This window comes from Coptis chinensis, chromosome 4, assembly GCF_015680905.1.
Source record: "Coptis chinensis isolate HL-2020 chromosome 4, ASM1568090v1, whole genome shotgun sequence".
Lineage (NCBI taxonomy): Eukaryota > Viridiplantae > Streptophyta > Magnoliopsida > Ranunculales > Ranunculaceae > Coptis > Coptis chinensis.
In genome coordinates, this window is record NC_141459.1 from 93,672,380 (window position 1) to 93,744,468 (window position 72,089).

The 72,089-nt window shown below is 39.3% G+C and overlaps 2 protein-coding genes, 1 long non-coding RNA gene and 1 pseudogene across 3 annotated transcripts; 2 read left to right on the forward strand and 2 right to left on the reverse strand.

Moving 5' to 3' along the window:
• Positions 1–3,134: 3,134 nt before the first annotated feature.
• On the reverse strand, positions 3,135–6,912 carry LOC147505768 (syntaxin-112-like; annotated as a pseudogene).
• A 413-nt stretch (positions 6,913–7,325) lies between these two features.
• Positions 7,326–8,540, forward strand: LOC147505769 (uncharacterized). Its single transcript, XM_086605624.1, has one exon. The coding sequence runs from the start codon at positions 7,326–7,328 to the stop codon at positions 8,538–8,540; it is 1,215 nt and encodes a 404-aa protein (XP_086461750.1).
• Positions 8,541–19,836: 11,296 nt separating this feature from the next.
• On the forward strand, positions 19,837–20,505 carry LOC147505770 (uncharacterized). Its single transcript, XM_086605625.1, has one exon. The coding sequence runs from the start codon at positions 19,837–19,839 to the stop codon at positions 20,503–20,505; it is 669 nt and encodes a 222-aa protein (XP_086461751.1).
• Positions 20,506–28,850: 8,345 nt separating this feature from the next.
• LOC147505771 (uncharacterized) lies at positions 28,851–29,831 on the reverse strand. Its single transcript, XR_015220669.1, has 5 exons — positions 29,737–29,831; positions 29,469–29,610; positions 29,181–29,400; positions 29,060–29,091; positions 28,851–28,970 (listed from the first exon to the last, which is right to left on the reverse strand). It is a non-coding gene; the product is annotated as an uncharacterized LOC147505771 (long non-coding RNA).
• Positions 29,832–72,089: the final 42,258 nt, after the last annotated feature.

Sequence of the window (72,089 nt, forward strand, 5' to 3'; positions counted from 1 at the left end):
AGCATTGGAACGCGACGATTCGGACTAGGAGGATTCGTGGAGCTTGGGATTAAGGTGAGTAGATGTTTTATAGATTTTTATTTTTATAAAATTCTCGTTACTGTTGGGTTCTTTTCTGTTGACATACTGGATTGTGATTCTGTTTTGGGTGTGTTATGGTTCAGTTTTAGTACTGTATATTATTTCGGGTTAACTACCATTACCATATTGATTATTGTTTTAAGAACCAAGCTGTCTCCAGAGAACTTGTCCGGAACCAATGATAAAGATCGAGAAAACAATCGACTAAGGATTTATGTAATGCTTGGTAGATCTAGTTATTCAAAATGCGTTTTCGCGTTTTGGGGTTGAGGGTGAGTTGTTGGTACTGTCGGGTTGGGGGATTGGTGGTTAAACTGCCAGGTTCGAAATCGATGGTGTATTGTTGGGTTGATGTTTGGGTGATGTCGGGGTTGTTGATTGCTTTTAACTGCGTCAATGGAGGTCTGTTGAAGCTTGGACGTTCATTAATGGCGGCGACCAAGAACTCCCGATTTTCATTTAAAACTTTGTTGTTGGTTAGTTGGTTTTGACTGTGTTTTTGAATGGAGTTTGGTTGTTGAGGTTTGAGTGCGTGAGGGCTGTCGAGTGGAGCTTGAAGCAAGCCATTAATGGAGGTCGAAATTTCTAGATCTAGTTTGGAGGGAGTATAGGAATTGAATGATTTGGGGTTTTGGTTTTATTAAAGTTAGTGGGTTTTGTCGGGGATCAAAACCGGGTTGAACGAGGCACGACGAGTAGTGGTGAATTGGCGGTGGTGGCTGGTGGAGTGAGAAGATGACATTGTTCCATCTCTTGGGCCTGGGCCAAAGCCTTTTGGTTTTGCTTGGGCCGAAATCAAATTTTAAATTATTAGGCCCGGTTTTGTTTTAAGTGGTTGGGCCATTTTTCTATATGTTTTGTTTTGGGCCAGTTCTATTTGTTTAGTTTGGGCCAGTTTAATTTAAAGTTTTTGGGCCGGTTTCAGTTCAATTTTTGGACCGAACCACTTAACTGTTTTGGGTCAGTTTCTAATATTGTTTGGGGCAGTCCATAGGACTTAATAGAGATCCAAATTGGGTCTTTCAACATTTAAACTTTTGGGGTCGGGTTTTAAGGTTTGGGCTTGGCCAGTTGGGTCCGAACCATTACCTTAGCCATGAGCCCATGAACCAAGCACCTTTGACCTTTAGCCATGAACCATGGCTATGACCCTGAACCTGTTGAACTTGGAAACGACAGTTTGACTTTGACAATAACAGTTTGACTTCGACCATGATGTGTTGACTTTGACTTTGACTTTGACTTTGACCATTGACTTTGACTTTGACCATTGACCGTTGACCTTTGACATTTGACCGTTGACTTTGACTGTTGACTGTGGAATGTTGACTTTTTCCAATTTTTCTCATATTTAAGAATATGAACAAATATAGTAATAAAATATTGTTGAAAATTATATAACGTTGTTTGTCATTATCTAATTAAGATTTGACGTGAGTAGTGTGTAAAATATATATATATATTGGGCTTTGATTATGGACTGTGGACTGTTTAATTGTGCTACATTTTATGTTGTAAATTGTATGGACAAATCAAATGCTAAAATGCTGTGGAAGCTTGTATAAATTTGGTGGTCATTATCTAATTAAGATTTGACGTTGATATTGTGACATTATATAATATGTTGGGATATATATATTAAATGCAATAGTTTTGGAAAAATAAATGTATAACTGCTCTATTATTTTATCGGTAAGATGCTAGTAGAGTATTTGTGGATATTTCCCACGGGATTGTGGCTTAGTGCAATAATATATTGGCACGTGAAAGAATAAAAATGGTTATGAGATATATTGAGATATTTCTAAATATTGTGGCCTAGTGCAATAAGGTAATTGACCTGCACGGGATATAGTGGAATGATTCTGAGATATAAATGTATGACACCTGAATAAATTACGTAATGAAAATCCTAGAACCTGACTACCACAACTCATGTGATTTGCCCTGTGTAGGCGTATGTGATATGATTGGCCCTTCTGGCGTTTCAGTGAATCTGAATGGCCTTCGGGCGTAAGTAATGTGATTGGCCCTTCTGGCGTTTCAGTGAATCTGAATGGCCCTTTCGGCGGCGAATAATGGCTTGATTATTCCGTTAAGCAAAATAGAACGAGACCGCGATATTTTATGCCGAATAGTGGCGATACTTGCATAATGGCTTTTCGTGTGAGGGGTTACCTGGTGTCGCGCATCCCGCTCCGGGATAGTTACGCATGGAGTGGTTCATTATGTAAGGGGAGGCATGTGGATGTACATGTTCGTTGGGGGAAGCGATTGTGGTAGCCGAAACTAGGTAAGACATAGATACGACGTAGAATTTTAGGGACACACAAAGAAAGCCTTAATTAATATAATTATGGTAATATATTGGTTAATGATATATCTTTAGATAGATGATTGTATATGCTTGGCTGGTTATAGTTTAGTTAGAACCTAAGGCGCCTCGTGGAGGAACTAAATGCCTTTTTATTATGCGTATGGTTTGTTAGGTGGTTAGTGGGAAGTTAAGGCGCCTCAGTGGAGGAACTACCTGCCTTAATTAGTGTACTTAAAGATGTTGTATTAGTCGTTGAAAGTTAAGGCGCCTCGGTGGAGGAACTAACTGTCTTATGGATTGTGTATATATTTGTATAAGAATATGTTGTATTTTAGAGCTACTCACACCAAAGATTTTTATAATCTTGACCCGATTTGCATGTTTGCTTATCGGGTGTGTTCGATTAAATGAACACAGTTGATAAGTCTTAATGAGGTTTAGTGTTGAAGAAGATTGGTTGCTGCTTGTGGTTTGCGTTAGCGTCGCATTTCAAGATAGGCTTTGTTTTCCTTTGAGGTGATATAGATTTTCAGTTGAGATAAGGTTATTTGCATTTTCATTTTGTAAAATTTTGTAATGAAGATGACTTTTGTTTAAGTTTAAAATTTTTATTGGTTTTTATTTATCCGCATATTTGAACTGTTTATGGGTTTTGGAAGTTGAGAGTGCGTCACACCTCGGAGATCGAAGAATCGGGAACAAATAATATTTTTCCGAATTTTGTCGAAATTCGGGGTTTGACAACAGCCCAAATCCAGTACACCAAATACCCTCCTTTCTTCTTCATAGCATTAGCAGAAATAAGCCTATTAGTACCACCACTGATGTACACTCTAGCATTGGCTACATTGACTTCAATGTCATCCATTTGTTCACCTTGTGCATCAACCAACACTACCATATCAAGGAAAACTTGCTGTAACTCAGTTAAACTCCTTTGAATCTCCTTAACTGCTTCTTGCCTCTCCAATTCACAGATACCAACTTATCAATCTCTTCATCAGTTGCTACTTTACCAGTAGCATTATAATACCTCCTCTTCAGACTTTTATGTTTTGTAACAATCCGGTTTCTCAATGCCTGAAAATCATTCATCATGTCTCTTAGTTTAATTCTTAGACCATTTGTGGCCGACATCCGTGTCCTATCAACAGGACTACCTTCAATATAGTAATAAATTGTTTCTTCATTGTAAAATGTTTATGCCTTGGTTTGGAATTTGTTACTTAAGTAATCCCCTATATATTACTGTCTTACATTCAACAGATGGGAAGGAAAGCAGAGACCATAATCCTCCCGGCCCACTTGAGCTCATTCGCCATTTGAAACCTTCATAATAAGTCTAATTAATTTGATTAGGATGTTGGCGTTGAATATTATCAAAATCTTATGAGTGCAACATTCTCTGACAATGAACTGCCCCCTGATTTATGCTTTATATACTCGACAAAACAGTTTAGGGATTTGCAAAACACACATTTAATAATAAAAATGAGTCGCGAAAGAGAACGCGAGATTTTTTAACTCCATAACTGCATCTATCATTAAGCTGTAAAATAGATGAAGCTGCACAAAAGTGGCCAAAATGCCGACTAATTTATTTCTTCCTCTAGTTGAACCTAGAATACATTGAACCCTTTCCTCATTTATCTAATGCGAGAAACTTACGAAAAACTTCACCCTTATATTGAGTTACTTTGGCCATAGTAAAATCTCCCCGTGGCGATAACGGTTCGGAACAATACTTCAAAGTTTTAATGAACCATTTCCAGCTCACTTTGGATGGAGACCTCAAGTCAACCCAACAATTTTTGAAAAGGAGGCGGTTGATACATGAAAGATGAACGAAAGGTAGAATATGCTAACTATGGAAGTGAGATGAAGTCCATTGATCTTTGGAAAGAACTCAAAACTATCGCGAACTTTATGCAATTGTGTTATATCTTTATCATGGAGAACTGCTAATGGAACTACTGTAGACGTCTGTCATTGGGTAGATGGTTTTCCCCTCAATATCAACCTGTATGTCTATCCTATGCTCAGCCTTCGACCATAAAGATGAGACTTTAGTTCTTGATGAGATTGATGAGTTATTAGAGCTCATGAAGAAGACATGGTCAACACTACATTAGACTAGTCAAGAGATTCCAATCTTACTTTAATGATCTTCGCCTTGTGAAGGACAGTAACCATATTAGAATCCATTCAATCTTTTAACCCTCGAAGGACTTTGGCACTGTGTGTCGATTTCACCTCTTCGTTTAATTCTTGAAGATCAAGAAGTAAAGTGGAAATCACTTCCATCTCAGTATTTACAGCACTGACTTCTTCAAAGAATTGAGTAAGGTTCTACCAAACGCGCAAGACTGGTTGCTGCAATAGAATAGAATGCTAAAAAAGAAAAAAAAAAACTACATATTCTTTAGACTGAATTAGATTGGGGGGAAATCAAAAAATAAAATTTTAGATTTGAGTTTTCTTTTAAACTGGATAGAAAGAAAAAAGACCATGGGGGTTGAGTACGATAATAAGTTTTCGGTAGAATGTGTATAAGGTTTATTTAATTGTTATTTTTGTTATTTTTTATTTTATTTTGAGGAGTCAATAAAAAATTAAGAATAGATTAGGGAGATTTAAACAAATCTGGGGAGGTGTCACTAATTATTATTCCATCCAATTTTTTAGGAGCCAATCATATTGTTCATGGTGCAAAATAGAGCGATATGGTGAGGAGAGAGAATGTGCGCGAGCTTATATATATATACATAGATAGATAGATAAGGGGCCAAGTACCCTAAATGCTTGACCGAGGATGATATACATCAAGTTCCGCTTTAACGTACCAGTTTACTCATAATAGTAATGCGGAAGCAACATGTTTAGCGACATTTAACTTTTTTAAAGATTTAGATTTCTTGACAAATCTTTTCCATCTGAACTTGGATGCAACCAGTCTTCTACACTCCATTAGGCATTAATTTGAAAACTAGAGCTTTGAACTCATTACCAAATCCGCACTCGAGCAGAGACTTAAGAATTAAGATCTTTAGTATATATATTTCGATGGCTAGCTCTTTATAAACTTCAAATTCAGACATAAAACTCTTGTAAGCACCTCGTTCCCTGAGGTTGAGTACTTACACTGCAATAGGACCTTCGTTTTTAGGAAGAACTCCTTGAATACAGATCCATGCCTTCCCTTAACAATCAAATTTTCTGAAGAAAATACACTTGTTGCATTCCAAAGCTCAGTATAGGAAATTGTTATAGGATGATTTCTTGAATACTGTGAGGATCCCAGAGACTGGGTAGAGGAAGGTTTTATTCTCTGCCTTTTCCTAATACAAAGTGTAAACAACAAGGACACTAGGGATGTATAAACCAAGTATTAGCTTCAAAGAAAGCAACATTCCTTGTTTCTCGGATTTTGGAACAACGTGACATTTACGTAAATCAAGCTCAAGAATACCTCCGATCCACCTAAATGACCATTTCCAGTAACTGAAAATGCACTCGCATTTTGAAATATCCCCTTCATCCGTACCTCACCCTTCAAAGATTAAAAGAAAGGTTTAAATAGCTTAACAGGGAAAGCTCTTCTAGATATTTTAAAATCTTTCCAGATAAGTTGTTACGTGAAAGGTCTAGTTGTTGAATAATTTTCAAAGATCTAAAGGAAGAGGGAATGAGTCCTACAAGGGAATTCCCTTATAAATAAAGGTGTTCCAAACTGGAACAACTGCTGAGGCTGCTAGGAATTTCACCTGATAATTTGTTCTCAGAGATGTCTAGCATTTGAAGGTTTTTCAAGTTGCCCACTTCAGTTGGCAATGTCCCAGTCAAGGAGTTTCGTAGTCATCTATTGTATGCCATTGACAAATATAGTTACTTTCGTAGGTGACATAGTTAGTAATAACAGTGTGCAACTTGGAAATGTATTAGTTCCAAATACAATTTTCGCAATTAAAGGTGAAGATATTCCGTATGGAATATTGGCAACAATAATATCAAAATGTGGAAATTCCCTTTACATATAACCTACAAAAACAAAGCCCAGCATTTTAAGGCATGAAAAATATCAGTAATGCATTCTATCAAACAATAGTAAGTTCCTTACTGTGACCCGGTGTTGAAGTCCGTGTTCAGATAAGCGAGTGTTAAGAATCTGAATCATTCTCGGGTCAATTTCAATAGCAACAACCTTTTAAGCTAGCTCCAAAAGTTTAAGAGTACCAGGACCAATTTCGAGTACTGTATTAGTTGGTCTTAGTTGTGCTTTTGTAACAATAGCATCGAGAACTCGAGGGTTTGTTAGAATGTGTTGGCTCCTACTCTTGTGTAAGTAAATGTTACATTCTTCTTGGTCTTTTGCTTCTTTTCGTGTAAGTACTCTCCGTTCTACACTACAGAGCACGTGTCCACAAGGCAGGACGCTTTACCTCAGCTCGTCCCACAACATCAGAACATACCAACGACCCAACACCCAGGTCGTCATCAACAGCAGTTACAACCATACATGGAAATATATCAACTAGCGCAATCCTGGAGCTTAGTCAACGCAACAATCAAGGAGTCATTTATTTTGTAACATCATAGTAATGACAAATCATCAAGATAACATACAAGGTGGATCTGCAATCCATAACGGTTCAGTCACACATCTACAAATAGAGAGATGAACTACGTAAGACTTGATTCAAGTTGACCCAGAAAAACTTGATTCGTAGGCAACTCTTATTCCAAGAAGAGTGCAGCCATTTCCTGTCTAACAGATCATCAGGTTGTAGTCCCAAAATAACTAACATCTATATTGGCGCCATCTGCAGGTTTGTTTTCTTAAGAAAAGAGCAACCACTCTTTTCTCAAGCCCACAAAGCTGGTTAGCAAAACCACAATGGAGCCCAACTTACAAGCATTGGCAGACTAGATGAAGACACTCCAAGAAGCCTTCATCACTTTGCAACAGGAAAACCAGACAATACAAGAGAATGCCAACTCCAACACCAACAATGGCACTACAGAAGCCGGGGAGCACAACACTGTTGCAGCCCTAGGCAATACCACCAATCAGCGTTTAGACGACTTCACGCAAAAACTAGAGAAGTCAAGCGAAAGAGCCAGCGCGATCCAGATCGCTCAGAAAATGTTGGAGACATACAAAGCATCACCATTCATCCAAGATATCAGAGATAAACAACCTCCTTTAGAGTTCATTCAACCAAAGTTCCCATTGTACGACGGTACCTCCTGCCCAGGAGAGCACGTAGCCCGCTTCAGCCAAATCCTAGCACTATACAACCATCCTGACTACAACTACCTGAAGTGCAAACTTTTTCCAGCCAGTTTAAAGGACGGAGCAATAGACTGGTTTTACACACTCCTTCCAGATTCAATCAACAACTTTGATAGCCTTGCTGAAACATTCGTAGCAGAGTTTGTCCACAACAGAAAGAAGCGCGTCGACCTAGACTCCCTATTCCAGCTCAAGCAAGTTCATGGCAAAATGATCCGAGCCTTTCTAGGACATTTTAAGAAGGACCTACTCTCGCTAGAATCAGGACTCAGTGACCGTTTTGCAATTTCTGCGTTCACAAACGCCCTCCTGGACGACTCCGACCTAGCAGGGTCCCTCATGCGCAACAAGCCAGACACCTCAGCTGACCTGTATCACAGAGTCGACAAATACATCAAGTACGAAGAGTGGATGACCAAGCGTAAAGGCAAAGAGGTCCTTGCAGTCAGCAACGAGCCAGATCCCAAGGAAAGCAAGCAATATTCAAGCAACAACACCAACAACAACAAGAGATCCAACGCCAGCAAACCCTCATACACAAAGAGGGAATTCTCCAACTTTTCCAGGATGCCAAGTCAAATCTTGAAGAAGATCTACACAGCGCCATACTTCAAACCAAACATCAACAAAGTAATAGCCATACCAGAGCGTCCATACTGTCATTTCCACAAACTCCACCGCCACGATACCAATGGTTGCTGGAGCTTCAAGCACTACCTCCAAGACCTAGTGGAGGAAGGCAAATTAAAAGAGTTCTTGCCAGAAAGCAATCTGAGGCACAAGCTGGATGCCAAACACCACGTAGCGCGTGGCGCGAAGAATGAACAACCCGCCAACAACGTAAAATGATGAGAGATAGATCAATAGGACGATCTAAGTCTCCAGGTCGGTTAAGGCACAACAGGAGACAACACTCCTCCGACCAAGATGAGGACAAAGTAATCAACATGATTACAGACACCTCAAACGATGAAACCTCAAGTCGAGAGAAGCGCAGAAGAGTGGGAGCAATCCAAGAAATCTACCATCTCTCACACAAAGCCAAGATGGTCAACCCCACCAACCCTAAGAAGATAACGACAATTTCATTCACAGAAGAAGATCTAGACAAGGTGTGCCTACCTCATAATGATGCCTTGGTAGTGCACGTCAAGATCAATGGTTGGACGGTCAAAAGAGTCCTCATCAATATAGGGAGCTCATGCGACATAATGTTCTATGAAACTTACAAAGATATGCACCTGCCAGACTGGGTGATGATAGAGTCCAATGCACCGCTCTATTGGTTCAACGGAGATCGTACAGATGCCATCGGAGATGTAATATTACCAGTCTCCATTAGCAAAAAAGAGGACATGGTCAAAACATCAACACGCTTCAGTGTTTTCGATGTCAGGTCGTCCTACACTGCCATTCTAGGACTCCGTTGGATCCACAAAATACAAGCTATTCCATCAACCCTACACCAGGTCCTACGATATCCTGGTCCCAGAGGCATCATAGAGCTCAGAAGCAACCAACTAGAAGCTCACCGGTGCAATCACGTCAGCACAACGACCTCACCCAAGCCTCAGGTCATCGAAACCAAGGACGTTCCAAAGAGGTAGTATCCTCAAACATCCAGCCTTCCAGCAGCGGCATCATAAAAGCTCAAAGGAAAACAAGCTCAAACAAAACCAGGAGAAAAAGTCAATTTGGGCACAATTGATGACCCAAAATTTGTATATGTAGGGGATGACTTAGACCCCAAGCTCAAGGAGCAGCTTGTCAAATTTCTATCTCTCAATAAAGATGTTTTTGCTTGGTCGTATATCGATATGCCAGGAATTGACCCTCAGGTCGCTTGCCACAAGTTAAATATAGATCCAACCATCAAGCCTATCAAACAACGACCTAGGAAGCTAGCACTCAAGTTTCAAAAAGCCATCAATGAAGAGATAGAAAAGCTAAAAAACGTGGGATTCATTAGAGAAGTCGAGTACCCGACCTGGCTTGCTAACATAGTAGCCGTTCCAAAGAAGAACGGTTAGGTACGACTCTGCATAGATATCACCAACGTCAACAAGCACTGCCCAAAAGATAGCTTCCCCCTATGAAGAATCGACATATTAGTAGATCAAACTTGTGGCCTTGAGCTTTTGTCATTCATGGACGCATACAGTGGGTACAACCAAATACCACTAGCAGAGGAAGATCAAGAAAAGACGTCCTTCATAACGAAGCAAGGTACGTTTTGCTATAACGTCCTATCTTTCGGCTTGAAGAACGCAGGAGCAACTTACCAAAGACTTGTCACAAAAATATTCAAAGACTTGTTAGGAGACACTATGGAAGTCTACATAGACGACATGGTGGTCAAAAGCGAAAAGGCAGGTGATTACATCTCCCACCTACAAGAGGCTTTTGAACGACTTCGCCAAAACAAGATGAAGCTCAACCCAGCCAAATACGTATTTGGAGTAGCCTCAGGGAAATTCTTAGGTTACCTCGTCTCACAAAGACGCATTGAAGCAAATCCAGAACAGATACGAGCTCTCCTTGAAATTCCAGAACCAACCACAAAGCAACAAATCTACAAGTTATCTGGCATGGTTTCAGCCCTCAACAGGTTCATCTCAAGAGCATCTGACAAATGCAGACCATTCCTGCAAATACTCAAAAAGGGAGCAACTTTTATTTGGACAGACGAGTGCCACAAAGCCTTCACCGACCTGAAAGCCTATTTATCAACTCCACCTGTCCTGTCCAAACCAGAAGAAGGAGAAACACTAGGGCTGTACCTTGCAACGACCGACTTCGCAATCAGCTCAGTTATCTTTCGAGAGCATGATGGAGTTGAGAAGCCGGTCTACTTCACCAGCAAGACGTTGGCAGATGCAGAAAAGCACTATTCCCCGATGGAGAAAGCAATGCTTTCTTTACTCTACTCAAATCGGAAGTTCCAACCTTACTTCCAATCTCACAGCATCAAGGTCATCACTGACGTACCCATTAAACAGGTATTGAGTTCTAGCAACAAAACAACCCGCATGGCCAAATGAGCTGAAGAACTAGGAGAACATCACATCGAGTTCGTTCCCAGAATGTCTCGCAAAGGCCAGGTCGTTGCTGAGTTCTTGGTAGATATCCCTGTCGAAGATATCAACTGGGAACTCGAGCCAATCACATCACTCCATCAACAAGCCACCCCAGACACATGGCACCTCCACGTAGATGGCGCATGCAATAATAGTGGAAGTGGACTGGAGGCTGTATTAACTTCACCAGAGGGTGCCCAACTACAAAAATCAATAAAAATCAATTTTGCAACGTCCAACAACGAAACAGAATATGAAGCGTTGATCACAGGGCTCTGAATGACACAACAACTACAAGTATCAAAGCTTAAAGCTTACAGCAATTCCCAGCTAATCGTCAAGCAGATCACAAAAGAATATGTCACAAACGGAGCAAACATGGTAAAGTATGCTCAAGTCGTTTATGACATAATCAGTTCGTTCAAAACGTTCTTCTTAGATCATATTTCTCGAGAGGACAACAGACATGCAGACAGCTTGGCTTTCCTAGTCTCCAAAACATGAGAGGCATGTCCGACCACAGTCTACATTGACATTCTGGAACGACCTGCGTACCATAAAGAAAGTATCAACAACCTCACAAATTTCCAACCCTCATCTGAAGAAGAAATCAGCCAATCTTGGATGGGCCAATTCTTCAAGTTCATCTTACATGGTGAGATCCCATCAGAAGCAAAGCATGCTCGTGTAATCCAACTCCGAGCCCCACGATACACAGTGATCAATGGAAGACTATTCCGCAAATCTGTTGGAGGACCCCTCTTAAGGTGCATAACTCCAAGGGAGGGACAACTCATTTTCGACGAAATCCACAAAGGTGAATGTGGCAACCACGCAGGAGCAAGATCACTAGCACACAAAGCAATTGCCCAAAGATATTATTGGCTAGGCATGCATATTGAGGCAAAAAGGTACGTTCTTAAATGCCTCCAATGTCAAAATTTTGGCCACAATCACCTAAGTTCAGCAAGGAAATTGATCAACATAGCCAGCCCATGGCCGTTCCACATGTGGGGGCTAGACATCATGGGACCATTCATCCCGCAAAAGAAATCAGGGCTCAAATACGTCCTAACAGCCACAGATTACTTCACCAAGTGGGTTGAAGCAATCCCACTAGTCCAAGTCAAGGAAGTCAACGTAATCAACTTCATCTGGACTAATATTATCACTAGATTTGGTCTACCCCACACCCTAGTCATGGACAACAGAACACAATTTGTTGGCACTCAAGTCAAGGATTTTCTACAAAAATGACGCATCACTCAAGCATTTTCTACACCTAGATATGCGCAAAGCAATGGCCAAGCAGATGCCACCAACAAGGCCATCAAAGAAAAACCAATGGCCAGAGCAACTAGAAAACATTCTATGGGCATACAGAACAACAACTAGATCCAGTACAAATGAATCTCCCTTCACACTTTGCTTTGGAATGGAAGCAGTGATACCATCAGAACTCACAATCACAACTACACGTTCTAACATTGTTGAATCAGGAGTCAATGACAACATCTTGGCAAAAGAAGTGGATCTCTTAGAAGAATGTAGAGAAGCTGCCGCAATATCCCTAGCTCGGTACCACCAAACAATCCAACGTTCTTACAACAAGAGGGTCGTCCCAAAATCTTTCCAAGCTGACGACCTAGTCCTCAAAAAGACTTTAGCACCAGCCAAGCTGGATCAAAACCTAGCTCGGTGATAGGCTTCCCCGACCTTGGAATACAACTCTCCTCAAGCGCTTTTATCAATAAGTTTTTCTCCAAGTACATAAGCCAATATGAATAAAATCTCATCAACATTGTTGAGTGCAGCTATCATTTTTGCATTACATGAGCACCTTGCATTTCACACTACGCAGCCCGACCTAAGACATCACAATGTCAGGTCAGATATCAAAGATGGAGTTAAGAACGACTCAACAACAACAGCCACGCAGTGGTTAAGTTCATTCAATTCAAATCAAGGTCCCCCAAAAGGACCCTAAACCAGCCTAACACCGACACTAGGGTTAGGTATGGTTCAACTGTAATTTCCACTCAAAGACCAATTATCAGACAAATTCAATCTAGGGGACTCCCAAAAGGACCCAAAGTCAACTTACGACCTCACAAAGGGTTTAAGTCAGACTCGAATATATAATGGCCACTCAAAGGCTAATTATATCAATCAGGAGTTCCCCCAAAAGGAACGAATCAGGGCGTATACCTGACACAAGACGAAGCCTAGGTTCCAAATATGCAAAGACATCAGGTCGTACTCAAACGCTCTACGACCTGTACCTTAACGACGACCTAGCAAAATCAAGCAGTACATTAGGACTAATACTATGCAACACAGGTCGTCAAACAACAAATTAGTAGCAACAAAAGCAATCACATGCATACTTCAAACCAACTTCAACAAGTAAGTAATTTAAATATTTCTACTTCAATACAAAATTGGTTAGATGCCAAGGCCCCCAGGTTATCCCAGGAAAACGACCTGAGTATCCCCATCAAAAAATAATATTGTATCTGTATCAAGAACAAAAGCTATTTTAAGTATTACTCAAAGACCCCCCAACCCAAGAACAAGACATTCAAAAACCTTCCAACCCAAAGACAAGCACAAGACGTTCAAAATCAATTCACACAAAGAGAGTATCCACATTCGAAGGGTCCAGATCAACGCCCTCTGCAACACCAGAACTAGTAGCCTGATCAACAACAACTTCAGAAACAATAGAAAGAACAGTTGGAGCAACCGGTGGCACAACGACTTGGTCAAATGGCAGATTAGATGGTCTATTAGCATCTACACCAGCATCTGTAGCATACACTATTGCAGCCTCACTTTCAATAGACATCTTAAGGCGATCATACTTATCCAAGGCCTCAAGATAATCATCCAACAATATGTACTCATCGCCACTCTCCACCTTATCCACCAAGTCGTTGTATGCAGTCTCAGCTCGTTCGGCGGCGAACCTCTTACCTCTTACATCAACCCATTCTTTGAACCTCCAACTTTGCGGAATCCAGAGCGCGTTGCAACAGAGCCACTTTACCACCAAGTTGTTGCACCTGGTCCCTCAGCCCTGCAACCTCCGTTCTCTCCACCTGCTGTTCAGCTACCAACCGGCTACAAGCTTGCTTGCTGTCATCCAGCTCCTTCTTATAACGATCCGAGATAGACGCCATATCTTTCAGCTTCCGATACATCGCCAGAACCTAACAAACAAGACAACAAATGTAGACATTAAAATGGATCAAAATCAACAAGACCAAAAAAGGAGCAAACTCAGAACGGAAGAATACTCACAAAGCACAATGACCGTTCCATCTCCACAAAGTTCACATCCAGATCCTTACCATCCAGCTTGCGCCTATCCCCAGCTAGCGCAATACTATTCAACAATGCCACACCAACCACAGGGGACTTGAAGCTACAGTTACCGTTCACAACAAACTTCGGTAACAAACTGTAGGGGTCCTCATACATAACCAGTCTATCAAGGACATCACTATCACTCTTCTTCCTTGGGCCCGTACTTCCTGACCCCTTGCCTTGCTCAGTAACAGGCTCAGCATCACCAACTTTCTCCTTACCTCAGGCCTCAACCGCCCCAACATCAGCAGCCACATCAATCAGGTTCATCTTCTACAGAAGAGCCCAACCTGAAGACGAACGACCTACAACAGCACCAGGTCGGTCTCCAGACTCAATTCGGGCCTTCTTAGCCCCCTCCGACTCAACCACTTCGGAATGCCTTTTCAGATTAGGCTTTCGGAACGAAGTGGGAGCATCAACCTCCCACCAGCACTGCCACCCGCAACACCACCAACACTTCCAGCACCCGTATCCCCAGAGGAGAAGCAGTTGGTTGCAGAATGATCTACATCACCAGAGGAAAAGCGGTTGGATGCAGAGCGCCCTCCACCCCCCAGCTCAGAACGTTGGTGCCAAACAATTTGCATCACCCAACTCAGAATGTTAAGATAGCAAACGATTTGCGTCACCCAACTCAGGACGTCTGGAAGGCGTCACCCCTCCAGTCGCCCTCACCGCTCCAGAACGGTGTTCAACGACCCCACCAGACGTCCTAGCTCCACCAGAATGGCTATCACCAGCACCTCCACTCTATTTCATTTCAGAAATAGGTGCTTTCTTGTGACTTTCCCTCTCTATGGCAAATTCCGAGCTAGAATCAGAAAGTTCAACCACCACCTTGCAACCCTAGCCTTCTGCTCCAGCCTCTTATGGTTGATTTTCTTCCCTCTGCGCCTCTTAAAGTAATGCGCAACCTCACCCAACAAAGCCTGCTTATCTTCCAAACTCAAACAAACAAACCTTTCAATCACATCGTTCTTCGTACGATAGCAGATTGTAATCTCTGCAAAAACAAACCAAATAAATCAGAACGTCCAAATTATAGATTACAACACACACATTACGACCTACAACCAACGACCTACCATGAGGTTGTACAACACGTTTATCGATCTCCAAACCAGGAGGGCAATATCTACCTACAGCCAGCATCGGCTTACGCCCCTAGTCCTCTTTGCTCACCCTCATAATAACAGAAGATTTCCCCTTATAAACATAAAAACTAAAGTTCACAGCACCCAACTTCCTCACAACAAAGTACTCTGTTACATCGTTTAAACAGATGTTGTAGCCCTTGTCATTCAATAGGTCCAACACATGAAGAATCCTCCAACTGTTCCCCACGAGCTGACAAGGGGCTTTCCCCAAAAAGTTCAAAACCTCCACAGTAAGACGGGAAAAAGGAAGCCTCATCCCAGCCTTCATTTGCCCATAACAAACAACTACTCCTCCACCCCAAGGAACGTAGTCGTTAGTATACAAATTCTTCTCCCCAGCTAGATCGTACACAGACAGGTCGGATTTCACCCAACCAAACTCCCTCCTCAAAGCGACATAACAATTCACCGACTTAGGCTTCCTCTCATCCACCGTCTCTAACGAGAAAGACGACGAAGCTTCATCACCACTACAAAATTTCTTCACTTACAGTTCTCTCTCTCCATTTACCAACTTCAACCTCACCACTTACACTTTCACTAATCATAGACATGACACAATCAAAGAAAGAAAGAAAGCTCAAAATCAAAGAAGGACGAGAAGTTTTTTTTCTTCTTTCCTCCTCTTTCACTCCAGACTATTTTTTTTCCCTCTGGTTGAAAAGTGAGCAAACAAAAATCTTCTACAAATAAAAAACCCCTCAATTGCCAAACACCTCGAGACAATCAAAATGTTTCGTGTTCCCAAAACTTAAATCATTACTCGCCCACAAATCGCCGTAAATCCGGGCCTACAAATCTAGCCCAACAATTCCCGCACATTCCCCAAAACCTAAATTCAAAACAAAACAACTGTCAGACACGTGCCTTCAAACTTTACTTTTTAAACCGTTCTTATCCCATGCAACCGCTATCCACAGAACGGATAAAAAAGGGGGCTGTGTAAGTACCCTCCGTTCTACACTACAGACTACAGAGCACGTGTCCACAAGGCAGGACGCCTTACCTCAGCTCGTCCTACAACATCAGAACGTACCAACGACCCAACACCCAGGTCGTCACCAACAACAGTTACAACCATACATGGAAATATATCAACTAGCGCAATCCTGGAGCTCAGTCAATGCAACAATCAAGGAGTCATTTACTTTGTAACATCAGAGTAATGGCAAATCAATAAGATATCATACAAGGTGGATCTACAATCCATAACGGTTCAGACACACATCTACAAATAGAGAGAGATGAACTACGTAAGGCTTGATTCAAGTTGACCCAGAAAAACTTGATACGTAGGCAACTCTTATCCCAAGAAGAGTGCAACCATTTCCTATCCAACAGATTATCAGGTCGTAGTCCCAAAATAACCAACATCTACATTTCGTATGGGTTGTCATTGCCATTGCCATTGTCACTGTCGTTTTTGTGATTATTGCGGTGGGGTGATTTTGTGATGAGTAAGCGAAGAGATTGTTTGTTAGGTTGGAGGAAAGGGAGGAGGGCTAGTGAAAGAGGCTTGATTCAGTGGAGCATTAATTTGGCTTAGTTTTTGAGGATTCAACTTCTTATTTTTCGCTCCCTACGAGTTTTTATTCATATTCTTCACTTAAATTATTCTTTTTATTTCAAATTTATTTCTTCCACAATCTCAATCTCAATGTACATAAATTCTTCCGTTAGTACTTTGGTATTATTAAGGTCAAACTCTTTTCTCATTTTAAAATGCATTATATTGTTATTTCACTTGTATTTCATATAAGTGCATATTGTTTTTTTTTTTTTTTTTTAAAATTGGTATTATAAAATTTCCTATATTGAACAGTGAACACTTTACCTTCTTAGTTTTTCATTTAAATTTGCAATGGAAATAATCACATAAAATCATGATTTTATTTGCTTTATATTTTCCTACAGACATAATAAGTACGTGTTTTTTTTCTTTGTTGTGCAGTTGAAATGGAAAATACTGAGTTGTCTTTGATTTTATATACAAATGATACACATGCAATTCAAAAGGATAATCATGTTTTTGTTGTGATACCATATATGTATGATACACTTGATATTCGTATTGGGTTGGATTCTACAGTTAGCGTACTTATGCACAACATATATGAGAAATGGCGAGATGTTACCTCATTGGCTTGTAAGCTTGATTTTATTCGTGATGAGAAAAGGTCTTCAATTGATAATGATTCGGAGTTACAATCATTAGCTTTATTTCTTTGTGTAAGAATTTCCGGCCTCCTTTGAGATTTTTGTTGGTTTGGATGACTCAATATAAATTTTGATTTGTGATGAGGTTGAGAATTGTAGCATGCTGTTTGCACCAACTCCGGAAGTATGCAAGCCTTTGAAATCTAGTTTGTGGGCAACATTGATTAGTGGGGTTGGACAAAGGTTTTTGGTGGTGCGGTTGAATTTAGGAATATTTTATTGAAACATTGCAATGAGAATGGATTTATTTACAAGATGAAAAAGAATAGCCCCTATTTAGTGACGACGGTTTGTGGAAACTATATGGAGATGGGGTGTCCTTGGAGAATTCATGCAACTGCGAGGTTTAAGATTACCCAATTATTTGAAATTACTAAAATGGAACCTAATCATACATGTGGTGCTGGTTTTAAGGATTCACTGAATCCTAGGATGACGAGTCTGTTTGGGCCCCACCTTCGGTGTGTTCCCAGACTCGGATCCGGCCCATCACCTTTCCGAACTCTGACCCAACATTCTGGATTCAACCCAACATGATTCCGGACTTAGTCCAGATCCAAATATTTACAGGTGCATCTGGCACAGGTTGAAGTTAGAAAACAAGCACAATTTGGTCAACAGAGGACAGAGAAGAAAAAAGGAAGATAAACCAAAATCTTCAGAGATTTGGGGGTTAGAGTGGGATCTGGATCTTTCCTATAAGAGTCTGCTCTCACTTTTAGAACTACGGAAGCATAAACTGCTGAGACTTGATCCCTGTTTCTGGACTGCGGTATGTAGGCAGCCTTCCAAGGTTCAATCTCATTTTTTTTTATCAATCAATCCACTCTTCACAACCCTAACTGTGTTTGGGAATTTTTAGTCCAAACATTTGGCACCGTCTGTGCTTTTCAAATCCACACCAATGGCAAGAGCACAAACCAGAGCACAAACCAATGGCCAAAATGGCTAACAACATCCTGTAGTCTCCCAACAATCTACTCAGCGTAGAATGATTCCTGTCAATGCCACACATGCCAATAACATCCCACAAATGTTGTCCAGGATGTTCCGAAATCTTCACGACATCTGCAACAAGTTCAACCCAATCCGGATGAACTTCAATCAGAAATCTTGAGGCTTATTGCGGAGAATGAAAGACTCTAGAATGCTAGGGGGAAAAGGCCTAGAATTCCCTCTCCAGATAGTTCTGAACAACATTCATCAGCACCGCGAAGGAATCGAAATGCTACTGATGATAGGCGAGAACTAGTTCCTCCAGCACAATCCAATGTATGGGACAGACTAGGTTTGGATTCTCGCCATAATACCAGAAGGACAGGTTCCGGACATGGAGTCTGGACTCATGATCATCATTCAACCAGAAGGACAGATTCCAGACATGGAGTCCGGACTCCTGAAAACTCCCCATCCCGACATTCCGGACGGGTAAATTTTGATCCACGCGGTTATCGACATCGAGTTCTGACTCCTCCCCCATATGCTCACAGATATCGGCGTACTCATTCACCCCGACACAATTTTCGAAGATATTATAGCAAGAGCAATCAGAGGAAAAAGTACTCACAATGACCAAATCAGAGACTTAGCCGTAATGGGTTTCCAACATTATCCATTTTCAGATTACATTCGTAACTACCGTCGCCCTATGAACTTCAAGAAGCCCGACTTCGAAATGTATGATGAAGAGAATGGAGATCCATACACTCATCTGTTTTACTACAGGTCCTAAATGGTTATGGAAAATGATGATACACTACTTTGTAAGTTGTTTCCAGCCATTCTCAAAGGTGATGCTTTAGTATGGTTCAACTCTCTTAATTCCAAATCAATTAGAAACTTCCCAGAATTAGCTAAAAAGTTTGTTGATCACTATCAGTATAATTGCGAGATTAAACAGGATTCTGCTGCCTTATTTAATCTCACAAAAAATTCTAGAGAATCTATCAGGGATTTTCGCAAAAGGTTTCAAAATTTACTCAATGTTACTGATCCTCCATCTGACAAGTTTATCATCCAAGCTTTCAAAGATGCCATAGGGTATGATCGTAGCGGTCTATACAATTCGCTCACTAGACAGCTGCCTTTCTCTAAGTCTGAGCTGTTTGATCATGCTGAAGAGTTTGCACGAGTTGAGGATGATCTCAAAGCTAGGCAGCTTCGAGAAGAAAATCTTCTGAAAAACAAAAAAGAGTCTAGACGGAACTTTAGCAACTATAAAGGACAGGATCGGACAGAAACAAGCAGAACAACTTCCATTCGGGACAGAACTCCAAGCCTAACCAGCCAAATAAAGAAGAAAAGATTTTCACTCCTTTGTCGATGAAACTTTATGAAGTTTACGAAAGAATAAAAGGGCGAAATCTTCTTTATAAGCCAAGGCCATTACCTGAAGATACAACCAACATCAGAGATAAATCCAAACGATGCAAATTTCATGATGATTTTGGTCACACTATTGACGATTGTAGAATTCTTCAAAGTGCTATTCAGCGCTTAGTTGATGACAAGAAGTTGGATGAATTCATACAGAAAGCAGCACAAGTGAAGTTTGCCGAACATATGGTCATCAGGGCTGGACATGCTCGTCTAGATTCCATTTCAAATAATCAGCGGAAGTTTGAGAAAAAACAAAAATTTAATTTTCTAATGGACTGTAATAGAGTCAATGGAATTAATTTTCTTAAAGGTGACAATGTAGAAATATATGAACCTGAACCCTTATCCTTCAGTGATCATGACTTATATGGAGTATTTCAGCCACATTATGATGCTGTTATGATATCAGCATTCATTGGAATGTGGAGGGTTCAAAAAATTATGCTAGATATTGGAAGCTCTGTAAGTGTTTTATTTTCTAGAGCTTATGTAGAAATGAAGTTGCCACAGGAGCTTATCATTCTGGAAGAAAACCCTATTGTCGGGTTCGATGGAACAACAATTATTCCGATAGGAGCTATACGTCTACCAGTAACAGTCGGAAACAAGTAGGTTGAAATCAATTTTTTGCTCATGAATTGCCACTCTCCATATAATGCAATTCTCAGGCGCAGATTGATCCATCGATCTGCGCAGATTATATCCACTTTCCACCGAGTCCAAGTTTCCATGCAAATAAGGAAACCAAAATCTGGCGATCGATGGAATCCCATAAATGTCATGACAAAGCACTAGATGACTACAAACCTTCCGGGATTCATGCCAATAGAGTCATTCAGGATACTCCACAGAAGTAGCAATTACAGTATGGATCCACAACCATTTCAGGCGAGAAACAAAAGGACCTTCCTACTGCTGATAAACTTGAGGAAGTTCAGATTGGAATGAGTCCGGAACATACCACTTTCATATCAACTAAGCTTTCCAAAGTTGAGAAAAAAGACATGACAGAATTGTTAAAGCAAAACAACACAGCTTTTGCATGGAGCATATATGACATGACTGGCATCAGTCCAGACGTAGCATGTCATCATCTTGATGTGGATCATACAACAAAACCTGTCAGGCAAAGACCAAGGCGCATGGCACCTGATAAAAGGCTGAAAGTCAATGAAGAGGTTAGTCGTTTACTGAAGGCTAAGTTTATTCGACCAATAGAATATCCTAAATGGTTATAAAACATAGTTGTAGTTACCAAGAAGAATGGCAAATTAAGAATGTGTATAGATTTCATTAAACTTAATGAAGTTTGCCCACTTAATCCTTACCCTTTGCCTAAGATAAATGATTTAGTTGATGCTACTTCAGGATATCAGAGAATTTCATTCATGGATGCTTCTTCAGGTTTTTACCAAATACTTTTGTATGGTCCGGACCAAGAACATACAACCTTTATAACAAATATAGACATTTATTATTTTACAGTCATGCCTTTTGGCCTTAAAAATGCCTCAGCCACTTTTCAGAAATTAGGCAACACAATCTTTGAAGGCCTAATAGGTGATACTGTGGAAATATATATTGATGACATGGTCACTAAGTCATGGTTAACAAGTGATCATCTTCGAGATCTTCAGACAACCTTTGATAGGGTAATAAAATTCAATCTCAAATTGAATCCAGCAAAATGTTCTTTTGGAGTTTCCTCTGGGAAATTTTTGGGTTATCTTATGACCCATAGAGGTATTGAAGCTAACCCTAATCAGATAAGGGCCGTACTAGACATGTCGACTCCAAAAAACAAAAAGGAAATTCAAAGACTTACTGGACGATTGGCAGCCTTAATGAGATTTATTTCTAAATTCTCAGATAAGTGTTGTCCATTTTTCAATACAATTAAATCAAAATCCACTTGGACTTCTGAGTGCCAAAGAGCTTTTGATAGCCTTAAAATTTATCTTTCCTCATCGCCAGTGTTGGTAAGTCCTAAAACTGGTCAGCCAGTAGGAGTATATCTTGCTGCAACTGGCATTGCAGTAAGCGCAATGCTTTTCGTTGAAAGTCCGGAAGAGAAGCCAATTTTCTTTATAAGTAAGACTTTAACAGGTCCGGAATCTCGATACAGTAATATTGAGAAAATAGCATTAGCTTTAGTACATGTTGCTAGACGACTGAAACCTTATTTTCAGGGTAGGACCATCCGGGTTCATACAGAGTACCCTCTTCGAAAAGCTCTGGCTAATGCTCAGGACACAAGCAGACTTGCCCTCTGGCAGTCTTATCTTAGTGCATATGAGATCATATATGAACCACGTTGTGCAGAAAAAGGACATGCTCTGGCATCCTTAATTGCAGACTTTCCAGTCGATGATGTTTCTTTTGCTATCATTCCGGACCAGCCAAACAAAGCTACAACCATTGCTCAAACTGAAGAAACATCTCTCGGGGGCAAAAACCTATCCTCGAAGGGCATATTTCCTGGAAAATCTGCACTGACGGTTTTCGGAATCAATCAGGATCCGGAATTGGATGTGTACTTATCTGTCCTGATGGTTTACAGATAGAAAAATCTGTTAGGCTGGGATTTAAAGCATCTAACAATGAAGCGGAATATGAAGCAACAATTTTCGGTACGAAGACAGCTATTGATTTGGGGACGACTGATATTGCCATTTTCACAGACTCCAAATTAATCACCAACCAATTTGGAGGTATATATAGAGCTAAGGATGAAAGAATGGCTGCGTATCTAGATGTTATTCATTCTTTAGTAAGAAGATTAAGATCTGTATCTATCACAAAGAAATCAAGGAATGATGTGAGGCATGCAGATGCTTTAACTTATCTTTCAGCAACTACAAATTGCAAGGAAGCACAGACGATACAAGTTGAATATTAGGAGCAACCCAACATCGACTTCACCACTCTCAACCACAGAAAAATATATGTTGATGAATGTTTAACACTACAAGTATTGTACTATGCACAAGCCTCTTATGCAGTCCGGTCAAAGAAAAAGATTCGCGAGGAAGTAGAAATCACTGGGGACAACATTGATAGTGAAATGTCCAGTCCGAACCATGATGAAATGCTAGATCCTGACCAACAACAATCACTAATAGATGTAGAGCATATTCCCAGTATAAATGATTGGCGCGTTCCTTACATAGAGTACCTGCAACACCAGACTCTCCCTAAAGACAAGAAACTTGCTGATTACATACTCCGAACATCATTCAAGTTTTCCATTCTTCCATTGGCAGGACATATCCAGCTATATAGGAAGCATAATTTATCTCCGTTGCTCCGTTACCTTACATCTGAACAAGGTTACTTTATTTTGGAAGAGTTGCATAAGGGCATTTGCGGCAATGATATTAGAGGGCGTAGTATGGCACATAGAGCACTCACTCAGGGTTATTGGTCGCCTGGAATGCAGAACCAAGCCAAGTTATACAGTCAAACTTGTGTACAATGTCAAATGCATGCGAACTCAAACCATCTACCTGCCAATGAATTGTTTCCAGTTCTGAGTTCTTGGCCATTTGCTAAATGGGGTCTAGATATTGTTGGACTTTTGCCCAAAGCACCAGGAAATTTCCGATTGCTCCTTGCAGCCACTGATTATTTCACAAAGTGGGTTGAGGCGATTCCACTCGTGCAGACTCCATCCTCCAAAGTCAAACAGTTCATTTGGAGAGATATCATATGTCGATATGGAATACCAGCAGTAATTGTATCTGACAATGGAAGACAGTTTGATTCTGATGCAATTCGTCAATTTTGCGACTCCTTCAAAATTCAACATAATTTTTCGGCTCCTTACCATCCACAGGCAAATGGACAAGCTAAAGCAACTAACAAGTCTCTCCTAGCCAATTTGAAAAGGCGGCTTAAAGAAGCAAAAGGAAAATGGGTACAGGAATTACCAGCTATTTTGTGGGCATACCGCAGCACGCCCAAAACTTCTACAGGAATGACTCCTTTTTCTCTGGCATATGGGACAGAAGCAGTATTGCCAACTGAACTCATGGCTCCCACCAGTCGAATTGAAAATGTTATTTCTGATGATAATGAAGAATTTTTGTCTTCCCAGAAACAATTCATTGATGAGCAGAGAGAAGAGGCATTCCGACATTTGGAAAAGTATCAATAGAGTGTCAAAAAAAGTAATGACAAGAATGTTTGTCAGCGAACATTCCAACCAGGAGATTGGGTACTTCGGAGAAAATAATTAGATGACCTGTCAGGGGGCAAGCTGTCAGAAGCTTGGGAAGGTCCTTTTATTGTGGAGAAAATAGGGCCTAAGGGTTATTATGTATTGAAAACTCTTTCTGGAGATTTTCTTCCAAAGCTTTGGAATGCAACAAGGCTTTATAAATTTTACCACTAGTCTTTAGTTAACTCTATTTTGATTTTCATCAATAATAAAATTTCTCCATCTGCTATTATGCTTTATTTTTTCTTAATACTTTTTTACATCATCTAGCAAGTGCAATCCTCGGCGCAAGCCTTTAACATTTTGTTTCTGGAACAAAATTGACGTCTATGTGCTGACCCGCATTTAGCCACCAAGTGCAAACACTTGCAGAATAATTTCGTTTCCAGACAAAATTGTAAGTGTTAGCAAACACGCACTTAAACAGCCGAGTGACGACACTCGCATCATAAGTTTGTTTCCGGACAAAAAATTAAGTGCTAGCAATGCGCACTTAAACAGCCGAGTGCAGACACTCGCAGCAAAAGTTTTGTTTCCGGACAAAAAATTAAGTGCTAGCAAAGCACTTAAACAGCTGAGTGCAGACACTCGCATCATAAGTTTGTTTCCGGACAAGAATCTAAGTGTTAGCACATGCTTATGCACACCTATACAGCCAAATGCAAACACTCACAAAATAATTTTGTTTCCGGACAACATTTTCACTGTTTGCAAAGGCAAACTTAACATCTTAAATGAACTTGATAATAATTCTGTTTCAGACAATTTTAGTGAATACTACTTATTTCGGACTCAAGAAGACAACAAAACAAATGGTATTTGCTCTCTGATACTACCATGGCTCACAGATAAGTCATTATCATTTTTTAGTTGTATACACTGTATAACCTCAAGTTCACCGAATTACCTCAAGTTCACATATTTATAGTTTAGCTTTTTAATATACACACCACACCTTGTTTTAAAACGCATCAGCACATGCATGTTTTTAACCTTGACACATGGTATTTAAAGATATTTCCTTCATACGTTTCACTCATAACATTACAAGTTTCTAAAAACAAGATACAAAGCTACAAAGCTTTTTCAGCATCTGTTTCCAGATATATAACGTAAGTTATAATCCAAACTCAGATAAAACATATCCTTACTATTTTTTTTACAATGATCCCTCTGACAAGCATTTTCTAACCGTCAGGAACCTCACTAACTTCTCTTACATATTTCTCGTGTAACTGCTTGAAATCCTTCTTAAGCTCATCATTTGCTTTCTTAACTCAATACAATTCCATGGAAATTTTGCCAAGTTCCAGTTCAGTCTCGGTTTTCTCTTTAAACAGCTTACCATTGTCTTCAAGTGCCACTTTCTAATCTGCCTCAACTAAATTATAATTCATCTCCATAACTTTGTTCTTCTCCTTCAGTTGAGTATCCTCTTTCACAAGAGCATCGAAATCACCTTTAGCTTCGTGACACTTCAACTCCAGTTCTCCTATTACTTTTCTGTTACAATCTATTTCAGCCAACAACCCTTGGTTTACACACTTAAGATTTTCCAACTCTTTAGCCAACAAACCTAATCTGACCTGGTCGCCGATCTCTTTTGCATTTTGTATACTTAACTCCTATGCACGGAGCTTTACCAAGTCATCTGGGACACACATAACCTACACACAACATTATATATATATATATATATTATTATTATTATTTTTTTAGCACAAACAATATTTTCAGAAAGATACAAAAAACAAAAACAACAAGGTACTAACCATGGCTGCTTGACGCCTAACTTCATCTATCTTGGCATCTAATAGACTTCTATCACCAGACAAATGGTCTTCTTAGCACTTTGACACTTAGACGGTTCACCTGTTGAAGGACAAAGAGAAAGTTTATCTACAACATGTTTTGTTTCACTCCTTTTCGAGCACTCAATTCCCAGAACTCCTTCATTCCTTATTTCATATTCACCCACTTTGCGCTTACCTAAAGCATTTATGTTAAGATTCATAATGTTTTCCTCAGCATTCCGGCAGAAAGTTACTGGAATACAATCGCCATTGTTCACACCACAAATATCATTGTTCAAGTTTGGTCCTTCAAAAGATGTTACCTCTTCATAACCAACGGTTTCATCCATACCTTCCTCAACATCACCTTTTAAGGCTATCAAAATAAGGTCGGTTATAGGTGTTGAAACAGGTGTATGCACCATATCGGCGTCTATGTTACAGTCAAAGCTGTGTGCAAACAAAGCTTCATTCACACCTTCATATTCTTCGTCAGAATCAGATAAAACCATTCTTCTACGCTTCCGTGTTGCCACGGGTACATTCCCTACAACAGATGCACAATCAATAAGACTGACGTCTTTCATACAAATTCTACCATAACTATCAATATTTACAGCCTCTTCTAAAAACTTAAACTCATACGGAATACCATCTGCCCAATAATCCGTACCTGCAAAAATATTGCGATCATCACATTCATTTCGATTATATTCATGACTCTCCAACTCTTCAGCACCTTCCTTTTCATGATATTCAAGATTCAAGTATTGCTCTTGAGGAAAACTGGCAGCGATTGGAGATGCATTCATAACAGACACTTTACTCTCCTCGCCATTCTCACTATTTTGCTCATCTTCAACATCGACAACATCTACAAATTTTCCATTCTGCAAAATCTTTCTCTCACCAATTTTCTGGTAGATTTCACCGACTATAGTCACTACACCAGAACAGTTGAAAAAAGACATCAAAGAGCCGTAGTTTTTTCAAAAAACGACACTTTAAAGTGTCCGATGGTGACCTTTTTTTAGCAGTCGTTTTTTTTATTTCACACTAAAGGTGCGTCCTTTATCAAATTTTCATGTTTTTTTTTAAAACGTTGAATGAGCTAAAAGAAGCCCATTCTACAGAGAGAAAACCAAACAAAATGGACATTTCTTCCTAAAGAGACCCATCTTCATACAACAATAACAACGGAAGCCAAATATAAGTAAATTCAAATTATTTTCCATTTCCACACCTACTAAATAATACAGTCATACCACTCAACAAAATTCTAAACTTAAAATTTCAATTCATACACTTACAATTATCTAAATTGTACAAAAATCTAAATACTCTAAAAATCTCGTGTAGAGAACTTTCAATTTAACTTCGAAGTGAGATTTCAACATGAGGTTCTAATGAACCTGAATTTAAGCCTATAGCAAATATCTCCTTCTAAACATAACTGCCCACGGTCATGTCAATCATTGACAAAGAATGCTCCTTCTAAAGATGTGACAAATTGAGGGCTTAAGGAAGACTTCAGCCTTCCAACACAGCAATTACGAACCACTTCAGCTAATCCTTAGTCCACGGCAAAACAGCTAATCCTCAATACATTCATTTGCTTGTCAAAAGCCGCAAAACAGTTATCTTGCATATTGGCCATAGACTATGATTTCTTCGTATCTTGTCAAAATGAATCTAATTGTCTCAACAAGATTAGTAAATATATAATGGCGTCAGCATGGCTCATTATGCAACTTTATTCCTTTATTCATTTTCCACCTAACCCAAACACCATTAAGGAAAGAATGAAACAAAACGTGGGGGGAAACTTGCATAATGACAGGGTAAATTATGGGAGAAATGACGACAACAAAAGCACTATATACAAAGTAATCAGAAAGAGTTTGAACTCAACTCCTAACACTAAACAAAGAAAATGAAGAGAACCCAACTAAATGAATGTTCTTCGCTTTAAGCTACCAAAGCAAACAAACAGTTTATTTAAACAATACATAATATTGGTCCATGAAAGAAGGCTAAACCCCGGACTTTATCAGCTCCTCCCTAATTAGTCATCCGGTCATATCGAAGTTAAACCGACCATATATCCGTAATATCGATCAAGATCCAAATAAATTTGCATTGTTTTCAGATAAAAGACTTACTTAAGATAAAAGCACAACATGTGCATATTTCTTTCAGTTTTTATCCCTCCCATGTCCAACCTCTAAAATTTAGTCATTCAGATATATGAAGCAAGCCACATTGATTTCGCATCAACATAACCTTAAAATCTCAAATCATGGACAGACGATGCAAATATATACAAGATTTCTTATTATTGAATTCAGACTAGTCGGGTCAAACTCAAAGGTGAACAACTTCGAAAAGATCTGCAATGTTCTCTCTTCTTTATACAACTAAGTGAGATAACGATAAGGATTTTAAATATTGAGGTTAATCAACCGACCCGATCTTTTGTACATTGTCGTCACCACCACTTTCTTTAGTAAACATTTTTCTACTCTGTCAAAGGCCCCCTAGAAAATTTCTAGCGGAAAAATGGTACTTATTTTTCCTCATCAATACCAAAAATTTGCAAAGATAAACCAAAGAAAGAAACAAATGAAACATTGTTGGTAACAAAAGTAGCTTTCTCTAGCCAAACATACACACATAAACAACAATAGCCAAACATACACACATGATAACAAGAATGGAAGCATCAAGTTAGTAAGCTAAACATGCAAAGGTTAATCAAATGAGAGCTGAAGTGCTAATTGCTAAACCATATCATCATTTCACTTAAACTAAAAAATAAATTAAATTAAATATCATCATTTCACTTACAACTGTCATCATCATTCAACTTCGGAAATCGACAAGAAATTGTGCTTACCACCCGGGTTTCCCCTTTCAAGTATGATCTGGTCATTGGTTTAACTAAACTAGGACAACCATTTTCAAGTTTCGACTTCAAGTCCTCAACTCTTTCCATCACAGGGTTGACCCTAGAATCGCCACCAATTTTTATCACATGGTTGACCCTAGATTCCTCTGAATACTCTCTCGTTGACAATCCGATTTGATAAATTAAGTACATTACACATTATATCCCATCAGACAATCTTCTAAATACATATATGTAACCACAAACCTCGTAGGACTTTCTTCGATAACAGTGGGATCCTGAAAAATGAACATTTGGGGGTAAGTGAACTTCAAAATGCAATGTGGATATAAAGGGAGTAACTTGGGTCGAAGAGAAAATGACTCACTTCTTTGTATACTGGAGTTGCCAATTTAGTAATACTGGATGATCTTCTTTCTCCGATAATTGCTACTGGAGCTGGCTTTCCTTCATATACACCAGTTGGCAATTTAGCCCTAGTCTTTTCTTCGTATACTGGAGTTAGCAATTCAGCAATACGAGATGATCTTCTTGGTTCAAGAGCAGTCATTTCTTTGCGAGAAGGGTCGAGGTCTCACCTGCTTCCTCTCATATCCAATTAGAAGATTGAAAAACAAAATAACGGTAATGGAGCAAAGTGAAAAGGAAGAATTACTGGCTTTTTAGAGGCGTCACGAACATCTTGAGCAAGTTTAACAAGGCTGATTTCCTGCATTCTTTTCTTGTTTTCCTCTATTCTTTGCTTACATATATCTTCATATGATGTTTTCTTATCTTTCTCCATTTTCTTCACTTAACTTTAAAACATTGTCAGAAAACCAAGAACTCAAAATTTCAAATCAAAGCCTAAAACCCATATGAAGTACAAATCGATTTAAAAAAAGATTGAAGTTTTAAATAACAAAACAACAACAAAAATGTACCCTTTACATAAATAGCTCTCTCCGAGAATGGAGTGTTCTTTTTGGAGTTGGTCACTTGGTTGTTGAAGATAGTTATAGAGTGAGAGTGAGAGAATTGTTTGGTGAGTGGGTTAAGCACCAAATTTAGAAAAGAATTTGAATTTGAATTTAGCGGGACCTTACAATTTTGGTAAATGTGAGTTCCAAACTAGTTACAATTCTCTCAGAAGCAAGCAATAAGATATAAAATCAAAATAAACTATAACTTCTATGTTTCATAAAGAATGAGGGTGAAAGTAAACTATAACTTCTATAATGTGAAAGTAAACCATAACTTCTATGTTTCATAAAGAATCAAAATTATCATGTGAATCGAGTCAAGCAAATTTGGCGGTGTGAGCCTACTTCGTCGAAAGTGTGTCGATCAAAGCCCAAATAGCAACAAGTTACTACATAGTTACAAAATAAATTAAACAGAAGTAAAGCATCAACAACCAAATAACTCAAATCAAAATCAACAATCTAGGGTTTCTAATTCGATTTAACAACCGCAACAATCATAAACAATGAGTGAACTAGATTTTGAGAAGAAAAATTACCTTTCTTCTCCATTGTCGATTCAATTTGTTGAATAATCACGCTTTGCAAAAGGATCGATAAAATCTCCATTGTCGAATTTTGAGGATCATCAAATCTCCATTATCAATTTGAGTAGAATCGCCAGAGAGAAAGAGAGTGGAGGCCTATATATATATATATATATATATATATATATATATATATATATATATATTTTTTTTTTTTTTTTTTTTGAAATAAGAAAAAAATATTTTTTTTTGGTTTTTTTTTTCCTTTTTTGATAGGCCACTCCGACGCTCTTCCATGACGCACGTGGTGCGTGCGAGCAAATGACAAAAATAAGGCGTCGGTATCTTTGTCTTTTTCTAATGAATATGGTGTAGTGAGTATCGAAACAAGACAAGTTAAAAAGGTTTTTCTCTTTTTTATAAAGCTCATAATAAAACTTCAGGTGTCGTTTCGTTGCTTCATCGGGGATCTGTTGTTGATGATTAATCTTCACGTTCATACCTGTTTCCATTTTTCAGGTTATCATTTTGTATAAATATGACTATACGGTCCGGAAAACACATAAGGTTTTGAAGAAGAAAACTTACCTACGAAGTTGTTGCGAACCTCGAAACCTTCGAGCCTCCAACTGCCAGAGACTTTATAGGCTGGCTTCTCCCAATTTTTAAAGCTTTCAGGTTTTCCAAAAAATTGGATCTTTGGATCTACAAAACTCAAACCATAAAAACATCGGTTCCCAGCTCTTCTCATTTGTGGCTTGCAGATAACCATCATTTCGTTACAACCAAAGGGTATTTTGAAAACTTCTTCTAAGGCTTACATCCGTTTTAACACCATGTAATACACAACATGCATTTGACCAGGTGCAAGCTCCCATTTTGACAATATTCTGGTATTTGTCATCGACATTGGAAGCTCTAACTTATAACATAATTGGTGGTAACACATGGCGACATCATCAATGCCAATTGGTTGGGCAACATCTTTAAACTTTCGGAGTTTTAGGTCAGCCCCAAACTGAAAATTTACTTTTATGGCTGATATAGAAAGTTCTCGATACCCGTGGACACGAGGAAATTGGCCACCAATTTCTTTCCTTCGCCTTGTAGTCAAATTTACCATTTCTCAACAAGAATAAACAAGAAGAAAGATAAGAAAAGACTTTCTCAATTTCAGATGTTGGGTTTATGCACATCACAAACACTTGGATAAATGTATGCATTTTTTAAGTGTTTGAATGTTTTCTTAAGTTTATGTTGGATCTGAATCTTTGCCCTTTAGTCAAACAATGTCTATTATGGATTGGGGTTTTTTTTTTTTTTTTACAAATTTTTTTTCGTTTTTTTCTTGTTCTTTGCCACATGGCTTTCATCCATATGACAAAGAGTTTTTTAAGTGTTTGAATGTTTTCTTGAGTTTATGTTGGATCTGAATCTTTGCCATTTAGTTAAACAATGTCTACTCTGGATTGGGTTTTATTTTTTTTACAATAGTGTTTTTTGCGTTTTTTCTCGTTCTTTGCCACATGGCTTTCATCCATATGACAAAGAGGGGGCGATGTTTGGCCCCCAACCTTCGGTGTGTTCCTGGACTCAGATCCAGCCCATCACCTTTCCAGACTCTGGCCCAACATTCTGGATTCAACCCAACATGATTCCGAACTTGGTCCAGATCCAAATATTTACAGGTGCATCTGGCACAGGTTGAAGTTAGAAAACAGCCGCGATCACCGTCAACGAGGACAGAGAGAAGAGAAAAAGGAAGATAAACCAAAATCTTCAGAGATTTGGGGGTTAGAGTGGGATCCGGATCTTTCCTATAAGAGTCTGCTCTCACTTTCAGAACTACGCAAGCATAAACTGCTGAGACTTGATCCCTATTTCCGGACTGGGGTACATAAGCAGCCTTCTAAGGTTCAGTCTCATTTTTTTTTATCAATCAATCCACTCTTCATAACCCTAACTGTGTTTGGGAATTTCTAGTCCAAACAGAGTCAACTTGTGAAGAGTGTTGTTATTGATCAAGTGAAGGACAACCCACTGGTGAGACCCACAGACATAATAAAAGAATTCAAAAGAGATTATGGACTGGATTTGACTTTTTATTATGCGTACACAGGTAAATAATTGGCTATATGAAGGAGGTATATGGGGATGATGCTTTTACTTATACAATGTCGGAATGGTATACTGATGCTTTACAGAGAACCAACCATAGTGGTCATATTCAGTTGGAGTTGGACAAGAATACACGCCAGTTTGTGAGACTTTTTATATCATTTGAGGCATGTATTCATGGATTTAATTATTGTCGTCCTATGGTCTGCTTGGATGACACTTTTTTGAAGGCGAAATACAAGGGTTGTTTGTTATCGGCAACATAAAAAAATGTTGATCAAGGTATGTTCAAAATTCATTTTAAGATGTTTTAGTTATATAGTTTGTAATTGTGCTTTCATATTTGAGCATCAAATTATGTACATTTATTTATTTATTTTGTGTTGTTACTTAAATGATTGCTACTAAGTATTCCAATTTTTAATTTAGGGATATTTCCATTGGCCTTTGCATTAGTATAGTCTCAGAGGATAACACAAATTGGGAGTGGTTTTTAGAGAATTTGAAGAAGGTTGTTTCGCCTCAAAAGAGAATTACATTTTTTTGTTTTGATAGGCATCATGGGCTGGTTACAAATATCCCAAGGGTTTTTCCTGACTCATACCATAGTTTCTATCTTTGGCATCTAAAGAAGAACGTAGTACCAAAAGTCTCAAGCATGGATACAAGGCGTTCCTACATTGAGAAATTGTTTACAGATTGCACTTATGCTGCAACTCATGATGAATTCGTGAAAGCCATGGAGGTTTTGAGACTTGTTAGTAGTGGAGTTTATAATTATTTGAATGATGATGTACCTTTTGAGAATTGGGCTAATGCATATTTTCCGGGAAATAGGCACTTCTTTCTATTCTTGTAATTCTTTTTTTTATACTACTTAATCATGTTAAGTATTGCTATTTGGATACATTTTAATATTCAACTATTCGATTTTGTTTCTTATTTTTTTTTAATTATCTAATTTAATTATTTATTGGTAAAATTTTCTTTTTGAATAAGGTATGGAGAGATGTGTTCTAATATTGCCGAATGTTTCAATTCTTGAATAACTGCTGAACGATACATGTCGGTTACATCAATGGTTGATAAAATTCGTATTAAAATAATGGATATGAAGACAGATGAAGACCCAAGTAATAATACTACATGGTATGAAGAAATGGTCAACAAGGAAGCTGTTTTAGAAGAAGCCTATTCAGTTAAGGACACTTACAAGAAGATGAAAAGTAAAGCCAGCTGGATGACAGGTAGTGAAAGAAACACAACCTATTATCATAGGCTATGTAAACTTAGGCTTTCAAAGTTCATGATCCTAGAAATACAAAATGAAGAGGGCACAGTTTATCGAATCAGGAGGACATAAAGCAATATGTAGGAGCATACTACACTGAAAAATTCAAGAAGAAGGAGACCTCGATCAAAGTGGATATTTTACAAGCATATGACAGTACGACGCCAGAAGTGGAGTATATCCATCAAAGTGGATATTTTACAAGCATATGACAGTACGACGCCAGAAGTGGATTAGCATGTCTCAAGCTATCCTCAAGTCGGCAAGGCTATCTGTTTTGATTAATTGTGGGCTTGTGGGTTATATTCCAGTGGAGAGGGGTTTGAGACAAGGAGATCCTTTATCTCCCCTTCTTTTAGCCAAAGACTCTTTGAGTAGAGGTCTAAACAAGATTAGGGAGTTAAAACTTACTCGACCTCTAACTAAAGCTAAAGGTATTCCTGCCCCCTTACATCTCTTGTACGCGGATGACATTATTATTTTCTCAAAAGGGGATGGAGAAAGTATTGAAAATATTGCACAACTTCTAAAGACTTATCAGATGGCTTCAGGGCAAATTATGAATAAAGAGAAGAGTAGACTATTTGCAGGTGGTATGCATTGTACTAGACAAAGATAAATCCAAGCGATACTGGGTGTCGAAGGTGGAACTCTTCCAGAGAACTACCTAGGGGTGTTGTTGTTTTAGGGAAGGGTACATAAAGCAGTAGTGAGTCCTTTTTTAGACAAGATCAAGAAGAGAGTGACTGGGTGGAAAGGGAAGCTTCTATCTTTTTACGGAAGGAGTATTCTAGTATACCAGTATAAAACAAGGGTGTCAATATATGGATGGCAAGTACGTACCATTATGGAGGCTGAAAAAATTCTAAGGAATTTTTTGTGGTTTTTGTGGATTGGTAATCCCACCACTAAGAAATTAGTGATTGTAGCTTGGAACAAGGTGTGCAAACCCATCTCGGAAGGAGGCTTGGGTATTAGAAAATTAAAGGAGATGAACTTGGCATTGATCATGAAACTATGCCGGTATATGCTCACTAAAAAGGATGAGTTTTTTGTTTTTATGAGAAGCAAATATATGACAAGGGATGGTGAACCTATTGAATATTACACTCAATCCACTGTATGGCTAGGTTTGAAATGGGCTTGGAAAGAAATAAAATCTAGGAATAAATTAATAAGTCATTGTAGATGGAACAAAGATAGATTTATGGAGAGATAACTGGTGCAAGAAACAATCTATTCAAACAAATCTTTAGTTAAGTCCAAAGTAGATGAAACGATGCAGGGCTACTGTGAGTCACATTATTTCAGATGGAAGGTGGGTGGTACTTGATCAGCTCCAAAATGTGCATTTTATTACCCTTATATTACTGCATTACAGCCCTTCTTACGCTTAAAGAAAAGACAACTCATACATTTTATTGCCTTTTTCAGGTTACAGAGAAATTCAGACCACCTATCATGAAAGCTGCATCTTAGCACTAAAAGGAGCCTTAATCACGCTTATTATGAAGACTAGAAGCTGCTATGAAAAAGTACTGAAAAAGTCAAAGTCCTTAACTCAGAAGACCAGAGATAAATTTCCTCAACTCAAAAGATGGCTTTCTCTAAAATCTATCTTGATCAAGAAGAAATCAAAAAGCAAAAGGAAAAAGCAAAAGCATAAAGTAAAGGGTGAGGTGTCTCAAATGTAATGGAGAAGGGCAAATAAGTCATTTGCATAAAATAGGGATATAAGAACTAAAAGTTAGGGAGAGAGAATACACCTAGACTTATTCTAGTGTCATGTAGGCTTTCATTTCTAGTCTTTTTACATTCAAGTCATTTACTCTATTGTTCTTTATTTCAATCTTGTTATTTTCTTTTATATTTTAATCAATCAATCATCTTTCTTTGTTGTTATTTCTTTCAATCAATCATTTCCTTTCATTGCTTTCAAGTTTATGTTATTTCAATCTTTAAAACAACTGAAGCTTTTTTTTCAATGTTCTTCATAAACTAGTAACTAATACAAGTACTAAACTAAAGATCATACCTTCCTTTCTTCAACTCCCAACCATTCAAACTCTAAACAATCTATGGTGAACTTCACTTCAATCACTTTTGAAGACACTCACACTATCACAACTTCAGTACCAGCCCAGCTGAAAGATTTGATGGTGGCAACATGTATGTCTCACCTACCTAGAAACAATCCTTCATCGAAGGACTATATAATTTGGAAGCCAGATCAAAAGGGAATGTTCTCAGTGAGGTCATCATATGAGGAAATTCGATTTGAAAATCAAAAGGTATGGTGGGATAAATTTCTCTGGAATTCTTATATATGTTAACCCAAAACTCTTAGCCATTGCTTGGAAGCTTCTACATAAATGTGCCACAACAAATACATACTTAAAAGGCAAAGGGATAAAAGGTCTCTAAATGCTACTTGGGATGTGCCAGAGAAGAAGACTTGCAACATGTTATTTGGGAATGCAATTTTTCAAGGCAACTTTGGGACTGGTTAGCTGAGATGTTTAACTTTAGTAAGGTGTTCTCTAACTTTAAAGAGACTCTGTTGATAAGCAAGAATCAAAGTTCGATCATCAAGCACTTATGGAATGTAGCAGTGGTGGCTGGCATGGTTACAATGTGGGTGCACATAAATGGAATTGTTTTCGAGGAAAAGAAAAAAAAATGTACTTATGCAAAGCAGATATTAGGAAGCAGATTCATTACTCTTATACTCTATCAAAGGGACACTCTTGGCAGTCAGATATGGAAGTGCTTGAAAGATGGAAGTTGGCACCAAAGTTCCCAAAAGTACATAGAATCAAAGACTATAAATGGAATCCATGAGGGAGTAATATTCACATCCAATGAATACCACGCACGTGTCCAGCATATTCAGAGCTAACAACCAACCTCGTATCCTTGTCCTCAAAGCTTGCTTCATAGTGACTCGACTCAGGCAAGCAACCTATTTAACTCACACCCAAAGCGATGTCACCACCAACTGGTCTCCTTTACTTGACCTGCGAACTCGCTTCAAAGTGACTTGTGTCAAGTAGACGATCTCACTATGAAGCGACCTCCCAAGCGCTCACTCCTCACACTCCACAACGGCTCGTAATGTAAGCCTTTACTGCAGCCGTCAAGACTAAAGCTTCAGACACGCAACTCATTGATTCTTCATAACTTGCCATCATGGCTCATAAGTGACCTGAAGACCTGGATCTGACCTGAAGCCGGAGAGTGTGAGGTGTGGGCATTTTGCCTATATAAAGAGGATGAGGAACTACGTCTGACCTGATTCAAGTTCTCCCTCAGAGAGAGAACTTGATACGTAGGCAGTTCGTCCATACGAACTCGGCCAAACCCAATTAACCAATCCAACTCCCCCAAATTGCCCACTCCAGTAAGGTTAGACGAAATATAACCTTTACATTGGCGTCGTCTATGGATCGAATTACTTGAAAATTCATCTACTCAAAACTACCAGTCCTTCCAAGCATCTTCCTAGACTCGCTAATTTTCAAGCCCACGAAGCATGAAAAGCCTACAAGAGCAACTGAAGATTATGGCTACCTAGATGGAAGCCATGAACAGTAGCATCACCCAGCTCCGACAGGAGAATGCAGCTCTCAAAACCCAGGTCGAGTCCCAGAACCCTAACGGAGTTACCACTAAGGACGGGATCAATGAGATCAACCAGCAGATTAATAGCCTCTCCCAGTGGATCGAACAGAGCACTGGGAATAAGAGCGCTATTCAGGTCGTCCATAAGATGCTGAAGACGTATCGGGCATCACCTTTCACGATCGAGGTACTCAATAAACCCTCCCCCCAAGATTTCATTTAGCCTTGGTTCGCAATGTACGACGTCATCACGTGCCCAGGTCAGCACGTAGCTCACTATATTCAGAGCCTTGCACTCTACAATGCGTAGGAGTTCGACCACCTGCAATGCCGCTTGTTCCCAGCTAGCTTAAAGGATGGAGCTCTCGATTGGTTCTACTCGTTAGGACCAAACTCCATCGACAGCTTCAAAAAGCTCACTAACTAGTTTGCCAGCCAGTACATCCACAATAGACGTAAGACAGTCGACCTCAATTCGCTCTTCCAATTGTCTCAGAAGAGTGACGAACCAATTCACACCTTCCTGGGACATTTCAAGACAGAGCTACTGTCCATGGAGAGCAGCCTCAAGGAGTCGTTCGCCATAGTAGCCTTCTCCAATGCGATTAGGAAAAACACTGACCTGTCCAGATCGCTCATGAAAGAGCACCCTGAAACACTGGCTGAACTATATGCACGCGTGGAGAAGTACATCAAGCTTGCTAAAGGCCTCAAAAAAGAAAGGCTAAAGGCAGCAGGCGAGGTCGCTGCGATCTCAAATAACGCCCCACCTTCCAAGAAGCGGCTCAGGCAACAGGATCAGCAGACCAGCACCCGAACCCAAACTAAAAGAGAGTTCGCTGTGCTTACAAAATCTCCAAGTTCCATACTAGAGAAAATAAAAATAGCGGCCTATTACCGACCTGAGGTAAAATGGCCAGAAGACACACCAGGAAAGCCATACTGCGCTTTCCACAAAGCAAAGTGCCATGAGACCAATGAATGCGGTGAACTCAAGCACTACCTCCAAGACCTCATTGAGGCAGGCTATATCAAGCATTATACTGATATAGCTGATGGCGATTTGTGCCACAAGCTCATGGCTCATAGAGAACGAAGCCGAACTCTTCCTCGCAACCACCACAGTGATCGCTCTTGAGCTCGAGGACGCTCGGTGGACCGATCTTGCCATGAGCGTCGTCAGCACTCCTCTGACAGAGATAATAACATAATGATTAACATGATCACTTTCCAGGATAACTCTATCACATCCACAAGGGAGAAAATGAGACGGGTAGGTGCCCTCCATGAAGTCTACCAGTTCTCCTCACAAGCGGCCCCCACCCCACATGCAACTGCCTGCAGCTCAGGAGACATCACCTTCATTGAGGCCGACCTCAACAAGGTATGTCTCCCACACAACGACGCCTTAGTGGTCCACGTCAAGATTAGCGACTGAACTGTCAAACGCCTCCTGATCGACCCAGGCAGTTCGTGCGACATCCTCTTCTACCAAACTCTGAAGGAGATGAACATGCCCAAGTCAGTCATGATCGACCCAATAGCCCCCCTTTATGGCTTCAACGGATCACAAGCCGACCCAATAGGAGACATCATTCTACCTTTCTCAGTGGGGTCACACGAAGACAAAGTCAGCATCAACACGCGCTTCAGCATTCTGGATGTCAACTCGTCCTATACTGCTATTTTAGGACGACATTGGATCCATAAGATGCAAGTTGTTCAATCAACACTCCATCAGGTTTTATACTTCCCTAGCCCCAGAGGCATGATGGAGCTCAGGAGCAACCGGCTCGATGCTCACAACTGTAACCAGATCCTCTCAGTCAACAAGCTCGCTGGGGCTTCACTCAAAAAATAGGGAGAGATCGCTAAAACCAAGCTGGCTAAAGATTTCATCTCTGAGGTCAAGACCCTGACCGCGGCCTCCCAAAGCGAGCTGACAAAGGAGAACAATGGGGCTCGGTCCAAAATTCCCCTCCAGAAGTTCAGACCCCAGAGGTCGCCCAAACCTGTCTAGTCAAGGAGACACCGCCAGAGATTGAGACACCACCAGAGATTAAGACCCCAAAGGTCGCTCAGCCCACTGAGGCAGCTGCTCAGACCGAGCTGAAGGAAAAGGTCAACCTAGGGAGTGAGGATGACCCTAAGTTCGTTTATATAGGAGCTAACCTTGATCCTATTCTCAAGGCACAACTTGTAAGCTTTTTATCATTGAATAAAGATGTTTTTACTTGGTTGTACATCATTGTGCCTGGAATTGACCATAATATTGCATGCCATAAATTAAATGTTAACCCAAATGCTAAACCAGTTCGCCAACTACCTCAAAAGTTATCTCTTAGGTTTAAAAAAACAATCAATGAAGAGGTCAAAAATCTAAAAAAAGTTGATTCCATTAGGAAGGTCAACTACCCTGAATGGGTCGCTAACATAGTAGAAGTCCTAAAAAAGAACAGCACAGTTCGCCTTTGCGTGGACTTTACCAACCTAAATTAGGAAACTCCTAAGGACAACTTCCCTTTACCAAGAATCGACGACTCGTGGACCAGACCTGTGGCAATGAGCTCTTGTCATTCATGGATACCTACAGTGGCTACAACCAAATCCCACTGGCAGAAGAAGACCAAGAGAAAACTTCATTCGTAATAGAGCAAGGGATTTACTGTTACAATGTCCTACCGTTCGGCCTCAAGAACACTGGAGCGACCTACCAGCGACTCGTCACTGATATGTTCCAAGACATGTTAGGTGACACCATGGAAATGTACATAGACGATATGGTCATCAAAAGCAAGAAAACTAGAGATCACTTAGATCATCTCACTCAGGTGTTCTTCAGATTTCGTCGAACTCAGATGAAGCTTAACCCTGAGAAATGCCTCTTTGGAGCATCCTTCGGGAAATTTTTGGGGTATCAGGTCTCACAACGTGGGATTGAAGCAAACCCTGACCGAATGTTGTGTAGAGATTTTTAATATTCGAAAAGTTTTCAAATAAAGATGAAACAAGATATTAATATAAGGTATATAATAAATATAGTACTTATAATAGAGAATAATATTCTATAGTTATGAATAGAGATATTAGGTAAAGCAGAAAGTTTCTAAGAGTTAAGCATAATATATAGTAGATAAATTCTTTAGAATGGTCTATAGAAAAATAAGGTTTTCTTAAAAACTAAACACGTTAACTAAAAGAAAGAAGAAGGAAAATGGGCGGATTCGTGCATCTTGGGATCTGATTTTTGGCGTCATATTCTATATACCCGTTTTCACGATATGAGAGGTGAGTAGTTATTTTTCTATTTCACCGAACCTAGAGTTTTACGTGTATAAAGAAATAATTTTACTGTCCAAGGTTTCCGCTCATTTTTGTTGCTAATTCTTTTGTCATTATTCTTCCTCCTGTCGAATTGTTAAAACTTGTTAAATGTTAGTATATTGATTTGCTGAACTATTGAAACTCTGAAATTGAACTGTTGAAGCTTTATGGGTTGTTAATGGCGGCGCGAGCCCAAAAATCGTCATAGATATTATTTGAACTTGTATACTGTTGTTGTTTTGGTTGACTGATGAATGGTTGTAGTGGGGGTGTTTGAATGCTATAGAGTGGGGGCTATTGAAGCTTGAAGTGGTTGTTAATGGCGGACGGTCCAGATCCAGTTTGGAGGAAGGGTTATCAATGTGAGGAATCGAGTGTGTGCTTTTGTTAAAGTGTTAGGGGTTTTCCCAAGGAGTAAAATTGATGGGATGAGAGTGGTGGAAGAGAGGAGTTGGTGGTGGCTGGAATTTGCGCTGGTGTGCTGGTGAGGGTGACTGAGATTGCGATCCAGTGCTCCCAGTATAATTTTCGGTTTAGGAGATCTGTTGGTTGGGCATGGGCTGAAACAAATTCGTTTGTTTTTTTGGGCCGATTTCTATTTTGTTTAGGCTGGGTTCATATGACTTAAAGTGGGTAAGGTTGGGTCTTAAAATCTGTTTAGACTTTTGGGCCAGGTTATAAGGTTTTGGGCCTTTGTTTTGGGTTTTGTTTTGGTTAGTTGGATTAGGACCATAGATTGAAGTGTTTTACATACGGGTTTGCGTTAGGACCTGTTTAGATGAATGCCGGTTTGGGACTATTGACTGTTGGGTTTGACCACTTGACTATTGACCGTGGATTGTTGACTGTTGACTTTGTTTATATTTTTTATATATTAAATTTTATGGTCTAATCTAATGGTAGGATGTTGTCGAAGCTTGTATAAACTTGTTTGTCATTATCTAAGAAAGATTTGATGTTGATATTGTGCAATTATTGACTCGTGACAAAAGTGAAATTTTAAGAGACATAGACATACATTTGAATAAATTATGTAACGAAAATCCTAGAACATAACTACTATAACTCATGTGATTAGCCCTTGTGTAGGGCGTACGTAATATGATTAGCCCTTGTATAGGGCATATAAGATGCTGGTTGACCCATGTGTAGGGCAACCGTAGCCGAATAGTGGCTTGATTATCTCGTTCGCAAACTTTAGAACGAGACGCGCATTATTTTATGCTGAATAGTGGCAATACCCACATAATGGCGTTCGTGTGAGGGTTACCTGGTATGCGATATCCCGCTTAGGGTAACTACGCACGAAGTGGTTCATTACATGAAGGGAGGCATGTGGATGTACATGTTCCGCGTTGGGAAGCGATTGTGGTAGCTAGGAAAACTAGGTAAGACATAGAGATGACGTGTTGCTAGGGACACTTGATAAACGTTACTGATATGATACTTTCCTCCTGTGTGGTTATTGTTTTAAGACTTACAAGTTAAGTTTCATTTTATGATGTTACTATTAACAATTGTTTTACAGGAGAGTGGGTTAAGCTAATTATTTTTGCAAAGAGAACCCACTCTATGATAGAGCATGTATAAAGGTAAGTACTAGGGTAACATAAGTTTTATTTATTCTTAGTTAGAAGCTGATAATCGATAATTTAAGGTTTTGATTCTTTAAAGTCCGAAGTCTGAAGTCAAAGTCCAAAATCCGAAGTCCAAAGTCCAAAGTCCGTAGACGTTCGATTAGTCAAGTTACCTTACTCATGTGGGTTGGTAGGATAGGTCAAGTAAGGGATTGTCCATACCTTAGGGCGAGGCAAGGTTCACAACTGGATTTACAGCTTTTAGTGAGTAGGATTTTAGATTATTTCTTAGGTTTAGATAAATTAACGGTAATGCAAGTAACGTAAAATTACAACGATTTATTTCTACATACGTAAAATAGAGAAAGATATACAGAAAAAGGGTTAATGAAAATCATGCAAGATCAGTTTCAACAGTTAGAGTGCCATATCACTACAACTCTAATCTGTCTCGAGTTCATAGACAAACCCAAAATGACATCGAGTATCGATCCCTAGTGAGATGCACTCATTTCTGAGCTCATCTCACTAGCATAAGGAGTTGAACTAACATTCCATCTTTGGAATATCATTTAAGCTCCTAGTTTGATTCTACATCAGCTGGCCAAACCAGAGTGCTAACAGCCACCATAGGGTATCACATGAGACTATACCTAGTGTAAATTGAGTCTCGCGTGAGACTGTTCTGGAGCATCAGCACTCCAAACTTGGCCAGTCTTAATCATTTTGGGACCGGATGTATAATCAAAACCTAATTTCTAAGTAGTGATTTTGGAACATTTAAAATGTAACCTGATCCTCACATGAGCATCATTAACCCTCCGCTTGGGAGATTTTAGCTCATGGTCCTTGGATGAATGATTAATCTTGCTGTATACAGTAAATAATGTAATAGAAGTAAATGAAGAACAGGAATTTAACTTAAAGAAAAATGACTTTTATTAAAGTGAATACTTACAGTACTTGATACCACTTGAAACGAAAAGCTACTGAAGGAAATGTAAATTACGGATGGAAATATGCAAGAATGTAAAGTCTAAAATCTTTCTCTAGCCTCCCAACAAATATATAACCCCCTTCTCTCCGTAAAGTCCCCTACATTTATTTCCCTTTTTGGCTTTATGTTTCCAAACATCCAAACCTTGTTTTACAAGTTATGTCCTTTTGTTTCATATAAATCCAAACTTTTTTATAAGTTTGTTTTTTTCCTTTTCACAAAGCAATTCATGCATTGATTATATTGTCTTGTCTTTTCCTTGTTTTGTCTTTCCTTTATTTGCAAGGTGGCACACAAGTGTCTTGCCACTTGTCGATGCATGATGACTCATCATGTCTTGTGGGCCCACAGAGTGGGTCCACGTGCTGTGTCTAGTGGCGGCTCGGATTTTGGTATTTTTATAACTTTCTGTCTTTGCATAGAGCTCGTCACCTTGGTTTTTCTGGCAGTTCACTTGTCGAAATCGGCGTCCAGGTTTAAAAGATGTGAGCTTCAGAAGTTTGTTGCTTCTTTACATGTGGACCCGTTCTGCACTGGTTTTGTCCCTTTGGAAACTTCGGCTCTAGTCAGGCTTTGTTGGGCTTCACTAGGGCTGAGTGGGAAGACTTCATGTATGCACAGTATTCCCATACTTTGATGCAGGTTTTATCATCATATTCACGTTAACTGCGAAAACATGCAAAAGTATGAAAATATAATTATTTCATGATTATTAAACACATGATTAACCACTATGCTATGTGTCTATGGGGTTTAGTATTATAGTTTTGGGTGCTTATCTCACCACCCCCAAACAGCATTTTGCCTGTCATCAAGCAAAGAAGAGACATGCAAACGATAAGTGGTAAAAAATGTGTTGTCCTAAACTAAGTCTCATTTCGCAGAGTACGGTTGCATTGACCGTATGCAACAAGGCCTTAAACCACTAAGAATTTCCTAGTGGACGAGTTATAGCCTCATGAGAGTTTTCTAAAGAAGATACTCACAAACTTCATTTATACTACAACGACTCATTAACAAAGGCTTGTTCCCTTAATTAATCTCAGATATCTATACATCTCACTAGCGGGGGAAACAAGGATTAATTTTTTTAAAATTCAAGTTAATATACATACAATAATCAAAACATCTACATATGAACATGCATGCAGTGATCTTTACAATGAAATGTACGAGCAGGGCCGTTTCTGGATCATTTGGATAGCGTCTTTAAGTAGGTTCTCACAAGTATGTGTCGAAACACAAATTCTCTCATATTTTTCTACTCAAGTTTTGCTAACTCCAGTGTGCAGTGGACATATTAAGAATTCACATATACTACTTATTATCACACCATCTTATTCCTAATTGAGCTAGATGTCTTTATTAGGTGTTATGGGGCTTAGGTGGTAGTGTAGAAGAAAATGGAATGAAAAATTCAAAAATGATAAGTATGAGAGAATAAGGTCTTTGAGATATTTACACGAGAATTGCTAGCGTCCTGACCTGGTAAATGACATAAAATCTTAACTGTTAACCTTTTAAACAAGTTTCTATTAACATAATGAGTTGACTCGGTCATCTCTTCAGATCCAAATAATAGCCACAGTTCCAAACTCCACCAACAATTCTCCACCACCGGGCGATTGCACAGATCGATCTTGGTAAGTAGTAACTTCACGGCCCATCCATGAAACAAATAACTTCGGTAACTCTGTCGATTTTGGATCTGGCCATGGGTTGCACGACCCTCTTCCATATGCTATTAATTTCAAAAGGAAAAGATGGGTGAGAGATGAGAATATATAAGATCATCAAACCAAGTCTTGCATCAAGAAAAACAAAGTGGAAGAAAACAAGTTATTTTTGGAATCAACTTAGTTAAAAATATCAACCCAATCTTCATATATTTTGTTTGGGTTCAAATAAATATTCAAGATTCTTCTTTTTAACATGTATGTATTGATGCTAAAGTTGATAGACTTATATATTGGGTTTGCACGGCTTTTTTCTTTCTGTGGGGATGGTGAGCATATATATTTCCGATGAATTAAGGCTGGTTGAGATTGTGTATACCAAGAAAGAACGAAGGAGAGAGAGCCTAAAATTATTAAGTAAGTGACTGGTCAAGTCATTCTCCATTCAGTTTATTTTGTCATTTACCAGGTCAGGACTGTCCTACCCCCTTAATGGGTCAGGACGCTAGCAATTCTCTATTTACACTAGAGAAATCCTTATTTTCTTTCCTGCTTCTAACATGAGTTTCCATACTTAGCTTTTTTAAGCTCTTGTATTCTCTTTTGATTTGATTTTAGGGGAAATTATAACTTTGATTTTTCTTTTGATATTTTTCTTTTTCTTTTTCTTTTCTTTTGAAGCAAGTAACTGATTTTGATTTGTGACAAGTTTTTCTCTTCATTTTTCCACACTTCATCCTATTTCCCATATTCATCATCTAGGTGGGCTTATTTATTTGTGGTTAATAGATGGGTAATGAATTTTTCGGTGAAATAGAAAGGGTTAATGAAAGGTTCAGTGGGGGGACTAGCGGTAATTTTTTTTACAGGTATGAATTTTTGGCTACATCGATCCAAAGAAGGCCTAAATTCTCGCCTAGGATTTGGGTAGTGATCAAGTAAGTAGACGTGTAAACTTTTCTATTCGGAAAAACTACTCCTTTGTGTCATTACTTACATATCACACATTTTGAGGCTTTTTGGTTAGATTCTCATAGAATCTGAAAATTAAGTTGTCTAACTGTGGGTCCCAGAAACTTACTGCTATGTACATTTAATGATAGTCAGTGCATGAATGCTCATGAAAAGATGTAAAAACTATTGCATACGTATTAACTTAAGTTTCTAAGAACAAATCCTAATTCTAATGCTAGTGTGAGATTTCTAGATATTTTTCATCACAGAAAAGGAAACGAGATTTTGTCACTAAATACACTTATTTAGACAGAAAATAAAACTATATACAACCTATAAATACTTAATTTTTGCGAAAGGTTCTAACCACCCCCAAATAGTCGAACGATGTGTCCTCAAAGTGTCAAGAGGAAGAAAGAATATACCTGAGAGGCTTGAGCAAAAATAAAGCTGATACCTTTGATAGAAAATTATGTTAACACCACAGATAGTATATATTACAAAAGGGAAAGTACACTGTTAGGTTATTTATTTTTCACATCAAAAAGTAAAACAACAAATATGTACATCAACTTACACTGCCTTAAATATGTCCATTCTAGCTTCATTTCTATCGAAGTGCCATTCCTTTGCATCATGCCAGTTTATCATAGTCTGCCAAACTTCGCTTAACTTTCTCTTCTTAGAAGTGTCCAAATGAGCTATCATGTCTTTGTCTTTCGGGAAACAATAAACGTACCTCAGGTACCCTGAAGAACTCTGACGCCAGACTCGAAATCTCAAAGAACGAATTATCCTGTTCGTCGGACACATAGAATCTACTTGTACCCAATCATAAAAAGTGGTCGAAAACTGTGGGAATGTCCTCATTATCCGGCATGCGGTAACTAGCAAAGTGATATAATGTTGTCGAAATAGACGAGCCCTTTTCAGGTTCTCAATTACGAGGTTTGTGATGTCAAAGGTGGTATTTTGTTGAGCGAGAACATGGAAGGTCTTACAAGCTGATTCGGAGGTAGTGGAAAAATGCCAATTCCCCATGATATTCAGAAGGATATGATAGGATTATATACTAAAAGCATTACTTTTGTATTAACTCTAATTCTTTATATTTTGAATGAGAATCATATGGGTAAATGTTATGCATATTATATATGTTATTAGTTATATGCATGTATCTAATACTTTATGTTGTAGATGATATGGTGTGAACACACAGAAGATCATATCATCAGTACCTTATAAAGTATAAGTAATCGTTCATAACCTAGATGGATTTGGACAAACCATTAGTACGGTTGTAGTATAATCTGGTATTAGTCTATCTTGACTATAGGATTACACTAGTATACTTTGTGTGTATTGAACAGGACCAAGTGAGGTTGTTTCTCCTTATACTGACTATATAAGATAACAAACACCTCTGTTATTATGGATGCTTGTCCTCCTAATCCGGATATAATAATGGGCACTTACATTCACTGTACATTACTTTAAATCATCAATGAGTGAGATTCATTTGTGAATTAACAAACTCGATGGATTGGGTAATGACATTGTATGTAAGGTGTGCTGTTGATTATAGAAGGAATCTGTGTCCCGTAAGAAGTCGGGTTGATGATGTCCCCTTGAGAAGCTCAAAAAGATTGTCATGTAAACCCTGCAGGTGGATTTATTCCGACATGACAATGAGGTTGAGTAGTACTACTCAAGGACATAAGAAGTTGATTAATGTTGTTGTCAGTAACTTGACTTAATCAACAGACATTCGATATCTTAAACACGGGGAGATCAACAAACATATAATATAGAGCCCATAAACGCTGACACGTAATTTGGGATTAGGGCGGTAGTGCAATAATGACCTTTAGTGGAATAAGTCATTTGTTGACGGACTTGGGCCGTGTGTTCGGGGCGAACATGGGAAGCCCAAGCCCGTCAGGAGGCCCCACCCTAATTTCTCCTCATGGTCCCTGTTGTAGCCTATAAATAAAATAGTCTTTCTCTCTGGCTGAAATTCATTATTCAGTGGTTCTCGCGGTTTGTAGAAATATTTGCATTCTGAATAACAGTTCCTACAGGATAAACAACATGGCAGTCCCGACATTCATTGTCATACTTTCCAGGGGGATTGTTTTGTCCGACCATCTTCCAGGTTCCTCATGTTCAATGACTTGGGTGAGGCCATCACCAGAGTCTGGTAAAATCTTCCCAAAAGTAGTGGTTAAAGGAGTTTTGTAGGATATATTGAATAGTGGGAGTTGGCTGATTATAGGGAAGGTCCAAAGCCATAGCAATTGTTGGCTCGTAAAAGAGGTGTTTGGTGTTACCAATACGGATTGCGAATCCGTTAAAAAAGAAACCACGTGCAGCATTAAATATGGTTGTATCCTCCATATGATAATAATAGTAAGCGGCTAAACCTGGAGAGTATGTCTGCTCAGGGTGCATAATGAAGGAGGTCCAACCGACTTGGGGGATGAGGTCTCTGGAAAGATGTTCATATGCAGGAGAATTTAACAAACCATAGAAGGATTGTTCAGGGATAATCTTTGGAGGTGCCATTACAGAAGACGTGTGATGAAAGATACCACCTGTAGACAAAGATAAACCAAATATTAGGGTTACTAAATTAAAATAGGAAACTTGCACTACACTTAATTAGGGTTACTAAAAACTAAAGACAAAAAATAACAAAGAACATAAATTTGCAAAATTTAATTTGGGGCATGGCCCGAGTAACGGCGAGAATCCTTAGGTGGGAGAAATCCATTTATAAGATTCTCGATGAAGTTAATCCGTGCAACAAGGCGCTCTGTGTCTGGTATCTCAGATTGGTTCTCCATTATGAGATTGTGATTTGCCAAGAACTGGTTGTGGTTGTGCAAAAATTGTGCTTGTTCCTCGTCTTGTATTGTCCGAAGGTCATGAAATTCAAGAAGACTAGTGATGATGATGTTCTGACTTGTGTATAATGTCATTAGTCCTTGGTGAATGAAACGAATGCCTTCCATAGGATTAAATACATTGTGTATTGCATTTTCAGTGAAGATGTTGACAGCGGAACAAGCTTCGCCGGTTTCTGCACCGGCATGGTTCTTTGTAATGTTCGGAGTCCAAAAACCGTTCATACAAACTGCGTGAATGGTGAGAATGTTGGCTGTTCTGAGATAGGTATTAGGAGCAGTAATAGGAAAACCCCAATGCACCATGATAAGTGTCACAATGGTTGGCAAAGGAGCTGACTTTTTCCTAGCACGTGCGATCGCGTTCCAGATAAATTGAATTATGCAAAAATCATTGCACTTAGTCTGCAGGACCCAAAGTAGATGGAGGAGGGGTTTTGTTATTTCGGAAGTCTTGGATGCGCCGAGCACATTATGAGCTAGCCATTGGATCATAGATAATTGGTTCCTTTGCAAGGATTGCTAATAAACAATGCAATTTTTCCTGTTATATTCGCCGTAAAGGATAGTTGCAAACATTAGATGCCTTATATTGTCGAATGATGAATCCTGAAGATGTACCCCAGGGTTTGTTATGGGAATTTGAAGGACCTCGGAGATGATTTCCGGAGTCAATTCGCGGTCGCATCCGTTTGCACGGACAAAGAATTGCCCGTTTTGGAAATAACCGTGTGTATAGAATAGCAGGACCAATTCTCTGGAATAAAGTGTCTACTTATGATGTAATAGAGGGAACCATCCTCGACGTAAAATTTCTATGTCAAAATATGGATGAAAAAGACCGTTTTGAAAATTTTCCATAAAATTTTGCTTGGGCACGAAAATTCGATTGAGGGCCATTAAAGATGGAATGAATGGAGTGGTGAAGATAATTTAGTGAAAAAGGGAAGACTGATTTGAGAAGTGTCTAGCCTTGCTATAAATAGGTACCAATCCGAGAGTTAAGAAAATACGGATCGAGGGGTCACAGGGTAGTTAGACCACGTGTATCTTCTAAAATCAATTCAAGAAAGCGTACAAGTGGATGTAGGGTGGAGGGAAAAGAATAAGGTGTGCGACTACAAGGAGTGGTGCATTCTTCCTATTTTTTATTTTATTTATTTTTTTTAAGAGCAAGATTTTTAGACGTAGCGTAAGTAGAAGAACAAGGAGGACGTAAATATAATATCACAATAAGATGTAACAACTTACAGAGATGTGAAAACACACCATAATGACACGGGAAATAAAATACAAACCTAGATATTAGATAGGACTATATGCCATATTAACAACATTACTATAATAAAACTAACGAGCATGAAGACTTAAGTAGCATATTCAATTTGCCGCTGCTCAAACTTTTCTAGAGCATCCATGAAGCTTGAAATTTGGTAAGAACTTAAAAAACGATATTATAATTAAAGAAAAAGTGTAGAGGGAAGAAGATGAAATGAGTGAATGTGAAGGATGTGGTGAACTTTCTATTTATAGAAAGGAAATGGAGCCGTTTTCTGACCGTTTTGGGTGCGATTTCATGACCGTTTTCTGGCCGTTATATATATATATATATATATTGGAGACATATAATATTTGACAAGGCAGAATTTTTGGAAAATGTAAGAAATATAAGACATACTAGGGTAGAAAATTAAAATGCAAACACGTAAATAAAATATCCGACATAAATAAAATACAAGTCTAGGAAAATAAAACATCTACTGGGAATCCTCAGGGGCTGCAGAAGAAGAACCGAGAGTCCTGCGACGGCGTGCAAGACGAGCTCCCATGGAGGCTAATTGCTCCTGGATATCGCCTAGAGTCTGCATCACCTGGTCCTGAAACTGGTGCTGGTTTGCCATGAGCATTCGATGGAACTAATTCTGGTGAGTAGTCATATGATCCTGAAATGCATTCATAGAAGTGCGCATTTCTTGTTGAAATTCGCCCATGGTGTCTATCAGTGAATCGTGGCGAGTGGTCATGTCCTCCCTAAATTAGCCCATGTTATGTTCCATCGATACATGGCGAGTATACATGTCTCGCATGCCACTATTCATAGCGCATAGGGCATCTATATGACTTCTCATCTGGCTCATAGCAACCTCATTAAAGAAAGGTGGAGGTGATGGGGGAGGTGGAGCCACGTTATCGTGTTCAGCTGCCATGCGTGCTGTGGGTTCCCATGGGGACAATATGCACTTCTTGAAAACAACCATATTCTCATATGGCAGTATAGGAACTAGTGGGGTGGCAGATAGGAAATCCAAATTAATCATAACTTGCGTGACAAGAATGGCAAGAGGGGCTGACTTGAGTGTGGCATGCGTAATGATGTCGAATAGAAATGTCACTATGCAGAAGTTACCCTTTCGCTCCTAGAGGACCCAGAGTAGGTGGAGAAATGTCTTGTTAATGTCTGATGGCTTAGAAGTGCCAATGACATTCTGACCTAGCCATTGAGTCATGGCCAGCTGGTTCCGTCGCACTGAGCGTTGATACGTGCATTTCCCCGCCATATTATAATCAACCTTGATTAACGTGTTGAGCATGAGGTTGTAAGTCCATGGATACACGGACTGCTACTAAGTCAGCACATGGTCGACCACAGGTATGCCCGTGATATTTGAGATCAAAGCGGGTGTGACTTGGCAGCGCACGCCGTCGATGGTGACCCAAAAATGGTCGCCATTAAAGCCGCCATTATTGTAGAACTTCAACACTAAATATGTTGAATATAGCCCACCATTAGCATACAAGAAATACTCCCATCCTCTAGAGTGTCTTTTCGTGTCAAAAAATGGAGCAAACATCTCACTTTCAAATAGGGATCCAAAATTTCTTTCCACCGAAATTCGCTTGTTTCCGACCATTTGTGATCGCAGGAGGAGAATTGTTTTGAGATGAGGGGAAGATTTTGAAGTTGGTGGTGGAAGGGAATTTGAAACCAAGCTGTGGTGGTCGCGAGTGAGACTCAAATTTAACTAGAGGCTGTCTCGTGTGAGACTGGATTTGGAGGGGACGAGATCCGGATTTTGTGGAAGAAGAAATGATGTAATGGTGACGCGTGGTGAGTTGTCTCGGTTTATAAATGGGTCAAGAATCACAAGATTTGGTTGGTCCCCAAATTTTTTTCCAAGCCCAAATCAACCTAAAGCCCAAATCAAACCTAAAAAAAATGTAAACACACACACATTACTCGTTCGGACTCCAAATTGGATAAATGAGCCACCAAAATGATCGGCACGAAAAATGCCACCCAATTATATGAGTCATTTTCAAAGGCCAAGAGAGTTTTTGAAAAGGAGGGATGTTTTATTTGTAAACAAAGGTTTTTTATTTTTACTTATTTATTATTATTATTTTTTTTTGTATGGTTTTATTTCTATACAAGGGAGATTAATGTGAACAATACTGGATGTCCAGAAGACTCACCATCTAAACGCTTAGGCAACTGTCATGTCGGCTCTGGAGCGAACTAAAATCCAGCCAGACTGTGGCCTCACCTTTATGTATTATGGGACTAGGGCCAGGATGGTACCATCCTGGACCGTGCGCGCTACGGTCTAATAATATTACCTTTATTACATACGATTAGCCTCAAACCACCCCAAATGGAAGTCAAAGTAACCAATTCTAGGGGTTGTCCTAGTGGAATCCATTGCCTGTACGTGTTCCAAGTAGGCAACATCCGAGGTTGAACACGAATCTCTTTGTGCACAGCTTAATGCAAGGTGAATTTTTAAAAGACAACAATATACATATATACAAGGCGAGTCTTTTAACGTCAGATCTTTAAGACAAATCAAGTCTTTTGACGTCAGATCTTCAAGACATTTGCGAGTCGTTTAATGTCAGATCCTCAAGACGATTCCCAACCCGTGGGAGAAACGGCGTGGCGATAAAGTTTATCCTTCTCAGCGGGTGTTAGACAAAAGTATACCTTATACTGGCTAGAATTGGATAGGAAGTCAAGACCTAGACAGAAAGGTGTTTGACAATGCATACACCACCCCATCCTTCACGCACATCGTTTACGAGCAAAAGTACTACGACCATTACCTATTCGTGATGAGTAAGACTTACACCAAATGATTAGCTAAAGTTCATGAGGCAGAGGGTAGAAAAGGGAAGAGAAGGAAGGAGGGGAAACTTTTGGTACCCATTTATAAACAGTAGGAACGTTTGCTTGCATTTCAAAAGACATTTATACTCAGTTCTGAAGTAGAGTTTTTTGTAGACTAAGGCTCCAGCGCTTGCAACCACACACTTCAAAGTACTTTTGAAATCATAAAATAGAAGATGGCCCGACTACCAAAATGACGTACCCTTTACAGAAAAACAAGATTGAGTACGTCAAACAAAACATCTAGTCTATGTAGATCGGATCCTAAAGAAGAGTCTATTCAATAGTTGGGGAGCATAACTCATGGTAATGTTTGAGGCATTGTCCATTTACTTGAAATTCGCTGTTATATTGTGGATTAAACAAAGAGATTGCCCCATGATGGGTCACAGTTGACACAATGAAAGAACAAGACCATCGTGTTTCAATTTACCAAGAAAAATGTGTAATCTTGAGTTGTAAAGTAAAATTTTTTGGCCAATTTTGAAATCTTTATGCAAAATGTGCTTGTCATGCACTCTTTTCATATTAGCTTTGTAGGATTTCGAGAGATCATAAGCATCACTTTGAATCTCCTCAAGCTCATTTAATTGCAGTTTTCACTTCCCTGCTGCGTTGATATTGTAATTAAGGCTTTTGATGGCCCATAGGGCACGATGCTCAAGTTCAACTGGTGACAAGGTTTTCAAAAAATGATGTGGTAAGGAGACATCCCTATAGGTGTCTTAAAGGCCGTTTGGTATGCTTATAAGGCATTCGATAAGCGGAGAGACTAGTCTTTCCTTGAGGGATTGACAGTTTTCTCTAGAATGGACTTTATCTCTCCGTTGGAGACTTCCACTTGGCCACTCGTCTGTGGGTGATACGGAGTAGCGACTTTGTGAGTAACTCCATATTTCTTCATTAAAAACCCAAAAATTTTATTACAAAAAAGTGTACCCCCATCACTGATGATAGCTTTGGGAACACTAAAATAAGAGAAAATATTTTTTTTTTACAAATTTCACAACAGTTTTGTGGTCATTTGAGCGACATGCGAGTGCCTCAATCCATTTGGACACATAGTCCACAGCGACTAGAATGTAGAGAAAGCCTTGAGAAATAGGGAAAGGTCCCATAAAATGAATGCTCCAAACATAAAAAAAATTCACAATTAAAATGGGATTTAAGGGCATCATATTGCATTGGGTAATGCGACCCAGGTGCTGACAACGAATGCAAGCTTTGCAATGTTCGTGTGCATCGCGAAAAAGGGTAGGCTAGTAAAAACCATATTGTAAAACCTTGGCCGCAATTTTTTTCCCACTAAAATGACAACCGCACGATTGTTTATGACAAAAAGATAACACGTCGGTGTGTTCCCAGTCGGGAATGCAACGACGAATGAGTTGGTCAGAACAATACTTAAAGAGGTAGGGGTCATCCCAGAAATAATATTTTACAGTGGATAAGAACTTTTTACGATCAGGGCGTGACCAAGAGGAAAGAACTTCCTCAGTAACTAGGTAGTTAACGATATCCGTGTACCATGGAGAGAAGAAAATGGAGTACAAATGCTCGCCTGGGAAGGAATCACAGATGGCATCAGAATCACTATTAATGTCACCAACCAGCCTTGATAAATGGTCGGCCACAATATTTTTGGTTTCTTTCTTGTATTTGATTTCCAGGGTGAATTTTTGCAAGAGAAGGATCCAGCGAAACAATCTTTGTTTCACATCCTTTTTCGCAAGTAGGTATCGAAGTGCAGCATGGTCAATATATACGATGGTTGAAGAGCCGACCAGGTAAGGGTAAAACTTATCCAAAGCATAGACAACAGCTAGTAACTCTTTCTCAGTTGTCGTGTAATTACGTTGAGCGTCATTAAGAATTTTACTAGCATAGTAAATGATAATAAGTTTGTTATCACGTCGTTAGCCTAGTACGGTGCAAATAGCAAAGTCCCTAGCGTCACACATCAGTTCGAATGGTTGAGACCAATCCGGGGGTTGAATGATAAGAACGGTAGTCAGGGCGGTTTTTAGAGTTTCAAAATTTTGTTTGCAATTGAAATTGAAATCGAAGACCGCATCCTTAAGCATGAGACTGGTTAAGGGTCAAGCAACTTTAGAAAAATCCTGAATGAATTGTCTGTAAAATCCGGCGTGGCCTAAAAAGGCACGGATATCGCGAACTGTTCGGGGGATAGGTAGAGAAGCAATTTTAACAATTTTAGCTTTATCAACCTCTATCCCATCTTTTGAAACAACATTACCTAGAATAATTCCTTTGGTAACCATGAAATGACACTTCTCCCAATTAAGTACCAGATTTTTCTCTTCACAACGCGTTAACACTTTAGAAAGGTTGGATAGGTAGGCGTCAAAGGAGTTTCCATAAATGGAAAAGTCCTCCATGAAGACTTCTATATAACGTTCCACCATATCACTGAAAATGTGAAGCATGCAGCGTTGGAAAGTACCAGGGGCATAGCAAAAACCAAAAGGCATTCGTTTGTATGTAAAAATTCTAAAGGAGCATGTGAAAGTTGTATTTTCTCGATCAGCAGGATCGATGACAATTTGGAAGTAGTTGGAATAGCCATCAAGAAAACAGTAGTAAGCATGACCGGCTAAACGTTCCAGCATCTGGTCAACGAATGAAAGATGGAAGTGATCTTTACGTGTTATGGCATTAAGTTTGCGATAGTCAATGTAAATTCTCCATTTCACTGGAATGCGAGTGGAGATGCATTCATCATTTTCATTTTGCATAACTGTAATGCCAGACTTTTTGAGAACAATGACTAACCCAATCACTATCAGAGATAGGGTATATGATACCTGCATCAAGTAAATGTAAAACTTCCTCTCTCACCACCTCTTTCATGGTAGGGTTAAGGCAACATTGCGGTTCTCGCGATGTCTTTGTGCTGTCATCTAGATGTATGCGATGTGTGCATACACTAGGGGTCTATTCCTTTGATATCATCTAAGGACCAACCGATAGCAGAACGGTATTCACGAATGACATGAATCAAACGCGCTTTTTCATCGGCAGTCAAATAGGAAGAAATTATTATAGGGTGACTACCATCGGGATCAAGATACACATACTTCAAATAAGAGGGTAGAGGTTTTAAATCCGGAGTTGGAGGATTGGAGATCAAGGATTCGTGAGGGGTCACCTCTTCAATGGAAAAGAGCGAGTCAGGTTCTTCTGAATTGATTGGTAACGCAGCAGTATGGTCAAATAGTGGTACTAACTCTAATAATGTGTGGACATCCTTAGCGTATGAGTCATCGTCAAACTTAGGATTATCAAAAGCAAGAAATTGGTGTACCTCGTCTGTGGGAAAAGAGTTTGTGAAATATTCCTGTGCCCTATTATCAACCATGCTAATCTCACCCTCAATGTTAGGATCGAGAAGTTGTTTCATTAAGTTAAACACACTGACTTCTACAGAAAGGTTCTCGAAAGACATTGTCATTGAACCATCCCAACAATTGATGAGAACGTTAGCAGTTGCAAGAAATGGATGTCCTAAAATGATAGGAATGGAGTCATAGGCAACTTCAGTATCTAGAATGACAAAATCAACTGGGTAGAAAAAATCTTGGACCTTTACTAGGACGTTTTATACTATGCCCTTTGGGTACTTGATGGAGCGATCTGCGAGTTGCAGGGTCATCCTGGTAGGTTTTAATTCATGAAGACCTAACTGCTTGAATAAGTAGTAGGGAAGTAGGTTAACACTCGCACCTAGGTCTAAAAGTGCGGTAGCAGTATACTTGTCGCCCACCATGCATGGTGCAGCTAGTCGACCTGGGTCTTTGTATTTAACCACACCATTGGTAGTAGTAATGGAGGAAAATTGCTCAGTGAGAAACGCTTGTTGAGGAACATTCGTTCATCGTTTGTTGGTGCACATGTCCTTAAAAAATTTGGCATGCCTGGGCAAATGCTTATGTGCATCAAGAAAAGGTAAGTTTATGGTCAAATTTTTGAAGGTTTCTCAGATCTCATCGAAATATTCGTCAGGTTTGTTCTATGCCAAACAGGCAGGGAACAGAGCTTTTGGGCGGAATCGCACATATGGATCAGTGGCGTCTTTCCCTGGGGACGTGGTTGTAGATTTTGAAGGAACAACTTCGTCTGCTATAGGTTGTGAGGTAGGAGTCGAAAAGACGTCAGCCACGGCTTTCGTTGGTTGAATGTTTGGCATACGTATGTGATTGTCGACGGTTCGGCTAGAACGAAGGGTGGTAATGGCATTCACCTCACCCTGGCTGGGGTTACTAGATCCTGGTGCATTGGTGAGCTCAAAAGCAGTGTTTGTGGGCTTAGGGTTGGGAACTGCTTGGCCAGGAAACACGCCCTTTTGAATTTTATCTTGTGCTAACAGCTGAAGAGACTGTTGGATAGATGCTAAGATTTGAGACTGTTGATTCATGTAAGTCAGTAAAGTTTCAGCTATTTTATCGGCAGTGGATTGTACCAGTGGGGAAGTAGGAACAAGTTCACGGTTATTGTTCACGGGTTGATTTTCATAGGCACAACCTGGATTAGCGGGAACAAGGCTGCGATTGTTTTGGTACCCTATATTAGCGGTGTTCAGAAACTTTGCCCTTGCAGGAATTGTGGAGGATTCCCTTGATGGTAGGAATTGTAGTTCGTGGATGGCCGTACAGGAGAGTTGTTGAAACTTGGAGGAGCTGGTTGTTGGGCTGGGATACGCCAAGCCAAATTCGGATGTTGTCACCAATGTGCATTAGGGATGTTGAAAGCACAAGCCTCTTCAAATGGTTGTTGAGAGCACTCGTATGTCAAAGGACAATAAGAATCAGAATGTTCAGGACTTAAGCAAAGAAGACATGGGGCAGCGTTTGCGGCCATGACATGTTTGGGTTTTTGATCATTTACTTGAATAGAAAGAACATCGACCTTTTTGGTTAGTGACTTGATCAAAGTTTTTAATTCTGGATTGGGTTTGACCTCGAACATAGATGTAACTTTGGTAGGAGTGTCATTAGAAGATCTGGAAGAATCAGTGTTACCCCAATGGGTGTTTCGTGAAGCCTGTTTCTCGAGAAAAGTGTATGCTTCAGTAGCGCCTTTGTTCATGAAATAACCGCCATTCATGATATCTAATGTCTCCTTTTGATGGTCAGAGAGACCATTAAAGAATGACCTGACTAAGATAGCGGTGTCAAGTTGATGATGGGGACATTTGAGAAGCAGATTAGTTTCTCGAGTAAATCTGCTCCATGCTTCCATAAAGGATTCCTGGGGATGCTGACGAAAGAATTGAATCTTCTAAAGCGTTTATGTAGTTCTCTTCTGAGTATAGAACTTCATCATGAATGATTGTACGAGCTTGGCCCATGTGTCAAGGGATTGCGGCGCTTCACCTGCTAGCCAAACTGAAGCTTTATCAGCTAAAGTGAAGGGAAATAACCTAAGCAAGACTTGTTCATTGGTAACGGTCGGATGGTGGAAAGTGTTGGCTACTTGCTGGATCCGACGAAGGTGATTGTACGGTTTTTCATGGTCTAGACCATCATGGTAAACAGGTAACAAACCGAAATGTTTGGCGGAATGCGAAAATCACTTGCAATCTCATCGAGTTTAATGCAGGAAGCAGGTCCTTCCTGTAAGGAAGTATAGAAGTCAAAAAGGGGTTTCTTGATTGTGGGATTTTCCTAAGCTATAACTATGGGAGGTAATGGTAACTGAGAAACCGGACGAGGTTGGTTTACAGAGGAAGAACTATGTCTGGAGGATAACTTATGCAGTCGTTTCTCGTATTTCCGACGATGATATGTATGTTCGAATTCCTTATTAGTACCAGACCGTAGTCTCATGCAAATACAAAATTTAATTTTAGGCTCATAAGGAATGAATTATAACAGGATGATTAGTAATTACGGAAGAAGGGAGGTGAAGCACGTCATCCTGAGTTGTTGCTAACTTGAGCAGGTAAGCTAAGATAACGTATGAATATTCCAGCAGCCAGGTCACCTGAGAGAATTGAGGGAGGTTTTATGTGCTAGCACGTTCCTTAATTAGGTAACCTCATTCTCTCAAGTTTGCTAGACACTGATGGAATATAATTGATGATTGATGAATTAATATGATTACGATGAAATTTTTATTATTAGGATTTATTATTTATTATTATTATTATTATATATATATATATATATATATATATATATATATATATATATATATATATATATTATTTTTATTTTTATTTTTTATGTTTACGTAATTAATGTATTATGGAAAAGGTGGGGAAAACACAGGTAATATATTCGCAAAACCATATATGTATCCTATACATGAGATTACGAAACATGCAAATAAAGACGGGAAATGCCGAAATAGATGACTAATCATGCAATAAACACATTCTAGTTATACACAGGAAGGCTACACATGCAACTAGATGTGAGCTAGATGAATGTCGAGAACGAACTCATGCAAAGTAATATCGCGTACGTGAATGAATGTAACATACACATATAAAAATAATCTAAGCAAGTGGTTTGAAATCACATAGACATCCAAATATATTCAAATCATATTAATCGTGTTAACGTCAATACCCACACATACTTAGGAAAAACTTCTATAAATGCAAAGAGTTCGCATGCCAACATACAAATATGCGATGTAAAACAGGTTATAGCAATCAACGAAATAATTTCCTCGACAAAGTTTGAGGAGTTTAAGATTAATGCGAAACCTGGCGTCCCGCTTTTCCTCGTATAACAATCAAATTAAATCCCGAGCTCATGAACTTACTGGAAGTTGGATAAACAGGTTTACAGAGTCTAAAATAGTACTGAGAAGGAAAGTGGCTTGGGCCTGAAAACTAGAGTGCTGTTATTCCAGGTTAGTCTCGCGCGCTACCTTATCAAGTCTGGTCCGAGACTATGATAACAATGCAGTACTTCAACTCCCTGCGGAATTCTTAGAATGTGCTAATGATGATAATCCCGATCTGGTTCACAGATACCTGTTAGTATAAAAAGAAAAGTAGGTACAAGCAGGTACGTAACACGATAGTATCGCAAAACAAATGAAAATCGAAAATATGAGGGGGTAGGAGAGGGGGGTTGTCCAATGATGTATTTCAGTTGTTATGTTAAATGTCCAGAGTCCTTAGGCGTGTAGCGGTGCCATTTGATAAATGATAATTTAAGGTTTTGATTCTTTAAAGTCCGAAGTCCGAAGTCCAAGTCCAAAGTCTGAATTCCAAAGTCCAAAGTCCAAAGTCTGTAGACGTCCGATTAGTCAAGTTACCTTACTCACGTGGTTTGGTATGATAGGTCGAGTAAGGAATCGTCCATACCTTAGGGCTAGGCAAGGTTCACAACTGGATTTAGAACTTTTAGTGAGTAGGATTTTAGATTATTTCTCAGGTTTAGATAAATTAACGGTAATGCAAATAACGTAAAATTACAACGATTTATTTCTACGTAAAATAGAGAAAGATATACAGGAAAAGGGTTAATGAAAATCATGCAAGATCGGTTTCAACAGTTAGAGTGTCATATCACTACAACTCTAATCCATCTCGCGTTGATTGACAAACCCGAAATGGCGTCGAGTATCGATCCCTAGTGAGATGCACTTATCTCTGAGCTCATCTCACTAGCATAAGGAGTTGAACTAACATTCCATCTTTGGAATATCATTTCAGCTCCTGGTTTGATTCTACATCAACTGGCCAAATCATAGTGCTAACAGCCACCATAAGGTCTCGCACGAGACTATACATAGTTTAAATTGAGTCTCATGCGAGACTGTTCTGGAGCATTAGCAGTCCAAACTTGGCCAGTCTTAATTATTTTGGGACAGGATATATAATCATAACCTAATTTCTAAGTAGTGATTTTGGAACATTTAAAATGTAACCTGATCCTCACATGAGCATCATTAACCCTCCCTTTGGGAGGATTTTAGCTCATGGTCCTTGGATGAATGATTAATCTTGTTATATACAATAAATAATGTAACAGAAGTAAATGAAGAACAGGAATTTAACTTAAAGAAAAATGACTTTTATTAAAGTGAATACTTACAGTACTTGGTACCACTTGAAATGAAAAGCTACTGAAGGAAATGTAAACTACGGATGGAAATATGCAAGAATGTAAAGTCTAAAATCTTTCTCTAGACTCCCAACAAATATATAACCCCCTTCTCTCCGTAAAGCCCCCGACATTTATTTCCCTTTTTGGCTTTATGTTTCCAAACATCCAAACCTTGTTTTACAAGTTATATCCTTTTGTTTCATATAAATCCAAACTTTTCTATAAGTTTGTTTTTTTCCTTTTCACAAATCAATTCATGCATTGATTATATTGTCTTGCCTTTTCCTTGTTTTGTCTTTTCTTTATTTGTAAGGTGGCACACAAGTGTTTTGCCACTTGTCTATGTATGATGACTCATCATGTCTTGTAGGCCCGCAGAGTGGGTCTACGTGCTGTGTCCAGTGGTGGCTCGGATTTTGGCATTTTTACAATTTTTTGTCTTTGCTTAGAGCTCGTCGCCCTGGTTGTTGTGGCAGTTCACTTGTCAAAATTGGCGTTCAGGTTTGAAAGATTTGAGCTTCGAAAGTTTGGTGCTTCTTTACACGTGGACCCATTTTGCACTGGTTTTGTCCCTTTGGAAACTTTGGCTGTAGTCAGGCTTTGTTGGGCTTCACTGGGGTTGAGTGGGAAGACTTCAAGTATGCACAGTATTCCTATACTTTGATGCAAGTTTTATCATCATATTCACATTAACTGCAAAAATATGCAAAAGTACAAAAATATAATTATTTCATGATTATTAAACACATAATTAACCAAAATGCTATGTCTCTATGGGGTTTAGTATTACAGTTTTGGGTGCTTATCAGATGCTAAGGTGCCTCTATGAAGGAACCAACTACCTTAAGCTAAGGCGCCTCGGTGGAAGAACTACCTCCCTTATAATGAATGTAGGTATGTATATCTAAGTTGTTTTGCTAAGGCTACTCATACCGGTATTATTTATAATGCTGACCCGATTTGCATGTTTGCTAATCGGGTGTGTTCCTATATGAACATAGTCGATCAGCCTAGACATGAGCTGATGTTCGAGAAGGTGGCATGCTGCTCGTGATTTATGTTAGTATTTTTTTAATAAGATGTCGTTCATTTTCCTCTATGATGTAGTGGAATTTGTTGGGGACAGATGTTTTAATTTATTTCCGAATTGTTAAGTGAGGAAGTTTGTAACTTAAATTTGATCGCAAGTTTTCATAATGAGGAGATAATTGTTTGGAGTATTATTTATTATTTAGTTTTGTTTATTTTTAATGTTATAATACTTTAGGGTTTATGCGATAAATTGGGTTTTGAGGTAGTTGTCACATCTCGGATATCGAGAAGTCGGATATTAATTATGTTATCTGAATTATCGAAATTTGGGGTGTGACATAAAGTGTTCTTGAAGATAGATTACTGAAATGACTTCTGTATATGGTTAAATTTGTTAAATGTGTTTAGTTTTGCAATGTAAAACGTAATATAAGCAGTTACCTTTTTTTGTCATAATTGATAGATGATGACTTTTTCTAGGATATCTTAGCATTTGTAAGCCGACGTTCCAATGTTTAATAGGAAGATAAGCAAGACCTTAGTAATTAAAGATTGTACTCCAAATATATATATATATCTGTTTTGAGAAACTTGTGTTGTCTTGGTTAACAATCTTTTGAAAAATGCATCAAAGCTTTGAGGAACAATGTCGTCTCTGTGAGGCTTGAGGTGAGCAAGCCTAAAAGAATAAAGGTGAACTGTTGGCTTATTTCTTGATTTGTTACTGGCAATTGGCGTAGGGGGAGTGCCCCCCACCCATGCAATAGTGTAAGACTTTATACGAACTGTCGCTATCGGGATTCCCTACCCCCCGCTTATTTCTTGATTTGTTACCGGCAATTGGTGTAAGGGAGTGCCCCCCCCCCCCACCCATGCAACATTAATGTAAGACTTTATAAGAACTGTCACTATCGGGATTCCCTACCCCCTGCTTATTTCTTTATTTGTTACCGGCAATCGGATCGGCGTAGGGGGAGTGCCCCCCTAACAATGTTAGACTTTATACGAACTGTCGCTATCAGGGGCTATTGGTGTAAGGGGGATTTCCCATCATTGGATAGATGACACGTGTATGGAAAACAACCTAGGACTATAGATGTCCAGAATAAGACGAGGACCATCAGACAAGTTTTGTAAATAAGTGATCTTGTGCTTAGCACGAGTGTTTAGTGGACATGTGCCAGGCACGTGACTGACCGTCTCTAAGCATAACAATTCTCCAAGTTGTTAGGAACTGATATGGACAGTTCCTGAACAGAAGGAAGCTGAAGAGGGCGATCTTTGATGATAAGGAAGGAATCATGATGGCATATCTTTAAGAGTTACTTTTTAGATATAATCTTCCCATATACGATGGGACATTATGATCAGCAAGGAAATCTGCCTCTTATAAGATATAGTCTAGATTCAGACTTCCATAAGGAGAGAATTCCTAATAGGAAAGTAGAATCTAAGGATGGAAGAGAACTTACAAGCGGTGAGGACAGCTTTAACCCTAAGACTCTCAAAGCTCTTCCTATATAAACCATAGGGATTCGCTCTTAGGAACTACACAAAATAGGGTTTGATTCTCCTAAATAAACAAGGAGATACGTAGGCAGCCGCCAGATGGTTCAACCCTGAACTTACCATCATCTCATCCCTTCTCTACTAAGTAAAAGCTTTTAGATCACAAGGCACAGAGGAAGATCAGGGGATACTCGGAAATTCCCCTACATCTTGTGGCGCCATCTGTGGGGACGAAAGAAGGTAAACATTTGTTTTAAACAACTGATTTAGTCTAAAAACTTTTACCATTGTGATGGCAGGAGCAAAGAAAACAAAGGGTAGCACTACCACACGTAGCGTCGCTGTCAGAGAAGAAGAGTACGACATGCCTGAAGGGAGGGAGAATGTCGTTCACCATGATACAAATAATCCCCTTCAAGGACCAGTAACCAGCACTGATGGACCAGTTGCTCCCCGTGCGGGCCCCAGAAACAATGCTCCGAAAGAGCGTCAAAATGGAGAAAATGATGTTTTCACCAACTTTGAGTCTGTTCAGGCAAGCCAGGCAGTACAGTCTCTAGAATAGCAAAGAAGCAACCTTGAGCGAGAGTTGCAGCTGCTGAGGCATTTGTACCAATCTGACATAGGGAAGGGGCCACTCATCGATCTTGATGATGATGACCCCCCAGAAGGCGGTCATATTAGGAACCCTAGGCGTGGGGATCCAGTTCGACGCGAACCATCAAAGTTAGAGTACAGTAACTCATATGAGGACTCGGATATAGCATCAGAGCCAGAGTCAATTGACCAGGATCGTGATGTCGACCCTCGGCACCAAAAAAGAGCCCAGAACAAGAAACTTTCTACCAAAGAAAGTGCATGGGAAAATCAGAAGAATGACCTGATCTGTCAGATGCATCGGATGACAGGTAAGGGGAGAAAAATGCAAGACTCCCTTGTTCAATCTGCAATAATGGGGGCAGGTAGATCTCCTTTCGCATCATGGGTAATGAGAAAGCCTTATCCCCGCGGTTACCGACAACCGCAGTTCAGTGTCTTAAGTGGCAAGTCAGATCCAGTGGATCATGTGCTCAGATATCGTGCCACCATGGGACAATATGAAAGGTATGATCACATCATGTCTTAGGAATTCAAAGCTTCCCTGTCTGGATCTACGCTCCAGTGGTACCACAAGTTACCTAAACGGCAAATCAGGTCCTCAGAAGAACTATTTAGGACCTTCATAGATAGGTACTTGTGCAACAATCACCAACCAAAACGGATCGATGTATTGTTCAATATCAAGAAAAAGGACGGAGAGGCATTGAGGTCCTACATGCAACAATTCATGGAAATTTCAATCCAGATAGAGTTTTGTGATGAACAGACTGCTATAATAGCTTTCAAACAAGGGTTGGATGAAAACAACGTCTTATTTGAATCTCTCAAAAAGAAACCACCCAGTGATTTGGAGGAACTCCTAGACAGGGTTGAAACTTATGCGGGGTGGGAAGAGGATGTCCTGAGCCGACATCAGGAAGCAAAGAAGACTAATCGGACAACTCATGTGACCCCTCGAGAGGGGAACGGGAACTCTTCCCCTCAAAAGCCTAAGAGAGACCGTCATTGTGGTCGCCAAAGGGCTGAATCCCCATCTATCAAAGGGACAAATGCCCAGAGGGAAGTACCAAAATGTTGCCAGTAGTGTAGATGGAAAACCACAAAAGAAGCCACGTATGGAAGGAGCTGAAGAAGCTCTTCCCTCGATGGACAGAAACTTCTCCCCTCTGAACAAAATGCCAGATGAGGTCCTGGACTCGATCAAGAACCAGAGTTACCTCAAATGGCTAGCTCCGCTCAAGCCAGGCTCCTTGGGCACCAGAGACCAGAGGACCTACTACAAGTTCCATAAGAGTAAGGGTCACAGTACCAAAGCCTGCAGGACCTTGAAAAATGAACTACAAGATCTAATTGAAAGGGGGTATTTGAAGTAGTTCGTAGCACATGAACAGCTAACGTCATGCGCATAACAACCCGAGGAGATCAAAGACGCCGGTTTAGCATCCCCTGTGCATGGACCACTCAATGGCCGACTCCAGATAAACATGATTTTAATTAGGAAAGGCAAGCAAATGAAGTGGGCAGGTCACATAAAAAGGGGCGCGATACCAAATGCGCATCGCCAAGCAAATGAGGATCATGAACAGTGAACTGACCACAAGTGCTCAAGTCAATGTGTCACCCCATAAAGATCCACTCATTCTTTTCACTGAGGCTGACTATCTTAGCATCCAGAGTCCACATGAGGATGTACTGGTTCTTACACTCCCTTTTGGAGATTATGATTTGCATCGCATATTGGTTGACCCAGGAAGTTTGGCCGATGTGTTATACTATGATGCATTTAAAAAATTGCAGATTCCTAATTCGGAGATGGTCGCCACCAACTCCAACCTATATGGATTCAGCGGGGACAAAGCTCTACCAGTTGGGGAGATCCAACTACCCGTAGCTATTGGTCCGATAACTCTCATCATAAATTTTATTGTGGTAAAAGCTAACACACCTTATCACATGATCTTGGCCAGGACCTACCTGCACAGACTCCACACTGTTCCTTGCACCTATCACCAATGTCTAAAATTCCCACATAAGGGGAAAATTGAGACAATCAGAGGAGATCAGGTGGCTGCCAAAATATGTTATGCAAAGTAGTCCCTATTCCCTTTTGAACCAATGGAGGTGGGGCAAATAACAATTACAGTTGGACCCCCCTCTCCCAGACCTGGTCCCAATATAGAGGGAGGATCCCCTTTCACTAGAGCCATTAGAGGAAGTGGAAATTGTGGGAGGCAGCTCGCCAAAAATCACTTTCATCGGCACCTTATTGAGTTCCGTAGAGCGCCAGGCTCTAATACAGTTCCTTCGAGAGCACAAAGACGTGTTTGCTTAGTCATTCGAAGAAATGCCAGGAATTGACCCCCGTGTGGCATGCCATCGGCTCATTGTCCGCAGTGATGCATTAGTAGTCAAACAAAAACCAAGAAAAATAGGTGCTGACATATCCAAAATAGTAAAAGCCGAAGTTGAAAAGCTGAAGGCAGCTAATTTTGTCAGGGAAATCAATTTCCCCACCTGGATTTCCAATATTGTCCTAGTACGTAAGAAGAATGGGTCATGGAGAATCTGTATCAACTTCATAGATCTGAACCGTGCATGTCCAAAAGACAGCTACCCTCTGCCACGAATTGACAAATTGATAGATGTAACGACTGGACATGAACTGTTATCTTTCAAAGATGGGTCATCTGGCTACAACCAGATCCCATTGCATGAGGAAGACCACAAACATGCTAGTTTCACAACCGAGGAGGGCATGTACTATTATCAGGTCATGCCATTCGGATTGAAAAATGCGGGAGCCAACATTGGTTTAAATGATAAGTTTTGAGTGGTTGGCTTGATAGGTTATACAATACGAGTAGAGACAACATTTTCTTTGTTTAGTTAGGTTACATGAAAATCAATACTACTTGGCATTTCGAAATACTATCAGATAAAAGGAATAAAAATTATAAACAAAACATAAAACTTTTTAATGGTCCAATTTGCCAAATATGTAGGTATTACAATTGAACTGATGGAAGAAGGGTTGCCACTCATCCCTCCTTTTCTCATCTCGGTGTTTGAATACCCAATGGAAGTGGTGGAAGGAGGTTTACCAGTACAAGTACACCAAGCAGATATGTTTTTTGGTCAATTTTATAGTCGTCGTAGTCGGCACCGAGTTGATAGGTTTTTTGGTCGATTTTATAGTCGTCAGAATCAACGTACTCCACTACCAACTACTCGGTCGCGTCTTCATAATCATCGACCATGTAACTCTTTTGCCTAGTTTTCAGTAGACATTAGGAGATTAAACTGTCTAGCGGATGAAATTTCATATCCAACCACTCGAAGACGTGCAATTCGATCTAGACGTACTTCTTTTGTCTCTTTTATTATGTCAGAGACTCCTTTTCAGAATATAAGGGTGGTGGCAGCTCAACCTGAGAATTCGATGAATATTCAGAGGAAACATGATCAGCCAGAATCCTCTATAGGTAATCAGATCTTGGAGCTCAACCTGGGAATTCTATGCATATTCAAAGGATACATGATCGACCAGAATCCTCTAGAGGTAATCGAAGGGTTGTAGATGATGAAGAAATCTCTTCGCAAAGGGAAAAGGTGGATGATCTACATGAAAATTGCCCGTTTAGGCAATGGATACGTAATGTAAGGGTGGCAGCTCAACCTGAAAATTTTAGGCTTATTCAGAGGATATTAGATTAACAAGGAACTTCTGGAGGTAATCGCAGTGTTGAAAATCGTGATACAAATTATTTGCTTGGGATTGGGGAAAGGGTTGATGATTTAGATGAAAATTATCCGCTCAGGCAGTGGATTCGTAATATGAGAAATGCAACTCAACCTGAAAATTCTATGTTTATTCAGAGGATACTGATAAACGTAAAATTGCTAGTTTTACTAATGAATAAAGCGATGAAACTCTAAACGAAAGTAAAACTAAAAACTGAACTATACTCGTGATTATCAAAGATTTCTACTCTCGATACTATTGAAGTAGAGTTGGAATAGAAGATTCGTTCCACTCCTAGTTCTTTATCATTCAAGTTTCCTACGACTATCAATCCTACCAAAGTCAATGAGAGATTTACGAATTATACCTAGTTCTTTATAATATGTAATGAGAGATTTACGAATTAGGGATTAGAACGACCAATTCTTACCGTAAGAACATAAGAATTGGATTACAACAATCTATGCTAGTTTCTTAAGTTGGAATTATACTATGAATACTAAGTTTGAATCTCGAATAAGAATTATGGGGGAATTGAATCTACCTTGAATCCAACTTAAGAAACTAGCATAGATTGTTGTAATCCAATTCTTATGTTCTTACGGTAAGAATTGGTCGTTCTAATCCCTAATTATACATGGCATCTCTACCAATTCATAACTAGCATGTGAGGACATCCACCCATTCTTATGGCGAATCAACGACCTTCTAGAGTGGAATAGACTCTTACAACAATTCTAAGCTAACAAAATCAAGTTTTCATCAAGGCTTCATCAAACCCCTCTAATGGAAGTTTAGCCTTGATTCATCAAACTATCATTTCTATATGAAATTGAATACGACATAATATAAAGATTCTACCTTTATTAAATTTAACTAAACAATAATTGAAATCTAAATTAACAACTAAGAATCATTGAATAACAAGAATTGAAATTAATCTAAACAATCATTAAATAACAAGGATCGAATTTAACAAGAACTACTATTTTATTTATCTAATGAATGATAAACAATGATTCAATATTGAAATTAAAATAAGAATAACAACTAATTAAATAATTGAAAAACTAGATCTAGAACTAAGCTTTAATGGCTACTTCTATCCTAAGCTAATTGATACTTAAGAGCTAAGTCTTGTGTGTGGAAATGGAGGAGACCAGATCCACATTTTCGTGCATGGGCTGAGGGTCCATGTTTTGGGCCAGAAAATTGAGCCCAAAGCCCAATTTCTTCAGTCCACAGGGCCCTTTTCAGCTGGTTTTGACTTCAACAGGCTTTTTGCCCACTTTTGCTCCTCCGAATTGGGTCAAGATTAGGACCATTGGAAATCTCTTTCCGATCCGGTCGTTTTGACATAAGGCATGCCCAATTCTGAGGTCTAAGTCCAAAGATACGGTCTTCGGAATTTCTGTTGACTTTTGTATGCTGTTTCTGCCCGTCTTGGCCTTTAATCACATAACTTCTTAGCAAACAACCCTTGCTCCTTTATATCGCCAAAGTGGCACATTTCTACACATAATTAACTTCAATGCCTGAAATACATAAAAGCACATAATTAGCATTAACTCTTATTTATTACTCGCATAATTGGTTTAAAAGTATTATTATTAAGGGGTTAAAACTACAGTTTTGGGCTCTTATCAAACCACCCCCAAATAGCATTTTGCTTGTCCTCAAGCAAATATGAGAAATTAGCATAAGTGACCAAAAATGGAGTTCTAACTAATCTCGTTTCACCGAGTGCGATTGCATTGACCATATGCAACAAGGCCTTCAACCACTAGGAATTCCCTAAGTGGACGAGTTATAGCCTTGTGAGAGTTTTCCAGTGAAGGTACTCACAAACTTCATCTATACTACAATGACTCAGAAATAAACTATTGTTTCCTTATCTATGTCTCAATTATCTATACATTTCACTAGCAATGAATAAATAATAATCAAGTCGAAACCTAAGCTAATATATGCATAATAATCAATCATCTACCAATAAACATATATATAATAAGTAATACAAGGAAATGCACTAGCAGGTCCGTTTATGAAAACTCGGAATAGCGTCCTTAAGTAGGTCCTCACATAAATGTCAAGACAAAAACCACTCCGATTTTTCCGCTCCAAGTTTTACTCCTCCAATTAAGTGGGGGCACACTTTACCTTACAATCTCAATGACACACAAGGAAGTCGGAGTCGATCAAACACATCTGCCACTTACTATCACACTAACCTATATATTCCTAATTGAGCTAGAGGTCTTTATTAGGTGTTATAAGAATTAGGAGATGGTTTAAGAAGGAAGGAAATGGATATTCAAAAAGGACAAGTCTGAGATAATAGAGTCTTCATATTATGTAACTAGAGAAACCTTGTTCTTTACTTTTGCTTCTACACTTTGTTTCCATCCTTAGCCATATTTTTCTTTTTCTTTGGTTTTTGACTCCTTTGATTCTATTTTTTGGAGTTCTAACTCTTTATTTTATTTTTTTTTATTTGGATGGAAACTTCCTTTTCTTATCTGAAGCTACTAACAAATTCTTGATTTCAAAGGTTCTTCCCTTTTCTATTCTTCATCTCTATTCTCAGACTTATTCAAAGAATTGGGTAGGTTAATTTTTTTTTAGTCTTTTTGAGTTATCCCCCCAAAGATATGTCGAGTTTTGTGTTTAACCCCCAAAATTTCAATCATCACAATTAGACCCCCAATCTGTCTCAGAACTCTAAAAATACTGTTCATTTTTTCCATAATGCCCAAACTACCCCTTTGAAAGAGCCGTTAGAAAGTTAAAGAACCGTTTGAAATTTCTGACATCCTCTTTGACTTATCCGATATTAGTTGACTCCTTTCTTCCCCAACCATATAAAATCCAGCTCGTTTCTCTCTCCAACAATAACTAATGGGTGGTGGTGAACCAGCTAAGATGTCACTTCAGGTAAGTATCACTTTTGACCCTTCAGTTGTTACTATTAGGGTCTTTACTATTACTGTTCTTGATTGGGTTCTTGATAATAGCTTCCTTCCTCGTTTTTTTTCGCCTGGTTTTTTGGGGGTTAATTACAAATTAGTTACAAAGAGTAAGGGTTAATAACATAATTTTAGCACATGATTTGAGGGTTATATTTTTCTTTTTTTAGGCTATTGGTTGCTTTCAATGTGGCGATTTGAACCATTGGAAAGATATATGCCCTCACAGTTGTCCTTGGGGTTGTGGAAAAACTATGAAAATGTACAAGAGTACTAGGGACTGGAGTTTTGGACAGAGATTTCTAACATGCAAGAGAGATGGATGTAAGGGTTTTATTTGGATAGACAAGGGACACCTAGACAAAGACAAGAACAAAGAAGCTGCTGCCAGTACTTTAAAGGCTTCAAAAGAGGATATGAAGTGCCAAGAGGGAAAGCTACTGGTCACAATTGAGGGTCCTATTAAAATGAAGGTGAAAGGAAATGCTAGTGATGTAACTAAACTTGTGAAAAAGTTGTCACTTGGATGAATTATGTATGAAAGAGAGGAATGGAAATGAAATAAATGTTATGTGTAATCATTTCTTGACAACTGATCATAACAACATAGTAATCACTAAGATATCATAACAACATAGTAATCCTGACAACTGATCATAGCAACATACTAATCACTAAACAGATCATAGCAACATAGTAATCATGTCTTGACAACGGAAAGCAAATTCCAACAAAAAACACATTGAAAGCATTGTTTTGGGCAAAAATACAAAAGCCGCAAAACACACATACAACACAGCAACTAACACAAAATAAGCACCATCACAGAAAACAAGACTATTTCCCTTTCTTTGCTCTCTTTGCTGGTCTCTCATTAACTGAGCATGAGGCTTGGCTTGATATTACCTTTTCTGTTGAAGTACTTCTTCTGTTGCTGTACCTTCTCTGTTGTTGTGGCTGTATGGGAGGCATAGCAGGTATCACCAATGGAGGTCTGACATTTGAAGTCTGTTGTGCTGGAGGTTCTGACTGAGATGGTTGTGACTGACTGGGCTGGGAATAGGCAAATGAGGCCTCAGTTGCATTATTAGAAGCACACATTCCTCTTCTACTGCCACTTCCCCCTCTGTTGCCCCTTCCTCCTCTTCCTCCTCTGCTGCCCCTACTTCCTCTTCCTCTACTAATAGTTTCAGTGGGAGCCTCTCCTCCATTAACAGTGGGA

What these genes read in the sequence shown, in the direction of transcription:
- LOC147505769 (XM_086605624.1), top strand. Translation starts at nt 7,326, where the DNA reads ATGAAGACACTCCAAGAAGCCTTCATCACTTTGCAACAGGAAAACCAG.
- LOC147505770 (XM_086605625.1), top strand. Translation starts at nt 19,837, where the DNA reads ATGAAACTTTATGAAGTTTACGAAAGAATAAAAGGGCGAAATCTTCTT.